The sequence below is a fragment of the Protopterus annectens genome, chromosome 3.part1 (genome assembly GCF_019279795.1).
Source record: "Protopterus annectens isolate FY-2018-M chromosome 3.part1, PAN1.0, whole genome shotgun sequence".
NCBI lineage: Eukaryota > Metazoa > Chordata > Ceratodontiformes > Protopteridae > Protopterus > Protopterus annectens.
In genome coordinates, this window is record NC_056732.1 from 1,768,324,011 (window position 1) to 1,768,396,099 (window position 72,089).

Here is a 72,089-nt window from a genome sequence, read left to right on the forward strand (position 1 = left end):
TATTAGATGTTGCCATTGATAGTAGTCTGAAATTCGACAAATATTTGGCACACATTAAAAAAGCTCACATCCAGTTAGGTTTGCTGTATAGAATCAAGCCTTACCTTAACAACTCCTCCAAACAAGCAATCACCAGGATACACCTTCTACCTTATTATACGGCAACCCAATATTCACAAACCTTAGAAAAGCAGACTTAAATAAGATAGAGGCTTGTTATCACAAAACAGCCAAATCCGTCGCTAATCTTCCTTACAGAACCCATCACTGTGTTGCTCTCCAACAACTAAAATGGCTTGAACTAACCAACCTCTTATCTTTCAACCAACTTACAGTAACCCACTCCATCATGTGCCAACTTAATAAGTGTCCAGCCCTCCAAAACTTAGTACAAACCCACCTCATTCAAAAATCTACTTAAAACATACCTAAATGACAATTGGACATCCCAGGCTAATATGCTGTGTCAAGTCACCATCCCCCAACTCTTTCCATCCCTAGTCTTCCTCTTCACCTCATCCGCAGCCCTAAATGCTTAGGTCACAGGCTCTCATAATACTTATAACTAAACCTTTCAAACTGTACAATTACATTTGCAGAATCCCATAGCTGTTCTGAAATATTGGATGATGTGCTGATTAATTCAGTGTTAATCATACCTCTCAACCTCTTAGTGCAAGAAATCTAGACAAAGCCTAACATTTTGGGGAGACAAAGGCTCAAAAATAGAAGCAGATTTTAAATATTGCTCTTACAAACTTAGAACGTTGCTAGAATGACAGGTTTTGAATTAGCATGCATTTTCCAAATGATATGAAGTCTGCAACTCAAATAACTGTCATTATTTAGTGACTTCAATCATCAGTGATTTTCCAGAAAACCACAAATTTTATGAGGAAACAGACTAAAAATATGAAGCAAAAATCTTGCTGTTCTGTGAAAATCTATACATTTGACAGGTATGGTGTTAATCTAGTAGTTTCTCACTAGTTTAGTCCTACAAGTTTTTTTTTTGTCTTCTGTGAATAAATTGTGATTAATGTAAACACTGCATGTTAGTTGTAGTACTACAAGTCTTTTGTTCTTCTAAAATTGTAAACAATTATAAATGTCACTGACTATATTCAATCAATACTGGCTTATATATATAACATTGTATTGTATTGTATTTTTCTTATATGTGGAGCTTTTCTCCCCGGGCCTCCACTGAAAAGGGGCTACTAAGCCCAGTTGGACCACCCTGGTAAACAAATGTCAAATAAATAAGAAATAAATTAATGACTCCTGAGTTTTGCAATTACATCAATTCACCTTGTTCTACTCATGAGAGTTACTTGTACTTATCTGGAAGCATTTATATGTCAGATTATATCTAGTTTTATTAACACATAATATTACTTCATCTGTTTTCCATTGTGTATACATAAATCACCATACTTCCCATAGATAATGCTATTATGGCTCTGCACAGTATCTGAGATATCCTTCAACTGTGTGATTGAGCTGTATACATGCATTCTTTGTTTTGTCAGCTGTGAGTTTATAATTTCTATCATTTCAAAAGTCAATAATCTGGAATATTATGATAACTAACCTCTTTAGGTGCTACAGTTTGAAACAGGATCTTGTTTGCTAACTCCACACCAAAGCGCTCTCACAACCACCGAAACCTGGATGGCTAACAACCATTTTGCCCTAAACCCCAGCAAAACTAAACTTGTGCTTTTCACCCTTTAAGAAAACTACTTCTCTAAATAAAAACTAATTCTCCACACAGGCTCAAAATAAAACCACCATAGAGGTAATGTCGCATACAAAACTACTAGGAGTGATAACAGATGAAAATCTAACATTTGACCTGCACATACACAACAATATTAAAAAAGTACAGCAAAAACTTAGCATGCTCTACAGGCACAAACAATTCCTCAACCACTCCACCAAACAAACCTTTGCCTCCACCTTTCTACTACCTTCTCTCTTATATGGAGCCCGTCTCCTTATGAATATTCAGTCCTCATTGAAATCCAAACTTGAGATATACTACAATAAAATTGCTAAGTTCATAACCAGTTCAAAATACACTTCCACCACTGTTCCTCGCTACACCTTCTAGACTGGCTCGAATTTCCACTCTATCTTTTATACCTGCAATTAATCACAGCACATAAAATAATTATTAGCACTTCTTTCCAAGCCAGAAAACTGCCTTGTCCTTACCACCCTTCTTACCCACTACCACCCAAACAGACACCTCAGATCTGAAAACCAGCTATTCCTGAAAGTAGAAAAAACAAACTTATCTGCTGACCAGTTGTTTTTCTCCGCTACTATTGCCAAACTGTGGAACACTCTCCCACCATTAATCAGGACCACTAGCAATCCAATTAGCTTAAAAAAAAAAAACCTGAAGCAACACCTTTCCACCTTATGGCAATGTACATGCGCCAACAGTACACCTCTCAAAACCTGAGTGGCTCTTCCTCCACTCTTCTCATATTCTACTACTCCACTGTATATCACAACCTTCTACCTATAGCCTTTTGCTTTCAGTCTTTTGTCCCAACTAAAACTGCCTTAAGCCCTCTATTGTAGAATACCTACTGAACTAAATATTGAAATAACAGGCTTTAAATTTCAGGCCGTATAAGCTTTTAATATTCATACTATGTTGTTAGAACCCAAAATACTGACATGCTAACCTAGTTTGGTAACTAAAACATAGTACCTATGTATAAGTTCATATTTGTTACTTTTAGAATGCTACATTGTACTGCATTCATTTGTTGAAATTAAATGTTCCATGCACTTGTTTTATTCTGATGCTGTTACCATTGTATTGTAAACAACTGTTTATGTGGAGCTTTTCTCTTCATGCCTCCACTGAAAATGGGCTCATCTCTGCCCAATGGACCTTCCCGAAAAACAAATGCAAGTAAATAAATAAATAAATGTGACAGCAGTGTTTGACCAGTTGGCTTCATTTTCTCTCCTGAAAACATTCATAACATATGCACAGTTTTTTTTTTTTCGTTGCACCACAGCCATAATACTTCAACAATATCTTCAGATAAAATATTACACTCAGCACTCATGTATAGTTTAAATTTAATATTTTAAGTAATTATTAGCACTTCTTTCCAACAATCTGATTAGCATTCTTGTATCACTGTTTCTGATACACTTTAGATGTCATTATTTAAAAGCTTTTCACTTTACTGGTACCCACAAACATATTATTTTCATCAATCTGGTGGTCCTCTGCCATAAACAAACTGTACAACAGAAGGAAGAAACTGTTGCAAAAGAGAGTAAAATCCCATGAGTGGAAGAGCTCCCTGGCCAGCCTCAGAAAGAAGCTGAGATCCCTTATAAGATCCCCCAAAGCTAGCTACGAAAACAAAATCACCACTAATTCTAAGGACAACCACAAAGCATTCTATAGTTATGTCAAGAATCTCGATGGCAACACCCAGATCTGCTCTGAGTTACAGCACAAAAGCACGAAAATTACAGAACCAACTGATATTGCCAACATCCTGGCAGATAGATTCGGTGCTAACTTTACCCATCCCTCACCCCCTAAAGGGCCCATATCTATAAAGGAAGAATGCAGAGTCCCTGTAATCACAACTACGCAGGTAAAACCTGCACTCTCTAAAGCCAAAAACACAGCATCCATGGGACTGGACAACATCCCAGGCTGCATTTTACATAAACTTCAGAATGAACTGGCTCCCCACCTAAGCACCATGTTCAATAATAGCCTCGCATCAGGCTTTGTGCCCACTGAATGGCACACAGCAGCAGATATCCCACTCCACAAAGGGGGAGCCACCACTGATCCCGGGAACTATTGCCCTATTAGCCTGATGGGCCTGGTCTGCAAGGCCATGGAACATATCATCATGGAACTCATAAACAAAGACATTGGTAACCTCCAAACTCTGGATCCCACCCAGTTCAGGTTTTTGAAAGGCAGATCATGCCTCCTGAACCTGATTGACTTCTTTGCGGTAGTCACAAAAGCCGTAGATGAGGATAAGGTGGTTCACACAGCCTATCTTGACCTCACCAAGGCTTTTGACACCATCCCCCATTCTGGAATTATAGCTAAACTCACTAAACTAGGTATAAATCCCTATGTCACAAAATGGGTTGCCAACTGGCTCACTGACAGAACCCACATTGTAAATGCTGTAGACACCAAATCTAACCTCAAACCAGTGACAAGTGGAGTACCAGAGGTTCAGTCCTGGGACCTCTCCTGTTTGGTATCTACTTCTCTGAAGTACAGGCTAACACAGAAGGCCTCTGGCTAATGAAGTTTGCAGATGACTGCAAACTAGGAGCCATAGTCAAGTCCCTAAATGATGTGGACATCCTACAGAAGGGCCTCGCTGAGACAGATGCCTGGTGTCAGAGCCATGGCCTCAAGCTCAGTGCTAAAAAGTGCAGTGTCATTCCCTTTGGTAAAAACTCTGTACCCATGAACTACAACATAGGCAGCAATCTACTTAACACCAAATGTGTGATAAGAGATCTTGGGACCCAGGTGGACAGTAGTCTCTCCTTTGATAGTCACATCGCCACAGTAGTCAGGAAGTTCTTCTACGTAGCACACCTCATCATAAAAGGGTTCTCATCCAGGTGAAAAGAGGTCATTGTTTACCTCTACTCGACACTCATTAGACCAATTATAGAGTACAACACCCCTTTTGGAATGTACCTCACAAGACATCTGCAGTAGCTAGAAAGGCCACAGAAGTACCTCACAAAGAGGATTACTGGCCTCAAACAAATGCCCTACAATGACCATCTCAAAAGTCTCCAGCTATACTCAGTAGCATATCGCCTACTCCAAGGTGATCTCTGCCTAACATATAAAGCTATGTCAAACCCAGAGCTGTTGGACATGCTACACCTAAAGAAATCCCAATCCCTACGAGCTACATGGTCTAGGGAACTAAACCTTGTCACCACAATAAACAGGACATGCTGGAGGGATAGATTCCTGTCCCAGAGACTTCCCATACTCTGGAACAGGCTACCCATCTAAGTCAAGCAAGGTTCTTCATTAGCACTCTTCAAGAAAAATCTTGATGAGTGGATGGGAAATAGAAAATATACCCCGGGGATCACTTCTGTGTCTCTGCTCAACAGTGGCATAGGAAAATAACCTTCTCGGGTGGCGTAAGCCAGGGAACCTTGTTAGCTAGGCTTACGTAGGCCCTTGGTCAGATAGTCTAGTATCTACCTATGAACCTATATGTTTAATGCACAAATTGTTTTGAAGACATTTGTCTTCTCTTTTAGGCATATTTGATGACTGGTTCCTTATAGCACAGATTATAAAATTTCATTAAAAGCTAGACTGTACTTCCTTTCTTACTTATAGCCACACGTAGTACACATGAGGCTTGAATTTCAACTACAAGTTTTGGTGCATTTCCTGGCTTTCTTAATTGCCTTCTCACTACTGCAACATATTCTCACTCTATTTCTCATTTTTATCTTCTTATTTGACTCACTATATGTTTCTGTAAATCACTACCTAGGTGCACATGCTTGATTTATAACAAGAGCATGCCGTATGCTTTGCAATTTGAATATGAATATCAGTCTTAATTTAATGTTTAACTACAGCTATGATAATATTACTTCCAATCTGTATCTACATAGCTATAGTCATCCTTTATAATGCTGACAGACACAATGCTTAACTTGCCCTTACAACACAGACGTATTAAAAATGTAGCTGAATAACCAGCATTCAGAGGGGTTTATCAGTTGCCAAACAGACAGGGAAAACACATATAAACAAAGTCAGTAAAGCTAACCAGTTATCACAGTATAAGAATAATTGTTTGGCAACACAGTTTTAGAAGTAAGCATCCCCTGGCACATAAAATAACTACTATGCTCTTCCATTCCTTCATATCATACACAATGGTAATATCAAATTATCAACTATATAGAATCAATAAATGAAACGAAGTAAAAACTACATCTTATCATGCAACTAAAGAAGTGACTGACAAGAGTGGCACAACAGAGACAGAATATGTTACCAGCACATTCAAATACATTTGTATTGGCCTTTTTATTTATTTTTTAATGTTTGTCCTTCAGTGACTTAATGCAAGTTACACTTTTCAGCATGCTTGGCTATATACTCTAACAGATGAGTGTAGTCCCCCCCACACCACTTCTTTTGAAGTACTCATTGACAACATTTAGCACAAATGAAGTGTCAACAGTTGCATACATTTATCACCCACCTAATGTGAAAGCAGAGACCATCAGTGGCATATGTCATCACAGTGCAATTCCAAGTGCCTTGACATTGCCTCTGGAGATCAACCACAAGAAGCCACAGAGGACATCTCTAGGTCACCTGTCCCCATACAATCCATGCCACTTGACAGAGATGCAGGCCTAGAGGTGGATGATGAGCTGGCAGGAAATGGATAGGCATTATGAAGAACTATTGGCATACCACATACACAAATGTGGCTTACTCTGTTGAAAATATAAACAAGGACAGAAATAAAAAATGCATGAAATAAAAATATAAAAAGTTAATTGAAGAAGACAGAGAGAAAAAAGGTACTATCATGAGAGCATCTGATGATCAGCTTTACAGATAACTATAGGTGTACTAATCAGCCCTACAGAAAACCACAGGAGGGCTAAACAATTGAGGGGTATGGCATTTTGACATGGGCTATAATGCTGAATATGTTTAGAATGACCCCATGGGAATATGTGCAGCCTAGGGTGCACACATGTAGTGTACCACTTGGGTGGGGTGGGGGGTAACACTAATGTCAAGATAGTGTTGTTGGTATAACAGGCCATGGAGGTTGCGTGTCTCTGTCTCTGTCTCTGTGGTCTCAAGCATGCTACAGGGGATCCTTCAGCACTAATGTCTTTGTGAATATAATGCCATTGCTTGCTGTGACCACATTTGGTCATTTTTTTGTGCTTGCTTAAAGGGGAAGTTTGTTCAGATTCTGGCAAACTTTTGATGTTCCGATCTCTACTGAAAACTATTGATTGAAAATCCCCTAGCTTGGCCTTCATTTTTCCATTGAAAATTAAATTAACAAAGGACCACACATTAATGTTGAAGGATGTGACAGGACTCTGCCTTGTCCCTGCAGAGGGATCTGTGAACCCTCTATAGCTGTGTACGTTGCACAGTGTGTTTCCTGCCCTACTTATTACATAGGCAAAATAACTTGGAAACAAAGGACAGAATCCGAGAACACTATTACGACATTAAAAAGAAAAAAACACTAATGCTCCACACTGGAAGTATATCCCTCATTGGTGAGATTATGAACACCTCCTATGAACACCTCCAGGACAATCCCAAATAAAACCAAGCCCAGATATGCTCAGAATTAGTCCAAAATGATACAAAATCACTGAACCACAGACATTGCCCACATACTGCAAGGCAAGACAGGTTTGCGGAGGATCATAATGGAGCTCATAAACAAAGATGCTACCATATAGGTGGCAATCCACTAAGCACAGAAGAGGTTATCAGGACCCTGGGGACCCAGGTTGACAGTGGCCTTTCTTTTTCACTCACACATTGCTAAAGTGGTTAGAAAGACCTTCTACATTGCCCACCTGATCATGAAGAATCCAGATCTAGTGAGGTTGGGATGTATCTCACCCGACATCTGCAGCAATTGGAGAGACCCCAAAGTTCCTCAAAAAAAAGGATAAAAGGGACAAAAAAAATCATATGCTGCCCAGATTTGCTCAGAGGTGACATGTGCCTGACATACAAGGCCATGTCCAACCGGGAATTAATGGACATGCTCCCTCAAAAAAAAAATCATCCACCAAAACCACTTGAGGCAGAGCACCTCGCTGACTCTGTTCAAGAAGAAATCTAGACCTGTGGATGGGAGATCGTAGGTTTACCCCCCTGAATCTCTGTGTCGTCACTGCTGGACAGAGGCACAACAACTGGGCACAGTATTTTTTTTTTTTCATATAAGGGGGGGCCACAAGCCACAATAATTTGGGCTAATATTAAAATGGCAGATAGCCTAGTATAAACCTATGAACCTATGAACTAATGCTTTATACAAACAGTTTAGTCTGTAATAATTTTAAGAAGTTTGTGTTTTTTATAGTTCATTTTATACAACACAATCCTAGAAGGGGGACGCCAACAACATTCTTGAGTTTCGTGAAATGTGTTGGCAGCTTAAACTTAACTCCAGTGTTTTTCTGGTTTAAATGACATTGGGGGGAATTCAATAAAGCCTACATGGACATTTATTATGTGTAGGCATAGTGGCACAGTGCTTACATGGAAGTAAGCAGATGTGCGATCCAGGAAACAGAGCTGAGGGGAGTGCATGAGAGTGCCAACACAAATTTGTCCATGGCATGCAAATCACCTCATAAGCAGGTGAAATGCATGAAAATGAGAGTGGTAGAGTGATGCAGCTAGCAGATACGCAGCCATGCAGACCCTGTGTTGGTGTCCTTAATGTACACGGAAAAATTCCATGTACAGGATATTAAACAGAAAACAGGGGATGTAAATGTGCAGTTAGAAGGAAAGAAATAGCATAGCAGACACAGATATGTGCAAAACTATCCACTATGTGTCCAAAACCGTATGGAAAATAATATTTTTTATAATAATCAGGCAATGTTTGCGCAGCAAGCTGCAGTACACAAACATGCCATTATGAAAAAAATTACAAAAGAGTGTGAAAATGTAAATTTAGTAGTATGTGACAGTAATGCAAGATAGTACCCTATGCGAAGTATCTACAATGCTGCAATGGTGCTGTTGTGAAGGAGGCAGGCCCAGGAACCATGCAGTGTCCAGGTTGTGTGCATGGATCCCTATGCAAATGAGGTGGGGTTACTGAATAGCACAAATGGGTATCTGTGTCCGCAGATCCCATCCATGTAGGCACAGAACCATGTTGGTGCCTGAAGAAGAGGTAGCTGACATCAACAGGGGGTGTGTCTGCAGACTTTTAAGTTAATTGGAGCTCATCTGTGCCTGTTTGAGTGGCTCAGCTCTCAGCTGAGCAAGGGGGTGTGTACACTGACTGCTAAGCGTGGTTTACCTTCGGGGCACATGTTTTCTGTGGGTTTGAGCAAGTTTGCGAGGTGTGCCACTGTGCTGAGTGTGCCCATCCATGAGGGTGTGTCTAGTGACTGTTGAGCATTGTTTATCTTTGCAGCGCTGGTTTGCAAGGTACACTGCAGTGCTGAGCAAGGAAGGCTGTCAAAAAAAATGGCTGAGAAAACCAATGATATATTGATTACTGATGACCCCTGTTTCAGTTAAACTAGGACCATTAACAGTCCTTAATGATGCACTTTGCAGGTGGAATGCATCATAGGTAGCCAATCACACAGGCTGCACCTACAGCAGAGCACTATAAAGGTTGCATAAACCCTACAATCTGATTTCATCCCCATACTTAGTATCGGTGGAGTACAAACTTGGGATTTTAACTGAAGGAATGCTAGGGGCTGCTGCAGGTCTGCTACATCTGTATGTGCTAGATGCTGAAGTCAGTGCTGATGCTGCTGCTGTTTATAATAGACCTAGACTGAGGAGGGGAAGAGTGTTCAGGCCCAGGGTAACCTTCCAGGAGCATGAGCTGGGGATTGTAGAGCACTACAGGTGGATAGGGACATACTACAGCAACTCACTGAGCTCTGCCGCCCTCAACTCAGGCCCAGAGCCAATAGAGAGGAACCCATCCCAGTGCAAACAAAGGTATGTGTAGCCCTTAGGATACTAGCTACAGTTACTGGGGACATGATGGGGGTCTCACAGGCATTGGCATCTGGGGTACTATACCAGTTCCTGGATGGCATGCTACCACATGCCAGTGAGGACATTTATTTAACCCACACCTCTAAGGAGAGGGCCAGCAGTATGTGATTCTTCTGCCATGTAGCACACTACAATCAGGTACTGGGTGCCATATATTGCACTCATGTACACATCAAGGCACCACCTGGTGAGCGGGGTATAATCTATGTCAAGCCCAAGGGGTATCACTCCATCAACTGCCAGGTCATGTGCAATGTCCAGGGGATTATCATGAATGTGTGTGCTGGCAGCCCTGGCAGTTATCATGACACCCATATCTGGCACGCATCACAGCTGTACCAGATGTTTGCTAGGAGGGACATCCTGTGCGGCCATTTACTGGGGGATGCTGGCTATGCACTGGAACCATGGATGATGACACCCATCAAAAATGCACACACACCCACAGAAGAATGCCATAATGAGGCACACGCACAAACTAAGGAACATCATACAGATTATGTTTGGGCTGCTGAAGTCACAGTTCCAGTGCCTCTATATCTGGTGGAGCCCTGTAGTACTCTCCAGCCACATGTGCACAGATGTTCACAGCATGTGCCATGGTACACAATATGATCCTGTGGAAACAGTTGCAGCAGGATTAGCAAAGGGAAGGGATACACAGTCCCCCATCAGTGCTTAGGTCCCACAGCCACACCCACAGGGGGACTCAGAGGAGGAACCCCCTGAGGTCATCCCTGTAGGCAGAGGTAGGCGTACCCAGTATGCCCTGGCCTTGGCCAAGGGACAATGCATAACACCTGCACTGACAACATGACTTTCATACATATAGTGAAAATGACACCAGCCAACCCATACAACCTGTACCTAACCATGTATTGGCAGTGTACTGCGTGCATCAGACAGAGTCAGCACTGAACAACAGGTCTGTCAACTACTGCATTTGCAAGGTAAGTCACTCTCCTATACACCACTTGTACGAGGTACTAGAATATGATAGCACATGTATGGACCTGCTGCATGTATGCATTATAATATAGTGGGCTACTGGGATACTTGCAGAGATCTAATAGCCACTTTGGACAGCAGGTACTCTGTCCAATAGTATGTGCCCCATAATATTTACTAGGTCACACGGCTGGAAAATCCACTATAGTATTCAAGGAAGATGGCAAACAGTGCAGTCACAGGACAGTCACACGACTGCCTGTGCCAGCAGAGCATGGGCTGGCTGTCCCCCACCCTCAATACATCAGTATTCCAATACAACTGCTGTAACAGTAAGCCTGCAGTGATATATCAGCAGACCTGACAATTTCAGGGCTGTGACAGAGAACCTGGCCACATGTTGTGTTTCCCATGTAACTCAGGGGTAAGAATGTATGTCTGTATGCTGCTGATAGAGTGAGGAATGAAACCTCTCGATATGGCAGCTGGTGTGGCTCACTGGGCTAGGGACATTAGCATGGTTGATGATGTTGATGGTTTGAATCTTGCAGCATTTACAACTTTTGCAAGTGAGGTACTCATATGGTGGTATTCCCATAGACTGTCATACCCCTCAATCTGTTACTGCAAGAAATCTAGACAAAGAAAGAGAGAATGGAGGGACAAAGGGCCACAACTACAGACAGACATCACATATGCTCTGATAAACCTAGAAGGTGGCTTGTATAACAGCAGGTTGGAACAGGACAGACTAGCTGCAGGATGTAAATGTGTCAATAGTTGAGTGTATTTTACAGTATTCTACCAGAAAACCACAATGTATGAGGAACAGACCAGATATATGGGCTGAAATAATGGGCCTTCTGCAAAAACATGTACAGGGAGAGGTATGCAGGCTGTCATCCTGTGTGTGGTGTTACATCATGTACCCCAGTCACATCATACCTCTCAACCTCTTAGAGCAAGTAATCTGGATAAAACCATGAATAAAAGTGGGACAAACACCTAAAAATAGGGACAATGTATAAATCATTGCTATTACAAACTTAGAAATTTGATAGAATAACAGGTTTGCATTAGCATGAATTTCCTGATGGGTATGGAGTCTAAAACTCAAATATCTGTCATTATTTCTAACTTCTATCTGTAATGATTTGCCACTAATTTTCCGGGAAACCACACTTTTATGTAAAATGGACCACAACTATGAGGCAAAAATCTTGACTCTTCATGTAAATCTGTACATTTGAGAGGTATGAATCACATATTAATGACAGCAAACGGCCGGGGAATGCCTTGGACAAGTGCAGGGAAGTGCTGTACTGCACAAACAGGTGTAGCAGCCAATGTTTTCAGCAAACAAAATCCTGGACCACAGTACAGGTACCTCTGGCCGGGAGTTACCTTGTAAGTACTGACAGTCACACTGGGCATGCTCCTATACTTAGCTAACCTGAGTGCAAGTCTGTTGCCTCTTCCTCACAAAGACCTGCTTTATGGAAATATGTCTGCACATACAGGTAGTAACATATACATATCTGTCTGTCCCTATCCTCCTCACACATGATTTGTGTATCTATCAGTATGTGGCTTATATATCTGTATCTATATATATATATATATATATATATATATATATATATATATATATATATATATATGATACTATATATATATATATATATATATATATATATATATATATATATATATATATATATATATATATATATATATATATATATATATATATAGCTACATAACGTACAATAATACAAACTCTCCACATATATCTACATGACACATTTATATAAGGTACACACACAGCAGCAGGTAAGGAGATATCCCTGTTATACACACGTGTGTGTGTGTGTGTGTGTGTGTGTGTGTGTGTGTGTGTGTGTGTGTGTGTGCGTGTGTGTGTGTGTGTGTGTGTGTGTGTATATATATATATATATATATATATATATATATATATATATATATATATATATATATACATATATATATATATAGGGGGATGCTCAAATGTCCCCACATACCCTCTGAATGCTGGTGTTATCTGCACTGACACATCACAACAGTTGTCTGATGGGACCAGACCAAGGCCGCAACTGTACATACTCCACTCACCCACAGACCCCTGTGCCTGCGGAATGTTACCCTGTAGACAGACACAGGTGAGCAGGCGTAATGTGCAATGGTTGAAATGCATGCCTTGGACAAGCCATATTGTCCCTGGGCACATGTCATTCACCTTAAGAGTGCTAGCTGGCAGTCTAATATCAGATAAATTCCGTGGTGCATGTGATAAGTACTGCAAGCTACAGTGTATACTACTAAATAGATAGGGGTTTTACTCTCACATCAGTGTGTGTCCCTCCAGCACTACAGACGTGCCCATCTGGCCTATCTCTGTGCAATGGTTATGCATTTTAAGGCCCTGTGATGACCTGCTGGCCTCTACAATGGCCTCTTTACAAGGCCTGCTGATGACATTCATCTTATGCCCATATGGGCTTTCTCCATGATGGGCCTGTGACTAGCTGCTAGTCTCTAAATTCCCTCCTCTACAAGGTCTGCTGATGTTGTCCACCTTAAGAGCACTGGTTGACAGTCTAATTTTAAGTAAACTTTGTGGTGCATGTGAGCTCTAGTGTGTAGTAGTAGATAGTTAGGAGTTCTGGTCTCACATCAGCCGTGTGTGTGTGTGTGTGTGTGTGTGTGTGTGTGTGTGTGTGTGTGTGTGTGTGTGTGTGTGTGTGTGTGTGTGTGTGTGTGTGTGTGTGTGTGTGTGTGTTTACATGTGTGTGTGTGTGTGTGCGTGTGTGTAAAACTATCCCCTTGCAGCACTACAGACATGCCCATAAGACCTATCTCTGTGTAATGGTTATGCATTTTATAGCCCTGTAACTAGGTGCTGGCCCTAAATTGTCCTCATCTACATAAGCATAACTGATGTCTGCCACCATCTAGATATGTACATTCAGATAACCCAGGTGACACATATCAAAGGCAGCAGGCGTTGTCACAAAGTATGAAAGCATGATTACGCTGACTGCTCCCATTGTATGTGACACAATGTTCTACACATATGCAGCTAGGAAGCCATGCACATATACTGCTGTACCTTGCTGACATCACATTTCTGCTATGCTGCTGTATTTCCACCATGTGTCCAGAGATTAACCGCTCAGACTCCTGGAACAGAAACATATACATGTCCATGACACACATGTCATTCTGTAACACTACCACCAGTCTAACATCATGCAGCAAAGATACACAAAGTATGATTTGTAGTCATGGCACATGCCAGCATACAGTACCTGTTGTGGCACACAACTGCCATGACATAACCATACTGTACTACACAAGTACATTTAAAGTAATATAGTCACCTTGTGCATCAGACACATATTTGCATGTCCCTGCATCGATGACGTGGATGGCAGAGATGTGGCACAGGTATGATAACATGCACAGGGTGTGGTGTGGTGGTGCCAGAAGCCTAAGCTGTGTCAAGCAAGATACAAAATAGTAATGCAAGGTATGTTGAAATGCAACGTTATAAATACATAACAATAATAAAACACATGCCCTAGAATGCAGTTAATGTAAAAACTTATGTTAATAGTAAACCATAATCAATGAATAACAAAACTAAATGAAGATGGGCGGGAGAGAAAGATAAACAGTCCATTAGTACCATTATGGACTATTTACTTGACAACAGTACTACTATCTACTCTATGGGTCTGTCCTGTCTTTATGTATACAAGTCCCCTATAGCCACTGTAGCATGTACATATCTCTCAAGCTATTCACATGGGACAGTATGGGCCAAGCAGTAACAACTGGGGTACACAACTGCACAGAGCACTTGCACATCAGGTGGACCTATATAACTACCAAGGTGTACTGTGGGGTGATGTAGTGATACTTCGCAATTTAGGTAATCATTTCGATGTTAATCATGTGACAGATGGATTATGCACTACTAATTACATTACGTGGCAGTGTGACACTTGAGAGACATGTATTTGTACAGTACAGAAACTAAACAACTATCATGCCTTGCTTGGCAGGCATGGGGATAGAACCCAACAGCAGTGACTGCAGAGGATCTCTGCATGGAATGTGTGAAAATGACTGCAACAACTTTTAACAGACACTTCAGACATACAGCCATACCAAGATTACACATTTTATTTCTTTTCTTTTATTATTATGCTTACTTCTTTTATTTTATGCTATAGTTTCACATTCTTGCTAATGATTTTAATAGTCTGTGACATCTAAACATACAATTATTTACTCATAATATGGGCTGCCTCACCCATTTACCTGCAGTTCATGTGAAGAGAGAATCTGTAAACATTAAGTGACTGATACTGTAATATTTAATGCTACATAGCACTGGATTCGAACCCTGGTCTGTGTGTGGCAAAATATACTACATACACAGCATTTAACAAACTGAGCTGCTGAGTTACTCCTGATTACTGACTGACTGATATTTCTGCAGAGCTCATCTGGAACCAAAATATGACCTGGTAGTACTACTGTAGTTTTATACTAGGCTGGAGTGACAGTAGGACACACATGCATGAAATACAAGCATAACAGATATAGTAAGTAATCTATACATTACTATATAAAATGCAGGTGTGCACAATATATTGTTAATGGTTTGAAATATCTGTGAAGCCAACAAACGATATCAGATCATGGGTTGGCTACCTCACCCATATACCTTGCTTACCTGCTGTTTGTGGATGACAGAGCATTATGTGAACAATATTGGCCTAGAAACAGCCTTGAACGGTACTATATGTGTTAAACAATACATTTGGCATCCATTATATCTGCAATCTACAGCTATTACAGTGTTACACTTGACTGCAGCACCTTACCTTACAACCTGAATGCATAGAGATCTATTTGCAATGGTTAAAACAAGACAATGCTGATGCACACAATTTACCTTGGTGTTACTGGTATGGGTTTATGTGTTATTGCAGAACAGTCATTATTAATTTCTTGTAAAACAGCTCTAATTCCACACTTCCACACTACATACTTTATTGTATATACTTCAGTGCAGTTACTGGTATTGTTTCAAGTATTTTATTGCACAACAGTTGTCATTATTCAGGTCCTGCAGTACAGCTCTAAGTCCACATTTATAGCAATACAAACTTTACTGTATATACTTTCTTGCTTTACTGCTTTACTCTTTCTTGCTTATTTCAGTACAGTTAGCATAATGCAGCTGTGCTCACCAAAGTCATGATACAACCTGATCAAGCACCCTGCATGCACCTCAATGTTGAGAGCCCTCTCCTCTGCAGCTGTTGGAAGAGAAGCACAACATTATGCATACCAGTTTATCAGACATTCAGATTAGATATTAGTGAAACAGAGGAAAAATTACTTACATACTTGTGGGGCATTCCCTGCTCAAGCTTCTTGGACCTAGGTGTCCAAGAGATCCCCCTTTCAAAATTTCAGGTTGTCATGGTGGTGATGACACTGCTCGCCTGTAGGGGGGATACCAGTAACATTGGTGAGTTCCCTTGCAGCTGGTCCCAGGCCTCCATCTTGCACTCTGAGACCTGGAAACTTCCCTGCAGCAGCTGGTCATCATGTTTTTTACTAGGAGTCCAAAAATTACCCTGGATTCCAGAATTCCCCAATGCTGTACTCGGAAGCACATACGCTCACCAATGCCTGCCATAGTACCCTTCAGAGTCAGAACTCCAAAGGATTATGCTGTATTCCCACCTACTGAGCTTACTATAGCTTGTTTTCCCACCCTTACACGCCACTGGGCAACATTTAAAAAAGTGTCATGTCGCTTAGCACTGCGCAAACCAGCACAGCTCAGCTGAGCATCAAGAAACAGAACCATATGCTTAGCAGTGCTTAGCAGTGCACAATCCAGTCAAGTGGAGTGGAGCAGTGTACAAACATTTTCAGCCTCTACTGTGTTTACACTGTACTTTGCAGGTCTTAGCAGAGCATAGTGAAGTGCAGCAGGCCATAATTTAAAATAATTGGCAGAATTTGTATATCAAAAATTAATGCCCATATTCCCTTCCATGTATTCAAACCCTAGGCCTACTGCACATAAGGCCATAGCTCAACCCATTTAGCTATGTGTATATGTGAAATTCTGCTATACCTTTGCATATACCACTGAGCTACCTATAAGCAGTGCTGAGCGCCATGCTGTGCCTTGCAAACCTTCTCAGCTATGCTTAAAAATGACATTTAAATAAATAATTAAATACATCCAGTTTCTATTTTTAGATGCCTGTCAGGTGTCTTGGCTCTGCTTGACATTGCTGTGCTCTGTGCAGCACCACACAAACATGCTTAAAAAAATACTTAACATTGAAATACTACCATTGGACAGTGCATGGAGTGTCTTACTCATCTGCAGACACAGTTACCACTCTACTCCCTACACTGATTCAATAACTGTGTTCCATGATTCTCCCTCGGCAATGCACCATGATTAATATGCATGGCTCACTGCCGATGAGGAACTTGTACACAGACATGGTAACATTCCGTGCAGGCTCTACAGTGTGTCTGCATGGATTTTATTAAATCCTGGTCTATTTCCATCAAAAGTGTGCTTAAACTTAGGGCTATGAATTTGAGATTGGATTGTGAAGATTTATTTATGTTATTCTATCTTATGATTTCTCTTTATTTTTACTTTTTTACCTTTGCCATTACTATTTACATGCTTCACTATGATTCATTCCAGAATTTTCTGTATTTTAACACTACTGGTTTTTACCTTTAAGAGACAATTGATTTAATTGAATTAATTTACTTGTTCTCCTGTGATTGGGTCATACATTTTTAAATATATGGTGCATTAGGTTTACTCGGACGAAGTTCTGCAACTGTCGGAGCAAAGGCACTCAGGTACTGTTTTAGTAAATTCATTTTTAGACATTGCTGTTTGTCCCTGTGGACATTTTCTTTGTTTTTAGTACTTATTGGTATATGTCTTTTGTTGGTTCTTTGTTTGCTTAGAGAGGTAAGCACGTTTAAGGACAGAGCCCTACATTTTGCAGCATGGGAAAATCCCTGCAATAAAACATTATGTATATTTTGTGTGTGTGTGTGTGTGTGTGTGTGTGTGTGTGTGTGTGTGTGTGTGTGTGTGTGTGTGTGTGTGTGTGTGTGTGTGTGTGTGTGTGTGTGTGGGTGTGTGTGTGTGTGTGTGTGTAGTTGTGTGAATGGCGATCCTAAACAGGTGGTACTAAGATCACTGTATAATGAATAATAGACTTTTATGGTACAACATTGCAAGGAAAAGTACCATGCTTCTCCGAAGGTAATTTATATGTACGCAAAAAATACTTGTGCAGTGCCAATGTGGTGTACAGCAATGGAAAATGATTTAAAGGTGTGATTTTTTTCTCTTGTTTTTATATTGATAAAACAGTTGACCTTCAGGGTGTGTCTAACCTATATTTTCCTGTGAATGTGAGCAGGGAGATGACATGAAAGTGCAGTAAAAATGTAAAATGCAAATGTGTGCCTGTAGAAGCTAGGAAGTCATAATATACAAGTAAACTGTACTCACAGGGTGCAGCTTTCCAGGAAAAAAAAGGATGCAGACATTGATATGCAAACAGATGAGAGATGTATGTAAGATTTTCATTACTGGTCTGACTATAAATAAAGAATTACTCTTGAGAATCTTGTCCATTACATGTTGAAAGAGAAGTTTAGTTATTTTTTCCTCTGAGAAATTAACCCTCTAAAATAAAATGATGCAATATTTACATCTAGAAAGAAGGTGATGTAATCTGATTTTCCCTGGGCTATTAGAACAGAAGTGATAGTTTGAAATGAACATAAATATTTTGCACTGGTTTTAGTCTTTTCCTGCCTTCTCATTCAGTGGGACATCTTGATACATTCATGTTAATGCTGTGAAAATCTGCATCAGCCGAGTTATTTGTATTAATCTGTCTAACTTAAATTAGTTTGCTCCATTATTTCTTAAATTAGAGTAGTGAGGGTATTTGGTTAGCTGTAAAGCAGACTGTCCTTTACAGACACTGTCTGTGCACTGCCTTTTATTTTTGATGTTTCTTGTGCACTGTTACTGCAGGGTCTATATTACGTGATCGAATGATTAGGTGATCGAACACCTAAACATCGATCACGTAATATCGAAAGCAAAAAACAGAGAACGGCCAATTTAATGCAGGGAAAGATTTCCCTTGGCCATTTGCTGAATTTTGCCATTTTCTCCACTGTGGAGTGATCTCTGAGTTGATATATTTAGTTAGGGGACTGTGGGGGGGGGGCAAAGCCCCCCACTTAGTTTGGCTGTAAAGTACATTTTTTTTTTGGTGGCTGATGGTAACGTTTCCTGGCAGTGTTCGGTATTTTGCGGTTTGATATTACATGGTTGCTGTTTAGGTGTTTAATCACCTAATTATTCGATCACATAATATAGACCCATTACCGCACTATTTGTTTTATTGTTTAAGTAAAGTTTATTTATTCACTTTTAAGGTCTTGCAGCAGGTCTTTACATTATTTATATATTTATTATTGCTATTTAGACAATGTACAAACTGTACATCTAGTAACCTGACTGGAGAATGAGCGTTCTCCAGCAGGGTATTAATGTACAAGCAAGTCCCGCTGAGAAGAATGAGTCCATCACTTCACGGCAGCATATCAAGACGCCATGGAGCTCAGACTGAGAAAACAGAATGTCCGCCGTTATTTTCTGCTCGCTAAGCAGAACGCTTGTTGTTTAGCAAGTGTAAAATATAAATAAGAAGACAACTAAAAATAGGTGTGTGTGTGTGTGTGTGTGTGTGTGTGTGTGTGTGTGTGTGTGTGTGTGTGTGTGTGTGTGTGTGTGTGTGCATGACTGTGTTTGAGTGTGTGTGTGTGTGTGTGCATGTCAGTGAAAGTGAGAGTGAGCGAGCCATTATTTTACACTCGCTAAGCAGTGCTTTTGCTGTTTAGTGAGTGTAAAATAAAAAAAAGAAACAAATTAAAATAAAGCATATGTGACAGAGTGTATGCCTGTATGAGAGTAAGAGAGAGAGAGAGAGAGAGAGAGAGAGAGAGAGTGTGGCTGATCAAGTGAAACAGAAAAGTGTGTGCTTATGTTTTTGTCTGCATGTGTGCTTGAATGTGTGCATGACTGCAGAGGTGTGTGTGTGTGTGTGTGTGTGTGTGTGTGTGTGTGTGTGTGTGTGTGTGTGTGTGTGTGTGTGTGTGTTTGTGTGTGAGAGAGAGAGAGAGAGAGGCAGAGATCGAGATAGTGAGAGAGAAAGCAAGAGTGATATGACTGAATACATGTTTGTAGGCAGAGGAGACTGTGAGAGAGAGAGAGATCAAGAGGGAGTGAGAGCAAACTTGTGTGAGTGAATGTATGTATGAAAGCAGAGAGAATATGTGTGTGTGTGTGTGTGTGTGTGTGTGTGTGTGTGTGTGTGTGTGTGTGTGTGTGTGTGTGTGTGTGTGTGTGTGTGTGTGTGTGTGTGTGTGTGTGTGTGTGTGTGTGTGTGTGTATATGTGTGTGTGTGTGTGTGTGTGTGTGTGTGTGTGTGTGTGTGTGTGAGAAAGATAGAGAATGAGAGAGAAAGTGAGAGTGATGTGTGAATGCATGTATGTAAGCAGAGGAGACTGTGTGAGAGAGAGATCGAAAGAGAGTGAGACTGATCTTGTGTGAGTGAATATGTGCATGAAAGAAGAGGAGACTGTGTGTGTATCTGTATGTGTGTGAAACCAGAAGAGACTATGTATGTGTGTATGGGAGAGAGAATGGGTTGTATGTAAAATTGTTGTGTTTCACTTGCTTATTATTTCTTAAGCACTATTGTTTTTTATATAAGTTTGATATCAAATGCTTTCTCCAACACCATTAACATATATTACAGCAAGTTTGAAACATTAGGCAGAGGAAGTATTTTACATTAAAAATATATAAAAAATAATCTAGTACTTAAAAAAATAAATATGCAAGTAAAACACAACAGTTTTACAGTGAAACCATACTCTAAGCACAATAATGCCCTTCAGAGTGCATGTTAATGTGTAATTAATGCCCTTCCAGGGGTGTAGAGGCCCTCCACCTGCATCGTTGGGCCTCATAACACCTCTGGGCAGGTGTTAACTGCAAATTGACACACAGCCTGTCAGGCACTATTGCTTGCTTATTCTCTAAGAAGAGGCTTTTCCTTATTTAACATTGTAGGTTGACAAGCTACGGCTGCCATCTCTAAGTAGCTAGAATTCATGAGCTCACGACTAGTCAAATATTTATTTTTATTTCTTTTTTTTTTGTTCAGTCAAGTGTGGTCTAGTAACTGGTGGTTCCTAGTCTGTGTGTGTGTGTGTGTGTGTGTGTGTGTGTGTGTGTGTGTGTGTGTGTGTGTGTGTGTGTGTGTGTGTGCGTGTGTGCGTGTGTGTGTTATGTGTGCAGATAATACATTTCTTGAAACACAATTGCCATGGATAAGGGGCACTGAAAGACACTGTGGTTCACTGAGAAAGTGGTTTGAAAAAGGCCTGGGGTGCTAGGCAAAAGACTTTACTCTGTAAGTGGTCTATTTGCATTCTGTGAGTTGTTTACTGAATCAAACATTGAATGCATTTTCTTTCTTTAATTTAACTTGCAAGTTACCAGTGGTATGACTCAAAAGGCCATCCCTGTGGTGCCAGCTTGATCCTTCCTGCACAGCCAGGTGGCAGTGGCGCTATTCAACAACCAGTACCAACCAATTCTGGCAAAATTGGTGGCACTGGTTGGATCCGGTTCCTAGACAAGGGGAAATATGTGCATACAGCCTGCCTAAACTTAACCAAGGCATTTGTTATGGGTCTATACTACAAAGTGGAATGATAAAAAGAGTGAACACTCTTATCAAACACTACAAACCAAAAGCAGTAAATATCGAACACATGGAACAGCAATTTTTTTTCCCCAGGGAAAAGAAATCACTGCTCCGCAAAAAAAATAAACAAATAAATAAATAAATAAATAAATAAATAAGTAAATAAAATTCAAACAGAAAATAACCCCCCTACTTAAATATACCAACTCTGAGACTGCACCAGAGTGAAGGAAATGCCAAAGTCCCGCAAACGGCATAGCGAGTTGTTTCCTTGGGAAAAAAAACGCTGTTCTGTGTGTTTGGCATTCCGTGCTTTCAATTTTTAGCATTCGATAAAAGAGCATTTGTCACTGTCCCCCACTTAGAATCATTAACAAACTTACCCAGCTAGGTATCAACCCTTATATCATTAGAGGGGTTGCTAACTGGCTCACTGATAGGGAATCTACCTGCAACAGCAGACCTGTAACCAGTGGTGTTCCACAGGGATCAGTCCTGGGACCTCTACTGTTTGAAATCTATTTCTCCGAAGTACAAACAAGAACTAAAGGTCTGTGGCTGACAAACTTTACTGATAACTGCAAACTGGGAGCAGTCATAGCATCTCCAAATGATGTCAACATCCTGCAAGAGGGTCTTACACAAACAAATGATTGGTGCCAAAGTCATGGCTTTAAACTCTATGCAAAAAAATATATTGTCATCCCTTTTGGTAAGGGTGATGTTCCTGCTAACTACCACATCAATAGTAACACCTTAAGTATGCACTCATTGGTGAGAGACCTGGGCACACAAATTGACAGTAACCTTACCTTTAATCACCATGTCTCCAAAGTGGTAAGAAGGGCATTCTATATAGCTCATCTCATAAGTAAGGGCATTGCCTCCAGAAAAAAAGAAGTTATAACCTCCCTGTATTCTTCCCTCATCAGGCCAATAATTAAGTACAACACCCCTTTTGGTATATACCTTTCCAATCACCTGCAGCACTTGGAGAGACCACAAAGGTTCCTCACAAGGAAAATTCAAGGTCTTCAGCATCTGTCCTATGTGGATCGTCTGAAATCACTGTTACTTTAGTCTGTTTCATACAGACTAGATACAGGTGATCTCTGTCTTGCATACAAGGCAATCTCTGACCCTGCTTTATTGGAAATGCTGCATCTCTGAAAGTCAAATGGTACATGGGTTACATGCGCTAAAGACCTTAACCTGGAATGTGACATTTATAGAATCTGCTGGAGGGACAGATTTGTCTGCCAGAGGTTACCACATCTTTGGAACAGACTTCCACTTCATGTCAAAGAAAGCACCTCACTGTACCACTTCAAACACAATCTGGACGATTGAATGGGTAACAGTAAATTCATCCCAGAGGTTCCACCAGTGTCCCTCCTGGACAGGGACAATAGGTGCTGATTGTAGAAATAAGGGTAGAACATGGTTAGGCTTGTAAGGGCCCTAGGGTCATTAGCCTATTAACTTCCTATGATCTTATGATCCTATGATCTGTGCCACCTAAGCATTACAGCTTTAACTATATATCTTACTTAATAGTCTGATAACCCACAGCACTCATACCCTGTTAAAAAGGAGGCAGAGAATAGATATGCTGACACTTTTCAGGTATTTTAAAACTGTGAAAATATAACTGGAAGGTAAAATGAAGGTAGTAGGCATTATAATTCAAGGGGTCACATCTCTGGTTCTCAAAATTTGAGTTATAAAAAAAGTGTAAAGGTCCATATAGTCACATGAATACTAAGAGGTACATGCTTTACACCATGATGATGTCATATAAGGTGGAGGAGTTTAAGAGTGCATAGAACAGGCATCAGCACACAGCTTCAACTGAAAGAAGATGAGGCTATAGAAAGCAAGAATTATACATGTTGCCACAGGTAGGGATATGTACAGAGTAAGTTTAATGTCTCAATGCAATTTTGTGGCCTGTGTTACTAATTTGTTATTTTCTGCAAATATTTTTGAACAATCATTACAGTGATGTGTCATTATGACAGTAGTACAATGTTTCTCAAATAGTTTCTAGTTATGCATTTGACATCTCTATTTATGATACTATTTCTTAATCTCTAGCTTTTGCATTATGTCAAAAAGATTCATTTTGTCAACAATGCTGGTGGAGAAATGTTTTTTGATGATAATGGGGATCCTCCCGCTGTCTTTGGTCTTGAAAACCAGAAAATATTACCAGATGGTACCATACAGTGTGTGCCTGTTGGCAGCATTTCCCTGCACAGTGTACAGGACAGAGAGGTTAACATTAATGGCAGTGTGATTATGTGGAAAGGAGGAACCACACAGGTATGTGACTTTATTTATTTTATGTCTGCTGTATTCTAAGTGAGGTAGTTACAACTTAAGGTGAAAGTGCAGATAAAGCAGGCACTGCATAATCTGTTTATATATGTCTATGTACTCCCCCAGCAGCAACTAAACTAAAAAACTTCTCAAAAGCAGGTTATAACCGCTTATGTGATGGTATAAATAGCTTCATTGCACCTCCCCCCTCAGACAGAACTGGCAACTATGCCAAATTCTACACAAATGCTTTATACAATTGCCTGTATAACTGCATTGACACTGTCATACCTGATAGGACCAAAAAAAGCTCCTCAATGAAGAGCAAACCTGTTTGGTGGACAACTGCTATTAACAGGCTTTACAATAAGAGGAAGAAATTGCTGCCTAAGAGTAAGAGGGAGCGAGCTCTAAACTGGAAATACTCCATCCTCAGCTTAAACAAGCAAATAAGACTTCTTGTGAAGTCCTCCAAAGCCAACTTGGAATCCAAATTAGCTTTCTCAACTAAGGACAACCATAAAGAGTTCTTTAGTTACATTTGTAACCTAAAAGGAAAGGCCCAGATTTGTGCCAAACTGTTAGTTAATGATACCACATATAGCCTGTGGGCATTGCTAACCTGTTAGCCAACAAGTTCTGTGAAAACTTAGCTCCCCTTTTCCCGCCACATGCACCCCATCGTATCCTTAACATGGTCTATATTACAATATTGAAATCTCACAGTTTCGAATGTTCTAATATCGACCTACTTTCAGCAAATGCTGAAAATAGTGAAACAACAGAAAACCGAATTTCTTCCTAGGGAAAGAATTTGGTTGTCCGTTTCTGTTGTTTCACTATTTACAGCACTGTGGTGGAAAGTTACGGGTCGGGTTGAGGTAAGTGTGCGATTGGGTGCGGGTTAGGTGAGTTGGGGTTAGGGCGCGGGTTAGGTGTGTGCGATTGTGTGGATGTGAGGGTTAGGGCGGGTTAGGTGAGTTAGGGTTAGGGCGCAGGTGAGGTGAGTGTGCGATAGTGACGGACCTTAGGGTTAGAGTTTGGGTTAAGGTAAGTAGATAGTCAGTGGTGTTTGTACATTTTAGTGTAGGGTTAGGTGTATGTGTGTGGATTGTTGTTTGTTTGGTGTGCTTGTGTTGTGCGTATGTGTTTCGAAACAGGAAATTTTTTCACTAGGAAAAAATTTGCTATTTTGAATGTTCGATGTTGTCAGTGTTTGCTGAAAGTGGGTAGATATTAGAACATTCGAAATTGTGAGATTTCGATGTTCTAATATACACCCCCTTAACACATGTCCTCTACCTTGCATCTGAAAATAGTAGGTCGTGGACACCCTCTCTAAAAAACACAGCATCTATGGGACCTGATAACATCCAAGACTGTGTCCTATATTGGGCTCAAACAAGAATTAGCAACACCACTGGGTACTCTTTTTCAATCATAGTCTAAGCAGTGGCTTTATCCCAGCTAATTGGAAAAAGCCACCGTTATTCCCTTTACAAAGGTGGTGGATCCACTGACCCCAGAATCTATAGACCTATTAGCCTGACTACCCTTATCTGCAAGGCCATGGAGCGTATCATCACGGACCCTATTAACTAAGATTTAGGTAATCTCCAAACACTTAACCCTACTCAATTCAGATTTGTCAAAGGGAGATCATGCCTGTTAACCCTTGTGGATTTCTTCGAGATGGCCACCAAGGCCCTTGATGAGGGAAATCTGTGCATGCACCCTACCTAGACTTAGCCAAGGCTTTTGACATTGTTCCTCACTCAGGCATCATTGACAAACTCACCCAGCTAGGTATCAACACTTATATCATTAGCTAGGTCACTAACTGGCTCACTGATAGAAGCCACACTGTCAAAATAGGGGAATCCACCTCCAACAGCAGACCAGTAACCAGTAGTGTTCCACAGGGATCAGTTCTGGGACCTCTATGTTTTGTAATCTATTTCTCCAAAGTACAAGCTAAAACTAAAGGTTTGTGGCTAACAAAGTTTGCTGATGACTGCAAACTGAGAGCAGTCATAGAATCTCCAAATGATGTCAGCAACTTACAAGAGGGTCTTACACAAATAAATGATTGGTGCCAAAGTCATGGCCTCAAACTCAATGCAAAAAAAAAAATGTATTATCCATTTTGGTAAGAGTGATGTTCCTGCTGATAACTACCACATAAATAACAACACCCTAATTATGCACTCAGTGGTGAGAGACCTGGGCACACAGGTTGACAGCAACCTTACCTTTGATTACCATGTCTACAGAACGGTAAGAAGGGCATTCTATATTGCTCATCTCATAAGTAAGGGCACTGCCTCTAGAAAAAAAGATGTTATAATCTCTCTGTACTCTTCCTTCATCAGGCCCAATAATTGAGTACAATACTCCTTTTTGTATGTACCTTTAAAAGCACCTGCAGCAATTGGAATGACCTCAGAGGTTCCTCACAAGGAAAATTCAAGGTCTTCAGGATCTGTCCTATGAGGATCATCTGAAATCACTGTCACTTTATTCTGTTAAAGACAGACTACTCAGAGGCAATCTCTGCATTGCATATAAGGCAATCTTTGACCCTGCTTTATTGGAAATACTGCATATCCATAAGATAAATGGTACACGGGTTACTCACTCTAAAGGCTTTAACCTGGTATGTGACATTAATAGAACCTGCTGGAGGGACAGATTTGTCTCCCAGAGGTTACCACACCTTTGGAACAGATTCCCACTTCATATCAAGAAAAGCACCTCATTGGCCTTCTTCAAACACAATCTGGATAATTGGATGGGTAACTGTAAATTCACCCCAGGGGTTCCAGGTTCCACCTGTGTCCCTCTTGGACAGGGGTGATAGGTGCTGATTGTGGAAATAATGGTAAAACTTGGTTAGGCTTGAAAGGGCTCTAGGGTCATTAGTCTAGCAACCTCCTATGATCCTATGTATCTGTCTGTCTACCTATCAATCCACTACCCTTTAAGCATGTATGTATTTATGCCTTTATGCATATACATATTGATGTATATATGCATGTATTTACTGTAATGTATATATTAGCCCTATTCATGAAAGCACATATACAGAGGGGACCTTTATAATGAATCATGAAAATCAGACTAAATATATCATGAAATCCTATGATTCATGTTACATCACCCACTAGATTACTTATCCTGTTTCCATTTAAAAGACAGTCTACTAACATTAATGTATTCTCACAATGATTATCATCATCATCATCATCAGCCCCTTTTTTCCCATTTTCTACATGGGGTCAGGGCATCGTGTTATCTGTTGACATCTCTCTCGATTCAGTGTCACACTCCTGACTTCAACATTCATGCTAGACTGTCGCAGGTCTTCTTTCACCCAATCCATTCACTTCTTTGATGGATGTCCTTGTTCCTCTTACCTTATTCCTGTCTGTCCCAAATCTTCATCACCAGATTGTCTTCTGCTTTTCTGCACATGTGTCTGAACCACTGTAATCTGTTCTCTTGGGTCTTTTCTGTAATTGGAGCTCCTTTGGCTTCTGCTTGGTTTTCAGCTTGGGAGCAGATTACAGAGAAAAAGCACCAGTATCAGAGGAGGATGGATCATCTTTCCAGGCACAGGGGTGAGTATACATACTGTTATCATATATACACAAGTTCAATATATCACAGTAGTTTGGTATTAGCAAATGGTACAATTCTGTACAGGTAACTGTAATACCTATATGTAACACTGCTATATACAACCTGACACAAGCTGTGCATGTATGCTGGCATGTTAGACTACATGCACACAAGATCCTCACACTCTGTGCCAGGCTCAGCATGCCAGTGCATCGGGCCTAGTATCACACAGTGTTTCACATGACATGCCATTGATCCAGTACCATGCTGTGGACATTGCCCTATAGCAGGAGGTCCTATGGCATGCATGGTATAAACTCCAGCCCACCAGTTGCCCATGCATATGCCATTTGCAGCTGGCATACAAATACCAGTTATAATTAGCATGTTCCATTGTACATGTTGTCTTATGCTACAGTTATTGTCTACTGTATGTTGACAGCTGCTTAGTTATCATCACTGTTGTACTGCCTTTGCTGATCTGCAGTGGCACCACATGCTTGATGGACCATACTTAGTAACATTGCCCATGTCCATATAGCCTGACTTTGTCACTGTCCCACATTTTTTTATTTAATTTTATTTATTTTACATTTGTTGACCAGGAGAATCCGACTGGATGCATGTCTATTTTCAGTGGAGGCCTGGGGAGAAAAGTTCCACAGTTTGTTATATACAACTAAGTCATTTAACAGATGCAAAGAACAAATACAAAAAAACATTTTAGCTTACAGAGAAAAAAAAAAAACATTTTAGCATATAAATGTAGCAGAAGGACATGTTAGTTGTATGCACAGTAATATTTACTTGACCAGTAATATTATAAACAAAAATATGCATAATTTACCAAGAACTGAATTTTGAGAATGGTGGCGTTAGAAATAGGGAGTACAAAGAGCAGAAGAAGGTTGTTTAGAACATAGTAAGACTGCTAGTAGAAGAAGTTAGCATAGTAAGACTGCTAGTAGATGAAGTTAGTTACTATGAGGAGGTTGATAGAACATTTGCTGAGCTGAGCTGAGGAAACAGGTATAGAGGGTCAACCTGGGGGAAGGCACGGGCATTGTCTTTTGATAATAAGGTGTTCTTTTAGTAGTTGTTTAAATTTAATGCTTGATTTTGCTGAGGTAATAGCCGGGGGCAGTGAGTTCCAGATTTTACCTATGTAGTTAGGAAATAGGGAATCACCTGCTGAGTTGTTGGATTTGGTTATTTTGATTAATGTTTTGTCACTAGAGCATAGTTGTCTGGGGGGTTTCTTGTAATTTAAGCAAATTAGATAGTGCTGGTATTTTCTCAGGATATAGTAGGAGTTTCTAAGCGAAGACTACTTGATGGAAGGTAATGAGATTTGGAAGTTCAAGCCAATTTAGTTGAAGTAGTGAGTGGCAATGGTGGGAACGGTAAGGAGCATTTGTGGAAAATCTGGCAATTTGATTGTAACAGGTATCTAGTTTTGTGATTTCAGTTTTGAATAGGTTGGTGAAGATGGGAGCAGCATATAGAAGTGTGGATAGGAGCAGAGTTTGAGCCATGGTAATTTAGTCTGTTGAGTTAGGTATGTTTTACGTTTGTACAAACAGCCAAGTTTTTTGTGTATATTTTTGATATTTTGATTTATGTGAAGGTCATACTTCAGTTTGTTGTCAATGGTCACTCCTAGTAGTTTTGTGTGGGAGTCTGGGGATATAATGGTACCATCACTAGACATAATATTGAAAGTCTCTGTCCCTAAATTGGATTTGGTTGGTTTGAAAATTAATAATTTGCTCCTTTGGGGGTTCAGTAACAGATTTTTACTGAAAAACCAAGCTTCAGTGGTTTTGAAGACTTGCTGGGTGATGGAGAGGAGTGTCAGAGGGTTGGTGGCTGAACAGACTAGTGTCGAGTCGTCAGCATATTGTATGACAGCTGCACCTTGAGTGATGCTGTTGAGATCATTAATGAAGATGGAGAATAGTAGAGGGCCTAAAACTGACCCTTGTGGGACTCCAGTTGTAATAGGAAGCAGGGAAGATAGTTTGTTATCCCATCTGACTGCTTGCTGTCTGCCTAGTAGGTAATTCTGAAACCAGGCTAGTGAGTGATTGGATAGTCCAAGGTCTGAGAGGGACTCAAGAATTTTGGGATGGTTTACCATGTTGAAGGCTTTTGATAGGCCTAAAAATATGGCTGATGTTAGTTTGCCTAAATTCCTGTTTTGGTTGATGAAGTTAGTGAAGGAGAAGAGGGCAGTTGTTGTACTATGGGCTGGTCTAAACCCATGTTGGGTAGGAGTGAGAAGTTGTTTTTTAAGTAGGTATTGCATAAGTTGATGGTGAATACATTTTTCCAATATTTTAGCTAGTGGGGATAATATGGCAATAGGACAATAGCTGCTAAGGTCCGTGCAGGTGCCACCTTTATGTAGTGGGGTGACATATGCTGTCTTCCAGATTGTTGGCATTTTTCTTTCTGTTATTGATCTGTTGAGAAGAATTGATATTGGGTAGGCTATCTCATTAGCAGCCATTTGAAGGTATTCGTCAGGAATGCTGTCTGCAGCTTGGGTAGTTGGTTTGAATTTAGCTAATAGCTTTTTTTACATAATTAGTGGGAATAGGTTGGAATTGGAAGGTGGTTTTGATACTGCTAGCAAGTTTGGAGTTGCTGGTAGTAGATGTGGGTTGTTGATGAACTAGTTTTGAAATGGTTTCTATGAAAAATTCATTAAATGCTTCTGGAATGTCAATGCTGTCACTTACAGTGGTTGGTGTTGGGGTAATAGATTTGCTAGGGTGCAGTAATTTATTTAACCCTGCCCAGAGTTTTTGGGGGTTGTCTTGGTGTCTATTTTGCAAATTTAGGAAATAATTATTTTTGTCCAGTAGAATTGAGCTCCCGCTCCCACCCCTCATAGCCTATTCTCCACTTCCTATAGGCAACTATCTCATATATTCCAGACACCAAATACTAAGCCAACTGTAAATAACCTCTTAGAATTCTCAAATCCTACTATTCCATTTCAAGAAACTGTATATTTACTAAAGCAATGCTTTGTTTTGTTTTCTACAAAATGTAACCCAAAAAGTTTACTGTACCTGCTTAATCTTTGTCTTCTACAAAATGTAACCTAAAATGTTATTGTAACTGCTTAATCTTTGTTTTGTCTTTGAACCTGCAAATGATTTAAATTGTAAACTTCTGTAATCTTTTTGTAACCTTTGTATTGGAGCTTTTCTCCTCAGGTCTCCATTGAAAATGGGTTCTTATTGGCCCAATGGACTATCCTGGTTAACCAACTGCAAATAAATAAAAATAAAAAATATATATTTTTTTGTTTTGTTTCTGAGTTTTTTGGAATTGTTCTGTGGTTGCTATGGTTTTTGTGGCTCTCCAGTGATGCCAGCCTCTATTTCTTTGCGTTATCATGCTCCTGGTGGTACTGGTGATCCAGGGGGCTATATTAATTTTTAGTTTTCTTGTATGTGGAGGTGCATGGGCATTTAAAATTTTTAGGTAGGTAATGTTGAATAGATCAACAGCTTTGTCTAGTGGGAGTGTTTTAGTAGGTTCCACCTTTGGTATTGTAGTTCAAGTTTGAATTTATTTATATCAATGTTTTGTTTGTTTCTAATGGTGCAAATTGGTGGCTCGGAGTTGGTGTGGGATTTGAGTTTTAGTAGGAAGGTGGGTTGGTGGTCACTGAGGTTGTCTGGTAGGACACCTGCTTGGTAGGATGTGTTGGTATTGTTTATCAGTATCCAGTCTAGGAGGCTTTCTTTGATGTTATTATTACCTAGCCTTGTACTACACTTAATAACTTGGGACAAATTATAAAGATTTATAAAGCTGGTGGGGTTGGTACTAGAGCATGTATGCCAGTCTATATTTAAGTCACCAAGGATAATTGTTTCTTGGTGTAGGTTTTGATTGACCCAATGTAAAAGGGCTTCTAGGGTGGGGATATTATTTCCTGGTGGTATATACCCTGTAATAATACTCAAAGATTTTTTTTATCAGTAAGTTCAAGTTTGGCTAGCAGAAGTTCAGAAGACATTAAGGAGAGTATAGGAGGGTTGATAATGGTAATCTTTAGGTTTTTTTTGTAAAGTAATGCTATACCACCCCCTTTTTTGCATAGTCTATCATTACGTATTACATTATAGCCTGGGGAAGAAAATCGCTGTTGGGTGTAGTAGGTTTTAACCATGTTTCGGTTAGGGATAATAGATCTGGGAAATAGGTGTATAACAGAGTATGTAGTAGATGTATTTTATTATTAATGCTACGTATGTTTAAGTTAAGCTAAGTAGGCAATTTTTTGGTCTGGGGAGTAAAGGTGGGTTGGTAGATAGGGGTAGGGAGGAAGGGAAATTCATATCAGGGTTTGGGTCCAGGTTATGGTGTATTTCTCCAGCTAATTTTAATAGGTGCCTGATATGGTGTAAGAGTTTTGCTAGTTTAATAAGAATGGCTATGTACTTGTGCATGGCATGTGACTTACTAGTTGTTTTAGTAAGTGTACCAGGAGGTAGAGGGATTGTGCTATAGTGGTGACTGCTTGAGGGTATGTGTAGGCTATAGTGTTTGGTGTTAGTGGAGTAAGTGGATGTACATTGTGATGGGATAGTAATGGTAGTAGGAAGAGTGATGTGATAGGAGGTGAGGTGATAAGTTATAGCTAGTAGTGAGAGAGTAATGAGGTTGAATATATACATGATGATTGAATGTAATGGAGTGTGTGTGGTAATAAGTGGGAGAAGTGAGTAGGTTGCAGTGTAAGAGGATTGGTAGTTGACATTGGTTGGGCTGTTATGTGATTGGTGCAGGGTATGTGGGAGGAGTGTATAAGTATAAATCTCGAGGTAGTGGGGGTGGGTGGGAATTGAGGGCAGGGCAGGGGAGTAGAGTGAGCCCAAGCACAGCAAGGGCGAATGAAGTGGGGCTGACCCAGGAGGTAGAAGATGCCTACTAAAACCAATATATCGGGTCAGAGAAAGTATGTATTGTCCAGGTCAGTTATCCACACAACTCTTAATTTGAAACTACAACTTTTTAATTCTGCACAAAATTCTATTTATTTTTTAGCTCTGTTATTCTTCTCAAAAACTAGTTTCTACACTTACAGCCTACAGCTAGTTATGTAGAGGAGGGGATTTGCTGTCGAACATCCTTGAATATGGGAGTGAGCCAATGCCTCGGGGTTTAATTATGTTGGAAACTAAACGCTACAGAATGGAAAAATATATGGGAAGGACCTAGCAGGGAAGCTACAAGGACCTAAATTCTAAGTGGGATGCCCTTAGCTGAGTGCCACCAAATTAATGAGAGAGAAAAACAGGATAGCAAGAGCCAGGTATGCTCCTAAAACATTCAAGTTACATACACTACAGAAAGGCTGCTATCTTCCCACATTGTAGCATGGGCAATGCAGAGCCAGATGCTCAGAATGCTTGGGTGGCCAGGGATACAAGTTTTGCTTAAGGGAACTGAAAGAAAATAAAATAAACAGAAGGTAACTGATGTAAGAACATCAGTTCAGTTACAGAGTTACTGGTGTCTGTTGTATACAGTGTAGCAGTAGGAACAGGTTGTGTGTACTCTGATACATGAGTGATTACCACTACTTTATACAGCTAGTATCCTTATTGTTTTTTACATTACAATCACATAACATACCCACAATAGCACGTGCACATACACACACACACACACACACACACACACACACACACACACACACACACACACACACACACACACACACACACACACACACACACACACTCTGGCTTTTATGCCCAACAGCACTATTCTGACATAAATGTTACCCCCTTCACCCAAGTGGTCCACTGCTAGTGCACCCCTGTATACACATCTTCCCACAGAGACATAAGATATTCTAAACCAATTCAGCATTATAGCCCACAGCAACATGGCATACCCATCAGTTGTTTTGCCTTCCTATAGTTCTATATAGGGTTGATTAGTCTGCCTATAGTTATCTGTGAGTCTGATCATTAGATACTCTCATGATAGTAATACTCTCTCTCTTTGTCTCTTTTTGTCACTGAACCTCTTATATTTTTAGTTCATGTATTTTTTTATTTCTCTTCTTGTTTATATTTTCAACAGTGTAAGCCACAGCTGTGGATGTGGTGTTCCAGTAGTCCCCATAATGCCACTGCATTCCTGCCAGCTCACCTTCTGGGCCAAGGCCTGCATTTCTGTCAGGTTATAGGAACTGTATGCAGGTGACCGGAGGTGTCCCTAGTGGCTTCTAGTGGTTAATCACCAGCGGCACTGTCAAGACACACAGAATTGCACTGTATAATAACATATGTCACTATTTGCCTCTGCTTTCACATTAAATAGCTGATGAATGTGTGCAAACATTGAGAACCTCAAGGGAACTGGTTGAAAAATTACACTCATCTGTTAGTGTGTATAGCTAAGCATGAAGAAAAGTGTAACTTGCATTAGGTTTCTGAAGGACAGACATGAAAAAATGACCATTACAAATGTAGGATAATATAGGTTCATAAGTGTGTACTAGGCTAATGGCCCTGCAGCCTTTACAAGTCTAGCCCATAGGATTAACCTGGCATTGTGCCACCAGACCTTAGTTCCCAGTGCCTCTGTCGAGTAGAACCAATGGAGTGATCCCTGAGGTGAATTTTCAATACCCATCCACTCATCAAGATTTCTCTTGAAGAGGGCCAGTGAGGTGCTCTTCTTGACATGTATGGGAAGTCTATTCCATAGCATGGAGTCTCTGGGTTATGAACCTGTCCCTCCAGCATGTTCTGTTGATTATGGTAATGAGTTTGAGGTCTCTGGATCATGTGATGTGGAGGGATTGGGATTTCTTTAGATGTAGCATTTCTAACAGAGCTGGGTCAGACATGGCTTTGCAAGTCAAGCAGAGATCGCCTCTAAGTAGGCAATATGAGGCAAAGAATAGTTGCAGTTTTTTGAGTCTGTCCATCTAGGACAAATGTTTAAGGCCTAGGATCCTCTTTGTGAGGTACATTTGCGGCCTCTCCAGTTGTTGCAGGTGTTTAGTGAGGTACATGACAAATAGGGCATTGTACTCAATGATTGGCCTAATGAGGGAAGAGTAGAGGGAGACAATGACCTGTTTCTTCCTGGATGCAAAACCCTTAGTAATGAGATGTGCCACATAGAAGGACTTTCTGATCACAGTGGCTATGTGGTGGTCAAAAGAGAGGTTGCTGTCAACCTGTGTTCCCAGATCTCTTATAATGCCTTCTGTATTCAGTGGAATACCATTGATGTGGTAATTCATGGGAACCGGGTTTTTCCCAGAGGGGATGATGACACATTTTTTGGCATTGAGCTTAAGGCCATGGTTCTGACACCAGTCATTGGTCTCATTGAGGCCTTTCTGTAGGATGTCAGCATCACTTGGGGAGTTAATAATAGCTCCCAACTTGCAATCGTCTGCAAACATTGTCAGCCAGAATCCTCTTGTATTGGCCTGAACTTCAGAGAGGTATATACCAAACAGGAGAGGACCCAAGACCGAATCCTGTAGGACTCCACTCGTGACTGGTTGGCAGTCTGACTTGGAGTCAGCTACTTTCACACTCTGGGTTCTACCTGTGAGCCAGTTTGCAACCCACCTAGTGATATAGGGGTTGATGCCTAGCTTAGTGAGTTTTTCTATGATTCCTGAGTGGGGAATGGTATCAAAGGCCTTGACCTGTTCAAGGTAGGCTGTATGAACCACCTTGCCTTCATCTACATCTCTGGTGACTGACTCAAAGAAGTTGAACAAGTTGAGCAGGCATGATGTACCCTTCACAAAACCAAACTGTGTGGGATCCAGAGTTTGGAGATTCACTATATCCTTGTTTATTAGGTCCATGATGATGCATTCCATGGCTTTCCATATCAGACTCGTCAGGCTAATGGAGCGATAGTTCCCAGGGTCTGTAGTCACTTTTCCTTTGTGGAGAGGGATGACTATAGCAGTGCGCCCTTTGGTAGGGACAAGGCCTGAGGTGAACCTGTGACTGAACAGGGCACACAGGTGAGGTACCAGTTCACTCTATAGTTCATGTGGAACACAGCCAGGGATATTGTCAGGTCCCATAGAAGCTGTATTCTTGGCCTTGGACAGTGCTGTTTTAACCTGTCCAGTAGTAATACTGGGTGCATGGCAATCTACTGGTATTGTGACTGGTCCTTTAGGGGGAGAGAGGGGTAAAGTTGGCACTGAATCTGTCGGCCAGTATACTGGTGATATCTGTTGGCTCAGTATAGGAGGTACCATTGTGCAGGAGCTCAGAGAAAATCTGGATATTGCCATGGAGATTCTTTACATAACTATAGAAGGCCTTGTGGTTGTCTTTACTATCTGCTGCAATTCTGTTTTCATAGCTAGCTGTAGAGGATTTGGTGATGGATCTCAACCTTTTGCTGAGGCCGATAAGGGAGTTTTTCCAGTCTTGGAACTTCACTTTATTCCGCATCAGTTTCCTCCTTCTGGTGTAGGGTTTGTTTATGGTAGGGGACAACCAGATTTGCTTCCTTTTTTTTGAGGAGAGCGTCTTGGTTCTATTGGGTATGGCAAGATCCATAAATTTGTGAACGTGTTTGTACAGTGCACTGGTGTATGATTCAGCGGTCATGCAACTATTCTCCATTTGCATGGGTGCCTTGAAGTTAGCCACCTCTGTTTTTAGGAGCCCAAAGTTAGCTTTGGAGAAGTTTTTCATGGTGGTTACCTTTGCGGGGGGGGGGGGGGTGGATTTCCAATGTGATTAGTTTGTGGCTAAATCTAACCAGGGAGGACCTGACTACTGGTGTAGAGCAACGGTCGCACATGTTAGTAATGACCAGGTCAAGGATGTTGCTACCTCTGGTGGGGGTAGGAATGAGCTGGTCCAAGGCATTAGAATTAATGAATTCTAGGAAACGTTGGGCAAGTGTATTGGTACATGAGTAGTTTTTCCAGTTAATGGAGGGGTAGTTGAATTTGTCCAGTATAAGAGTGATAGGTTGGATCCAATATTCTCCAGGGTGTTTAGGAACATGGAGTGCGAGTCTTGGGACATGGTTGGGGACCTATAGCAGGCTACAATCTGAATCTCTGTCTTACCCAATGTTAGCTGCACCTGAAGTATCTCAGATGCGTTATGTTGGGCAACCAGTCTGGAGGTGTGCACATCCTTTATATACTGGTAATATAGTTCATCTGTGTTGTCGTTGCAAAGTGCCATTCTTGTCAGTTGCATAATAAGACATAGTTTTACTTCATGCTTCATTTATTGATCGTATGCAGTTGCTAATTTGATAGTACTGTTGTGTATGACATGAAGGAATTAAGAATATAGTATTTATTTTATGCTCCAGAAAGATGCTTACTTCTAAAAATGTGTTGCTGCATAATTACGTTTATACTATGATATCTGGTTAGTTTTTCTGACTTTGTTTATGTGGTGCTTTCCCTATCTGCCTGGCAATTGATACACACCTTTGAATGTAGGATATTCAGCTGGATTTCTTAAATATATCTGTTGCAAGTGCAAGTTAAGCATTGTGTCTATCAGCATTATAAAGGATGACTTTAGCTATGTAGATACAGATTGGAAGTGATATTACCATGGCTGTTGTTAGCCACTAGATTAAGGCTGGTATCCATAGGCAAACTGCAAAGCATATGGCATGCTCTTGTCATAAATCAAGGTAGTGATTCATAGAACCACATAGTCAGTCAAATAAGAAGAAATGCATTGTAGTCATGAGGAGACATACAAGAAAGCCAGGTAATGCACAGAAAATTTGCAGTGAAATTCAAGACTTGTGTACTAATTGTGGATGTAAGTAAGGAAGGAGGTATGGTCTTGCTTTTAATAAAATTTTGTAGTCTGTTCTATAAGGAACCAGTCTTCAAATATGGCTAAAAGTGAAAATAAATGGCTTCAAAACGGTTTGTGCATTGAACAGAAATATGAAGATAATATATGTGTAGGTACTAGTAAAGTAAAAAGCTTTGAAACAGTGACATTTACTTATATTACTTTATTTACTGAGATTTGATTTCAGCAGAGGTCCACGGAGAAAAGCTCCACATCTAAAATTTAGCAAAAACAGTGATATAAGAATGCTAGTCTGATTGTTAGAAAGAAGTGCTAATAATTACTTAAAAATATTGAATTTAAACTATACACAGATGCGGAGTACAATATTTTATCTGAAGATATTGGTGAAGTGTCAGGGCTGTGGTGCAGTGAAAAAAATCTTGCCTATGTTATTAATGTATTCAAGAGAGCAAATTAAGCCTTGGTCAAATACTGCTGGCACATAACTGTAAAAACAAGATCCTGTTTCAAATTGTAGCACCTAAAGAAGTTGGTTTTCATAATATTCTAGGTTAAGTTTTGGAAAGATGGAAATTATAAAATCACAGCTGACAAAGAATGCATGTAAATAGCTGAATCCCACAGTTGAAGGATGTCTCAGATACTGTGCAGAGCCATAATAGCAATAACTATTGAAACTATGGTGATTTATGTACAAGCAAAGGAAGACAGCTGAAGGAATGTCATGTGGTAATAAAACTTGGCATAATGCCAAAGATACATGCTTCCAGAAAAGTACTGGTAACTCTCATGAGTAGCACCAAGTGGACATTGATGTAATTGTTAAATTCAGGTAACATTAAGAAACAAAACTAGCAGAATAATAACCAGTATAGTTACTGCTGTAACAAACTAGAAGATTCATATCTGTACTGATATGCAAACTCTGAGTAAGGAGAGTGAAAGAGGGTATTTACCTGTTCCTTAGACTGAAGAAATGTTTCTTAACAAAAACTAGTAAGCTCATTTCAGCACTAGATGCAAACCAGACATACTGGTAAATAAAGTTTGATGACAAAAGTTCCAAATTGTGCCTTTTAATGTACATATAGGAGTATACAGATCTCTCAGACTCTGATTTGGTACTTTTCAATCAAAGAGCTGTTCCAAAGAACTTCTGCACAATTAAATGAATGCATGAAATGGTTAAAAATAACTGATGAGCTATTAGTGAGAGAGTCTCTAATATAACCTACATCATCTGCTGCTTCTCTTTCACTTGTGTTACACTTTCTTCTTCTTCTGGCTTTTCTTGGTTAGGGATCGCCACAGCAGATCATCTGTCTGCTCATGATTGGCAGTAGAGTTTTATGGTGTCGAGTTGTCAGCCTGGCGCCCAACCTTCCACGGAAGGCACACACACACACTCACTCACACCTAGGGCCTATTTAGAGTGTCCAATCCACCTACAGAATGTCTTTGGGATGTGGGAGGAAACCGGAGCACCTGGAGGAAACCCACACAACTACAGGGAGGACATGCAGACTCCACACAGAAGGCACCCCAGCTGAGGATCAAACCAGAGAACCTCTTGCTGTGAGGCGACAATGCTAACTACTGCACCACTGTGGCTGCCCACTTGTGTTATAGTTCACTTTTCTTTATTCTTGACTTCCCCATTTTACTTCCAAGTTACTCTAATCCTTTTATTTATCATCAAGAGGTTAGTCCAGTCTCCTTCAGTGTTTTTATGACTTCTTCTACAACCCTCCTCAAACTTTACTGATTTTTTTCAAATTCTGTTTATTCTCTGAGTTGCAGCAACCACAAAGTAAATAAAAAAGTAACGGGTGATAGAGTGAAACCTCCAACATGGAATATACAGAGAACTTCTTGTTTGCAAAAAAATATTTGATGTTGAGCACATGATGTGTTTGTACACATCACATGTTCAGTTGCAAGAACAAAGGTAACATGCACAACTATGGGAAGTATAAAGGTATCAAACTCATGTCACACTGTGTGAAAGTCCTAGAGATGGTGATAAACAAGTACACAGAGCAGTAGAAAGTGAGATGGGAGATTAGCAGTTCATATTCAGTTTAGGATCCATCATGACCGACTCTTAGTTGCAGTGAGACAGATAGTTGAGAAAAAGCTAGAGATTAAGAAAGCCTCCAGATGGACATTTCTAAACTTGAAGAAAGAGTAGGATAAGGTCCCAAGAAAGCTGATTTGGCTGTCAATTTTACAATTATGTTTTTCTTTGTGATTTTCTTCCTTTTGACTTATATGAAACACACTGTCAGCCTACACTAACTCCACTTGAAAAAATCTGTAATGCATTGACAGCTATGAACCATTTTCTAACGTATCAAAAATGTGGTTATTTCACCTAATAGAATAGATTTCCAAATCCTCCTCTTTTGTTAATTTCAAGGCACTGCCTGGCATTTAAAACTGCTTTGTCTGTAAAGTCCAGAGAAAGCAATGAAAACAAGCAGGCTCTGTAATAATATCAAAATCCAAACATACATATACAAATAATCACATTGAATAATTTTGTTTAGTGCTTTCATCTTTTACTCAGAGTACACTATGTGGTGTGGCAGTCTGGATCTCTGTAAGATAGTTTTAGAATCTTAAAATGAATTATAAAAAATGCCAGTCATCAATAGAGTTTCAGTCAGGCTCCATATTGAAATGTCTGGCACTCAAAATACCGAATGCCGAAAAGCAGAAAAAAAGACCAAAAACACAGAGATTATACTTTCTTAAATAATATCATTATATAAATAGCATAACTCACTTCTGAATAGTGAATCTTGAAAATCACTCTTCTCCTTAAAACTTCTTTTTGCAGGGATGGGGTGAGGGGGCAAGCCCTCCACACCCACCAAACTTATATATACCAACTCAGAGATTGCATACCTTGGAGAAAGGGGAATATTCAAGATATGGCATCTTAGACTTAGTTTATATAAATCCGATCTTTTGGCCATTCAATCACCATATTTTAGGACTCACTCTAGTGGGTCCCAACATTTCAAATAGTTACCTAACTGGGCTACTTTATTTTGTCTTGTTTGTACAATCTTTTCCCAGTCAAATGAGATGATGAATGACAGTTCAAATGAGAGCATTTAGTGCCCACTTGAAGGTAAGAATCTTTCTTATGTGACTGCTAGCCTGAAAACATTTGAAAAGTTCCTTGAATCCTTGAACTATATCATTGATTTCAGATGAAGCCAGGTAGTCTTGGATTTATTTGTTAGTCAAGATAACTTTGGGCATACAAATCATATTTGCATAATTTATTCATCATTACAGTGTCATAGACACCACCCTGTGCAAATAACAAAATACAGATTGTTGCCTTTAACTTTGTATTACCTTTACCAGTATCATCAATTTGTATCTTGTGTTCTGATAATTATATTAATGCCTTTACGTATTGCACAGGCTCCTCGGTCAGTGTGCAGTGAACCCTGCCTTCTGGATTCAGAAAAGCAGCTCGGTCAGGGCAGCCAGCTTGCTGCTATGATTGTGTTTTGTGCTCTGTGGGGGAATTCACAAATCAGACCGGTAAGTCCTGCAGTATACAGTGTCTAAATCCAAGCTCAACTATTTCACAAATGTATATTTTAATAATTTTTAATATTTTTAATTATTTTCTGGAAAATATGCAGATTAAACATGGTGCTTTGTATTAGTTCATAGATTAGTATTAGGCTAACTGACCTTGTGGGCCATTTTGAGCCTAGTTAATTACATTATGTGAGAATCAAACTCTGCACCTTGTTGTTGTAAGGAAAATATGCAGATTAAACATGGTGCTTTGTATTAGTTCATAGATTAGTATTAGGCTAACTGGCCTTGTGGGACATTTTGAGCCTAGTTAATACCTTATGTGTTGTTGCAAGGTAAACACTTTAACCATTATGCCAACCTCCAACCTCTCACCATATTATACATAAAATAATAATAATAGTAAAATAAGCAAAAGAGGCCCATTGTGATTTTCTTCTCTAATGAAAGGAAAACAACAATAACTTTAATCTGAAACTGCCATTCTTGAGTTCTAATTTTCAATTGTTAATTTTTGATAAATCATTTTAGAGGGAAGAAAGCATATCTATGACAAAATCAAAGTTGTACGATATTGCTTTTCAGTATTTTTTTATTTTAGAATTGCTATAAACACACTAATAGTATATCAGCACAATAAAAGAATATCGCACCGCAAAGGATAAATACGGAACTGCCCATGGTAAAACAAGTACAAGCACAAATAATAAAAAGTCCTAGAACAGTCCACAAACTAGGCAGGAAACGTACGAGTGTAAGCATAAAAAATCAACACAATTTATTCAAAATGGTAAGCGCTTTCACAAACAGCTTCATCAGACCATATAAAATCAGAATGGTCACAAAACATTTAAATCCATTGTTACAGCCAATCAAAACTCAATCAATGATTGCATCATATTAAAGTAGCACTCACTCAAATATACACCAAACATCAAATCTTTCTTAGATCCTGTGTATGTGCAAAATTCATAGAAATCATATAAATAAATAGAAATGCATGCATCTAATTATTATAAATGCAATCTGTATATGCAAGGACATATAAATATGCAAGGATAATTTTAAATAGTTAATATAGTTATGTAAAAACAGAAATTATAAAAAATATTATGAGAAATATATATCAAAGAACTTCATCTATCTAGGCAAGAATAAAAAGGCCTCTCAAAATTCATATAGATGAGAAATCAGAGATTAGGTACATACATCCATGTAGACAATGAAGGATATATATATATATATATATATATATATATATATATATATATATATATATATATATATATAGAGTATCATAAATATAGACATATCAAGGCATAAATTGCAACAATCACTATTATTCTGTGCAGAAAGCTTCCTTTGCTTCAAAGTTGGTTTTATAGATGCTCTAAATGAGATCAGGATCTAAGGAAGATTTGATGTTTGGTGTATATTTGAGTGAGTGCTACTTTAATATGATGCAATCATTGATTGAGTTTTGATTGGCTGGAACAATGGATTTAAATGTTTTGTGATTATTCTGATTTTTTATGGTCTGATGAAGCAGTTTGTGAAAGCGCTTACCATTTTTAATAAATTGTGTTGATTTTTGTATGCTTACACCCTTACGTTTCCTGCCTTTTTTGTGGACTGCTCTAAGACTTTTTATTATTTACACTAATAGTATATACCTCCTTTAATATGGGAAGGTATGTGAGTAAACTGATCCATTTCCAGTGCAAGTAACACCCAAAAGAAAGGAACTGTGTAGAGGAAATCACTGAAGTCAGAAGATCGCCAAGTTGATAACTTGTATGAAGAATTATATGATTAAACCTAGGCTTAGAATTTATGACTTAAACTGGCAATGTTATGTCCTAATTGTTGATTATAAACCAAATGTCATTGCTTTCAACCTAATAATGCATGTCTAAAATGGGAAACAAACATTTCAGACTATTGTAGAGGTATGTAAAAGGTTGCTGAAAGAGGTATAGGTATGTTTCATGATGAGATGATTAGGTAAAGCTAAGGATGACCTCATATTGAGAGTAACTGACTGAACAGATAGAGTAAGGTACTGAGTGGTTGTTAATTATACGCGGAGGCTCTGGAGATGACTTCATTTTCAGAGTAATTGACTAAATTGGGGAGTATGATATTAAGTGACCATAATGAAAAAAAATATGTTTTGCTTCTCTTTGGTTACTGTAGAAGGTAGAGTTAAGGGTGGTATATGATGATTGATGCTAAGATAGGGGAGATAATGCAAAATACATAAACAGATACAAATATACTGTGAATAAACTGTAAGTAAGCAGCACTTTAGTTTTTGGGTACCAAAAGACCTCATTGAACCTATTTAGTATTAGGTAGAATTGCAATGGTAAGCATTCATGTTGTCAGAAGTTGCCTGTCTACTAGAATATATGTCAACTGGATTTATCACAAGTCATCGTTAAAACAATGGCCCAGTTCAAACCTTTGTATGGCAATGACTAGTGATACTAATATCATTTGTAAGGACACACAGTGATGATCAGTGTAGTAGAGTAATGTTCTTTATCCACGTTCCTGTAGTATTCAAGTTCATTATAATAGCTATGAGAATGCACAGGCCATAGATCCTTTCATGACCCTGCCACAAAAATAGTTATAGTATACACAAGGCAGTATATTAATAAATTATATACATGTTAACATTGTTATTTTACATTCCTGAAATTCAAAAATATGCGGTTAATCCTCATTTTAGGCCAATTGAATGGACAATAAATTGCAAAACAGAATGTGATATAAAATCAGGAATATTACATGACAGGCTGCTTACTTAAGGTCAGGTTATAAAACCATATTACTGAAGATCAAATGTCTGAAAAAGTATTATAAAACTTATATTTTTTGATTTTGGAAAATGTATGCAAATTAAAAATATGTCAGACACTTGTGATCCGGTAAGAAGGGCTAGACCAACTGTACAAACAGTCTTATATATCCAAGCACAAGTAATATTGCTGCTGACATTAACAGGACAAGATGGCACACTGTACACCATCTGTGTTGATTGGCTATACTATATATCCTACTGTTATCAAGCAAATTGGTTTTAAAAATTGGAATATATTTTGAGGGAACAACAAATGGTTTCAAATTGTAGCTCATTGGCCTCTGCTTGTCAATAAGAAGTTACACAACTTAAAACCTTTACTTGAACACAATAATAGCAGTCTTCTGCAAGTCACACAAAAGCAAAATGGTACATTTGCTTGTGTTTTTTTTCCCTTGCCATTTTTGTAGATAATCTTATTGTAGTTCTGGTATCACAGTACCAGGGTTTCAAACAATAGGTAGCAACAGTTGCCATACCTACATTTCAAGTGAAACAGGGGTGGCTAGGATGCAGCACCCTCCAACATTTTCATTAAAATTGTTCAAACTGCAAGCTATTATGAAAAGCCAAAGATCCGATGTGACACGGAACTTGGAGTAATACGCATGCATGCTTGAGCTCCAATTAAAAAAATATTTTTTTGTCAACAGACTGTTTTTAAAACAGTCCGGATTGCAAAGACTGCAGGCATCAATGAAGGTACCCAAAAGTCATTGTGGTTTTAACCACAGGAAATAGGAAGCCACTGGGGCTATTTACTTGGCAGCCCATCATGTAATATAAGTACATGATGAGGCTGCTGATTAGTCCTTTTACTCGCGTTACGTTGCAAAGGAGAGAGCAAGAGAGATGGAGGACTTTTGGGGAAAAAAGTGGAAATTGTTTAAACATCAATTGACTCGGAAAAAAAGTGGAAATTGTTTTAACATCAGTTGACTCAAAAACAATAAAGTGAGAGAAGCCAAGGTAGGCTATTTGTAAATTATCTCCCCTTAAAAAGATTAAAAAGTTTTTTTTTTCCTCACAGGCCAACCAGATAGTAGTGGTCTGTGTGTTTTGGGGGCTGATGATAACTTTATTTTTTTAATATAATAACCTGGCAGGGTTAACCAAATACTAGGGAGGAAATGTGTTTTGGGGACTGTTGATGATTTTTTTAAAAATATAATATACTCTGCTTTGGAGGCTGCTTGACTGTGGATGTTTTTTTTAATAAAATATCCTGGCAGGGGTCAAACAGCTACTAGTTACCCAATGTGTTTCAGGGGCTGCTTGACTTTTTTAACCTAATATCTTATTTCAGGGTCAATCAGTACAGATTAGGATGATGTATGAATGTTTTATTGTTGAAACTCTGGCCTTGCATGACTAAAGTGTGTATAATTGAACTGAAGTAAGATCACCTGCAAGCTCTTGACTAAGTGATGCTAAAGAAATATGGTAATGTAACCATTGTCTTCTCTTTTCATTATTTTAAACCATGTAGACTCAAGGCAGTTATTGTGGGTAGACAATTTGGCTGGGGGCTATGCCTAATATGTGTGAATGAAATGAATGGCCTTGTTGTACGTCTGACATGCTTTACAAGAGTAACATGAATTTGAGTGAAGTAAGATCAGCCAGAAGCTCTGAACTCTCACTATTGTTTATGTGAAAAAAATACATCTTTTATCCTTTTTTGCCTTTTAACCTGAAGATCAAAACAGATACTGCAGGTGTGGTGTGCAATAAGGATTGTGGCTATCTGTGAATGAAGCAACTGGCCTTGCTGTTTACTGTTGTAATTCTGACTTTGCAAGACTGTAATACTTGTCTGTACTTTCAGATGAATGAAATCTAATTATCAAATGTATGAGCCATTCGTAATGTATGTTATTTCATATCTGTTCATGTATATACTGAATGTCTGCTTAAAATGTTTATAATATGGTAGAGCTTTTCTCTTCGGATATATTCTGAAAATAATTGTTTTGACTAAAGACAGTTGGACAAACCTGGGTAAACAAAAGTAAAATAAATAAAATGAAATATGTATTTGTGTAAGGTGAGCTGACACATACAAGTTGTGGCTAATATTTCTATCAACTAAATGAAATTAATGCAAGTATATTAATTTAATCCTGGCAGGGTCAATGCAGATACTTTTGTCTGGTAATGGGGAGGGGGGCTGTTTGTGAATGAAATGAGTTGACTGGCCCTGCTTTTATTGTTGTGATTCTGGCTTTGCAAGATTAGTGTGTAATTTGAAATAGTCAACTGTCATACAATCAACGCCAGTGTCTCTCTCAGAACCTGTCACATTAGGCATTGGAGTGAGCTTGAGTTGTGAATAATAAATTAAGATAGTACGGTGGGATTTCCAAATCTCCTTATTTTTCACTTGGCATTGTACAAAATGCAGATTACCTGATACAGTGCAATGTATGTTTACTACATCATGTTTATTCATAATAGTTTCATGCACTCAAGACCAACCACTTTTTTACTGTTTAGAGATGTTAAGGTTTTGTGGTGTTATAACATAACCTAAACACTGCATTAGCACTGAAATATGATTTAGCCTAGTAGTTGGTACACTATTCAGCATGTGCAGTAGTGATTGAGCAGTTATATGTAACATGGTAAGCATGATCAGTGTTGATCCCACTGTATCATAGCTCTGCCCTGTGAAATTAGCCCCACCCCTTTCCAGTTGGCCCCACCCCATTCAGGTGTCTCATGCAGCCCCCCTTTGATTTGAAAACACCAGCTGCCACTGAAGTGAAATTATTTTTCTGGATAGATGTGGCAATTGTGACTGTGAGGATATAAAAACTTAGCATCTCTGAACATTGCAATGTTCTTAGGAAGAAACATACATATAATGGACTCAGGAGACATAGCCTGACATGCACTAGTTTTAGAAAATGGTTTTAGATTTTATGTTTTTCTATTGTGTTGGATAGTGTAGCTTTATCATCAAGAGGTACAGAATGCAAATTAGTGTTGGACAGAAAGGAATGTTGAAATGCAGTTCTTGAAAATGCATCTCGTCATCATAAGTTTGAAAGATCTAATATCAGTCAGAAGTATTTTAAACTTAAAAACACAGGAAGAGGAGATGCACATTTTATTAAGATGTACTTTTATATATCTATGGTTCTATCTTTGCAAGCATTGTGTGTTTGAATGTTACTGGGTTGCAGTGTTAGTTCCATAAAGTGATATGCCTTTTATTACTTCATTGTTTATGGACTATTGTAATGAGTTTTTAGTTTATGTTCTAAAGAATTGTATGTTTTAAGATGAAAATTTCTTAACCTTATACATTTATCATAGGATCATAGGAGATTACTAGGCTATCGACCCAGAGGTCATTTTTAGCATTGCCATTTAAACCCAATGTAATACCATAGAAGTACTAGTCAATACCCCATATTGCATTTAGTGGCAATTGCCCATGTCCAGGAGGGTTGTGGGCACTATCCCTGGTAAGAATTTACTGTGCCCCATCCACTCATCCAAGTTCCTCTTGAACAGTGTCATAGAGGTGCTCTGTTTCACATAAATTGGTAGCCTGTTCCAAACACATGGCAGTCACTAGGAGATAAATCTGTCCCTCCTATATATATATATATATATATATATATATATATATATATATATATATATATATATATATGTACATATATATACACACACATACACACACATGCGTGCATATGCACACAGACCACAGGGAAAAATGGTACTTGTGAGTAACAAAGCTGAAGGCTGAGAAACCTAACAAATCAGGAACCATATACTACAGACAAGCTCAGTTGAGACTTCAGAGTTATCAAGCAATTATAACTAGTTTAGAAATCAAAACTTCTTTACTAGAAAATGGAAATCAAAATCTAAACCAACTGAACTAGAAATAGTGAATATAGTAACAGATAAAACTGGAATTGAGATCTTTAATAAAGGGTAGGAGTAAACTACATAGGAAAAAAATGGGAATTGTGGGGACAATACATACAAGGGAGGAATAAGGTTTAAAAGGCGGCAGGATTTAAATGATCTATCTAATGTTTGACTAAAAAAAGATTGGCTAGATTATAAGTGATGTATAATGTTTGCAACTGGTAATGTCAGTATGGTTTGTTAAGTAAAATGCTTGTAACTTGGATTGTGTCAATGTGGTTTGGTTTCATTTATGTAAATGTAAGATTGCATATGTTGGATAACAGGATCATAGGAAGTTACTAGACTAATGGCTTGAGGACCCTTACAAGCCTAGTCAAATTTTACCCTTGTTACCAGGATCAGCACCTACTGCCCCTGTCCAAGAGGGACACAGGTGGAACCCCTGGGTGAATTTATGGTTACCCGTCCAATTGTCTAAACTGTATTTGAAGACAGCCAATGAGGTGCTCTGTTTGATGTGAAGTAGGAGTTTATTCCAAAGGTGTGGTAATCTCTGGGAGACAAATATTTCCCTCCAGCAGGTTCAATTGATGTCACATACCAAGTTTAGGTCTTTAGAGCGAGTAACCTGTGTGCCATTTGACTTGCGGATGTGCAGCATTTTCAATAAAGCAGGGTCAGAGATCATCTTACATGTAAGGCTAAGATCGGCTCTGAGTAGTCTGTATGAAACAGAATAAAGGGACAGAGATTTCAGCCAATCAACATAGGATCACTGCTGAAGATCTTGAATTTTCTTTGTGAGGAACCTTTGTGTTCTCTCCAATTGCTGCAGGTGCTTTAAAAGGTACATGCCAAAAAGGGGTGCTGTACTCAATTACTGGCCTAATGAGTGAAGAGTACAGGGAGGTGTTAATGTCACTGTTTGTGAGGCAATGCCCTTACCTATGAGGTGAGCCATATAGAATGCCCTTCTTACCACTTTGGAGACATGGCAATCAAAGGCAAGGTTGCTGTCAACCGAGTGCCCGTATCTCTCACCACTGAATGCATACTCAGGGTATTGCCATTGATGTAGTAATTTGTAGGAACATTACTCTTGCTGAAAGGGATGATAATACATTTTTTGCATTGAGTTTGATGTCATGGCTTTGGCACCAATCATTTGTTTGTGTAAGACCTTCTTGAAGAATGTTGCCATCATTTGGAGATTCTATGACGGCACCCAGTTTGCAGTCAGCAAACTTTGCTAGCCACAGTCCCTTGGTTTTAGCTTGTACTTCTGAAAAATAGATTCCAAAAAGAAGAGGTCCCAGGATCTAGCCTTGTGGAGCACCACTGGTAACGGGTCTGCTGTTGGAGGTGGATTCTCCTATTTTGACTGTATGGGTTCTATTAGAGAGCCAGTTTGCAACTCACCTTATGATATATGGGTTGATGTGTAGCTGGGAGAGCTTGTTAATGGTGCCTGAGTGAGGAATAGTGTCAAATGCCTTGGTCAGGTCTAGGTAGGATGTATGCACAGATTTCCCCTTCTCCCCATGTAGTAAGTGATGGTTAAATAAAGATGTTTCTTGTTTTAAAAAAAGGCAGGAATTGAAAACTTTATGTAATGTTGCTTAGGTTACATGATATATAGCAATATAAGTGAAGTAGAATATAATGTTATGTTAATTTTATATGAATGTAAATTTTCCTATGTCACAAGTGATAATTCAATAAAGGTGTTTGGAAAAAAAATTCTTTATTGAATAACAAATATATGAGAGCTTTCGGCCTTAAAAGAGTTTTGTCAGATCTAAATCCAGTTTACATGCAGTATTTATCTATTTTAACACAGAGATCATGGATAATTAACTTATGCTTAGCTCATAAATATCTCTCATAGGTTGTTCATCCAAACTACAATAAGTCTCATCTTTCATATCTGTTCTACAATATCTACTCCTATTGGTAGATCATTGATTATAATAACTTAATGTGCTGTATTCCTATCCTATGTAGATAGTGCCTAATTGATACAAACACTTTATATAAAACTTGTCCCTGGCTATGTATAACTATTAATACATCATTGTATTTGGTATACAGATATATATGATATACGAATAGTTAGAAACATGGGTCTACCTGAAAAGGCCGAAGCCCTACATTACCGAAGACGAAATGAACGAGATGACATTGCCAAAACTTCACTTTTATGAATCACTGGAATGCAGAAGGTTTTCATAATGAAAGTAACAAGGTAGCCAACAAGGGGAAATTGTTGCTATTGCTGTAGTGTGATCCCAGAGTTGGTATATTTAGTTGGGGGGTTTGAGGTAGTGTGGTGTGTTTCGTTTTTAGCTGGTGGCCAATTGGACACTTACCCTGTGAAATCTTTCAGCATTCTACTCTTTTGTGAAAGTGAAGTTTCAGCAATGTCGTCTCATTCATTTCATCTTCAGTAATGTGGTCTTTTGTTCTTTTAAAGTAGACCCATATACATATACATACACATATACACTCATATATATATATATATATATATATATATATATATATATATATATATATATATTTATATAGTAATACATTATCCAGGGATATGTATAACTATTATTATATCATTTTATCTGTGATGTGATAAGTACATGCAATTTGTCATGTTTCGAGGAGTACTAAAACTATGTAAAAACCAGTCAAATTAAAATCCTTAAAGTATTTTACTGTAGCAATTATATCTGCAGCTAGTCACGGTAATCTGACTGAACCTGTACCTTGTATCCTTATTGTCACAGACATAGAAGTTTTGATTTCTAAACAAGTTATAATTTCTTGATAACTCTGTGAAGTGCCAGCTAAGCTTGTCTATAGTGAATGTTTCTTTTTGCTGACTTTTTAGGATTCTCAGCCTGCAGCTTCGTTGCTGACTTTTTAGGATTCTCAGCCTGCAGCTTTGTTGTTCATTAGTACCAGTTTTCTCTGTGGTCTGTTTACCATTATGGAAGGGAGACTTCTTACTCCCTTAAGGCTGGAAAACTATTGTGCCTAAACACAAGGATATGTGCTTTGCTTTACACACACACACACACACATATATATATATATATATATATATATATATATATATATATATATATATATATATATATATATATATATATAAAATTTATATAAATATATATATATATATATATATATATATATATATATATATATATGCACATACACACACACACACGCACACACACACACAAACACACAAACACACACATAGATATAGATACAGATAGCAAACTCATAGCATACATAAGGAATGATCTGCTAGATAAATCTGTTCAGTTTCATTTTGACAGATACAGGTGTCCTGAAAATAGTAAATGAAAATTATGTGTCCAGGCCTTTCATACAACACTTTCTAATTTAAGTAAGTAGCAAGAAAAAAAACGTAAAATGATATAACAACTGCAACAGCAAATAAAATAAGACTATAACATACCTAAAACAATCATGCTTCCAAATGAACAGTTAATGACAATGGCACCCACTTCCACTGTTTGTGTAGCCACCCACATTTCTTATAACAGGACAATTGTATTTTATTAATTTACTATTTGTTAATAGATTAGAACACTGCTCATAAATGATTAAATTCAGACTCGTCCCAGCAAGAAGAAGAAAAAACTACAAAGTAAGCAATATATTTGCATTAAGCAAAACCAGCAAGATCATAAAGAGAAAACACACTAGAAGTATACAATTGTTTATAAAAAAAGATTGTGAAGACTATACGCAACAATACCAAACAACTCCTTAAATAAAGACAAAACAAGGTAAACAATATCACACTGGTCAAGTATAATAGAAATAAATAGATAAATATTAGTTTAAAAAAAAATGAGATATTATATTAGGTAAGCTAAGCAAAAAAAAAAAAAAAAATGAGGTCTGAATGCAGTTCAGTAGGAGATATAATATAATAATGAGAACAGAAAGAAGTGATGAAGTGATGTAGTTAGAGACAATGGCATGAATGAAGGGAGAATAGAAGAGAAGAAGATGAGATAGGATGATAAGATGCAGTGGCCTTGATTGAGTGATTTTCCCTTTTCTATAGCCGAGTCTGGAATTTTTTTTTGATAAGGATAAGTAAGTTTGGGGAGAATGGGGGAGAATTTTTTTGGCTCTAGTGTGGAGAAGAGATGATTTGTACAGTGGTTTTTTTTTTTTTGGGTTTGCAGTGTGTTGTTACAGTGATTCTGGCCTGGCTGGCTGTGGCTGCTTGTCAAATCAATCAATCTTAAAGAGCTGATAGAGATTTTTTTGAGTATGAAGAAGAGAATAGCTAAAGGATAAGAAGAAGAGTTTTTTTTTTTTTTTTTCCAATTTTGTTGTTTTTTTCCACCCTTTCAGTGTTTGTTACAGTGTTCATGTTTCAATAAATATTTTTTTTTATTTATTTTTGGTTTTTTTTGTTTTTTTTTTTTTTTTTTTGATTTTTGCCAGGAAAGAAGAAAAAAGCCAGAAAGAAAAAGAAGAAGCCCTTTGGCTTTTTGGAGGCAATTGTTGGTAGTAAGAATTATATTTTATTGGTTTAAAATAGGAGTGAATTTGTATTTTTCTTGTAATGACAAGAAAGAAAAGGTGAGGAGGGAGGAAGAAAGAGAATCGTCTAAAATAAAAAAATGTAGCTAAAAAATTTTGTGTGTGTTGGTGTTTTGTTTGTGTTGGTGTGTTTTGTTTGTTTCCTTTTCTTGTGTTTTGTGTTAGTTTTTTTTTTGTTTTAAATTTGGAGTTGCTTTTGTTTTATTGATGTGAGAGTTTGTTATTGAGAGTTGACTGAGATGTTAGTGAGTTATAGTTAAGTGGAGGAGTGTTTTGTGTAGAGTAGTTACATCAGCATCATCAGTGAGTTCTATAGGTGAGAGGAAGATCAAGTGGCATTGTCAAATAGAAGAAGAGAAAGGGCGGGTGAGTATGGAAAGATAGAGAATAGGATTCTTGAGAGGAGAATCTGAAAGAAAGAAAATTGAAAAAAAGAAGAAGTGATGAAAAAAAAAAGTTGTTAGAAAACATGGCAAAGGTGTTGGGATGTATGAGACTGAAGGTTTTAGGAAGGTTCATAAAGATGGCACCAGTGAGCAGCCCTTTAAAAATGGCTGATACAGTTTCATCGGTGAGGGTCCACAGGGCTGTTAATGTACTGTCACCAGAAGCTGTGTTTCTAGGAGAGTAGGTTGTAACTGCTAATATATTGGGTCAGTTGTGAATAAATGATGTTCCATAATATGGAGAGTACAGAAGGATCAGCTCTGAGCCCTTTCTTATTTGCAATGGTGATGGACAGGTTGACAGACGAGATCAGACAGGAGTCCCCGTGGGCTATGATGTTTGCAGATGACATTGTGATCTGTAGTGAGAGTAGTAATCAGGTTGAGGAGACTCTGGAGAGGTGGAGATATGCTCTAGAGAGCAGAGGAATGAAGGTCAGCAGGGCTAAGACAGAATATATGTGTGTAAATGAGAGGGAGGGTAGAGGAATGGTGAGGATGCAGGGAGTAGAGTTGGTAAAGGTGGATGAGTTTAAGTACTTGGAATCAACAGTTCAGAGTAATGGTGAGTGTGGAAGAGAGGTGAAGAAGAAAGTACAGGCAGGGTGGAGTGGGTGGAGAAGAGTGTCAGGAGTAATTTGTGACAGACGAGTACCAGTAAGAGTGAAAGGGAAGGTCTACAAGAGGGTAGTGAGACCAGCTATGTTATACGGGTTGGAGACAGTGGCATTGACAAAAAGCCAGGAGTCAGAGCTTGACATGGCAGAGTTGAAGATGTTAAGATTTGCACTGGTTGTGATGAGGATGGACAGGATTAGGAATAAGTATATTAGAGGGTCAGCCCAGATTGGAAGGTTTGGAGACAAAGCCAGAGAGGCAAGATTACATTGGTTTGGACATGTGCTGAGGAGGAATGCAGAGTATATTGGGAAAAAGATGCTAAGGATGAAGCTGCCAGGTAACAGGAAAAGAGGAAGGCCTAGGATAAGGTTTATGGATGTGGTGAGAGAGGATATGCAGGTGGTTGGTGTGACAGAGCAAGATGCAGAGGACAGGAGGAAATGGAAACAGTTGAGCTACTGTGGCGACCCCTAACGGGAGCAGCCGAAAGAAGAAGAAGAAGATTTGGACATTTTGCTTATGGATTGGTTTTATTATAAATAATTTTCTGATACTTATCTTTGTATGTAAGGTTAATGTTTAATATGTGTTGTAGATAACCTGTGAGGGAGTCCCTATAGTAGTATGTGAACCAGAGATGGAGGCCATCTGAGCCTGTGGGACTGTCAATTCTTATTTGTTGATGAACTTCTGCATCTTTTGTTCCATTTAGAGTAAAATGATGGCATATATAGAGAAGGTTCAGTTGGTTTTGTATGAACTGTGGAAGTTGCTAGTGGAGAAAGTCAAATGGTAAATTCTGAGAGATATTCAGATTGTGAAATATACCACTCATGGTCTGTGGACAGCTGTGTTCCTTCATGTTAATCAGTTATCTTCTTCCCTGAACTATTTACAGAAGTTAATTAAGTTCTATAATGCTATCATGTGTTGGCTTTTATGTTATCTTAAAGCTTGTTTTGAGAGGTCTCTGAACTGAGTATATTGTTGTCTATTGGTAAGGGTTGGTCTGGCTTTCCATGTGTGCCAAGATTCATAAGGGAGTTTCAAAAGTGATTTGAGTTCAGTCGTTATCCAGTTGTTTTGTTTCCCTTACAAGATATTTATTATTATTGCAAGGTAGTAGATTTTTTTTTTTTTAGCAAATGATTATGTGATTATATAGCAAAGGTTATTATCTTTTTAGTTTTAGGGTTATATCTGTTTTTTTTTTTTTTTTTTTTTTTTGTTGTCTGCCACTGCATGGAGCATTGCATGGAAGGTAATTAACTTATTTTATGAGTTTGGGTTGGTGATGAAAGAAGAAGAAGGGGGGGATCTTACAGTCAGGTGTGGATCTTAATGTCAGGTACTAGAAAGTAGTTAAGATACTGTCAGTATATGGTAATGGGGGTTAGTTGGTTTAGGTTTTTTTTTGTAGTAGTTTTTTTTTGTAGTTTATTTGTTGGGTTTGTTATGTTGGATTGTAAGAAGAAAATATGAGGAAATCATTGTTTTTGAGGATGGTTTTGTTTTCTTTGTGTTTTGTTGTTTAATTTTGTGTATTTTTTAGATGAGGTGGGTAGGTAAGGTAGGGAGGCTACTAGGCTTGTAAAAATTTTTTTGTTTAGAATTTTTTATGTTTTGTAAGTTTTTGTAGGTGTGTGTGTGTGGTGTTGTGTTGATATGATGGGTTATGTTTAGGATGTTTTATATACTGGGAGAGCACTTTAACCATTTTTTTTGGTCACATGTTCAACAATTATGTAATTTGAGTGAAAAGCATGGGGTTGTCTTTAATCCAGTTGTTTTTTAATCAGCTTCAGTATCTGGTCTTCTCTGTTCTTCTAGTGTTCTGAACATGGTGTAGTTTGTTCTGAAGGTTGTGTGCATTTGAGACCTGTTCAATATTTTCAATATTAAGTTTTAAGTTTTTTTGTGTTTTAGGGTGTTTTTTTTAGGTTTGTTTATTACTTTATTTCTCTTAATTTAATTGTTTGTATTTATAGGTAAAAATAGTAAAGTAGTGTAGGAGAAAAGATCTGAGTATTGATGGAGTGGGCTGGACCTATTGGTAGGATAAGACGTTTGAGAGATTGACTGAAAAATAGGTCCATTGTGTGAGAAGAATAAGGAGGCTGCCGATTTACTACTGGGGGTGTGGTTTAATATAATGTTGTACTGCTGAGGGAAAGGACAATGAGCCCAGAAAAATGAATGGGAAAAAGAAAAAAGAGCTGAAGTACCACAGAGTAGAATAGAGATTGGTGGATGTGGTACCCAAGTGACTAGGAAAAGCAACACTAAACTATAAAATCTCTCCTGCCTTTTCTGTTTCTAGTTTTTCCAGAATATAATCCCAAGTACTAAATGATGAATAATCCCAAGCACTAAATTGTGAGAAAGCCAGGCTGTTTTAAGAATTAATTCCTTGTCCAGATGTGAAGTAAATTTTACAGCTATGTATCTTGGTGGAACTTCTGGCTTTGTAAGGAATTTTAAACTGACATATGTGTTGTCTCTATACCGCAGGGAAGTCCATCCCTGGATTAGTAGAATGAATTTCAGGTTTAGTATTTTTAAAAGTCAGCTAGTTAAGATATGTAGAATCTTGTAACCCCCTATCTGGTATTTCATATAGTTTCAGATTGATCCCTCTACTCTAAATACTCCATTTTATTGAATAGCCATCTGTTCTGCTTCAAGAAAAATTCATTATGTACCTTTTCCCTTTTTATTCTGCAATCTGTCTATTAAGGCAGTTTTCTGTACTTTATTTGAATACCCTGTTGTATCATTGTTTGAAAGTTCAGTTTGTTATACTTCCCTACTTGCAATCTATTTTAATGTGGAACTGCTCCATTTTCAAGGACAATTTCCTGTATATAAGTCATTAAATGTCAGAGGTCTTTTCTTACAGACATTTCTTGCTGAGATACTCATTACTTACAAATCTAGCTTTCTGTAGGAAAGTTAAAAAAAATGAATCCCAGAGACAAAAATTTAAAATTCTGAAAAAAATTCAGAAAAACAGCTTTTTTTACATGATTAATATGAAACTTTTCTGCCAGATTTTATAAACATCTGCAGAGCACTTAAAGGGGAGCCGTTACTTGCTTATCACCTTGGATCTTTCTTGTGAGCATTGTGAAGATAAGTGAAGGGTGCCAGCCTAGCTAGATAGAATTTGTAGATAATTCTGTCATTTGTAAATATTAATGTAAGCCACAGGCTTGTTCTCTTAAATGTGAAAAGACTGTATTGAATGTTGAACTGCAAAAAATATAACAACAGTGCACTCTGCTGTAAGAAAGCTGATAAGTCAAGCATTGTGAAATAAATTCTTTGATCTAAAACTCAGAGCTGAGATGTCTGGATGAAGGAATTCTGGCTATTGTTTTGAGGCCAGAGTTAATGACTAGAATTTACATGTATAATTTCTTTATTGCTCTGGCTTCCTGACCAGCTGCAAGATCAAAAGGGCTATTAACTTCTGAGTTTCTGTTAGCCTGGGATCCAGAAAGAAATGATGTAATCTGAAATGAATCAGTGGCACTATATTATCAATTTATTACTAATCTATGAACCTATGAACCTATGAACCAATTTAAGGAGAGAAAGAAGAGGGCATTCAGCATTTGTCTTGAGAACATCCAGTTCACCAGAACTCTGTCTGTGTTCTATATGTAAGTTTATTTTAGAACTGTGTTTTCTCTTAGATAGAGCTAGGAACTAGGAAGATTAGATTACATTTTTACTGTATTGATGTCAGAACTTTTCTACTGTATTATTTTAAGTATTTTTCTGTGATCTCTGAACTCTTGACTAGCATTGTATTGTATTGTATTGTAATTGTATTGTATTGAAGTATTGTCTTGTGCATTTATTATTTATCATTAAATATTTTTAAACCTTTCAACTGTGACTGTTTTTTGTAGAGTTAATTTAAGCTCTATGGGTACATTGCATGTATTCAGTGATATTGTACAAAGCCATTTCAATAGCCTTGCTTTTCAGTCACACACCATTTGGATAATAATATTCACAGTATAATGGGACCCCTTTCATAAGGACCTTTTAGTAGTTGATCAATATTAGTGGGTGGTGCCAAGTGGTACTACCATATAGTCTGGATAAAAGGGGCACAGCTGGAGAACCTGTGCCAGCCTTCTCCAGGAGTGTATGTGTGGTTGTATATAACTCTTATCTCAAAGTGTGTGTGTGTGTGTGTGTGTGTGTGTGTGTGTGTGTGTGTGTGTGTGTGTGTGTCAGCTACTTGGGCAGGGACATGAAGCACTGTTTGGACACAGAAGTTGCTGGAAGTTTTAGCCTGCCCACTAGGCTGAGATCTGGACCCTATAGCTGTGCCAGTGGGGAGTCTTATTGGAGACCTGGAGAGAAAGGGAGAAACCAGCCCTAGACTGACTGTGATCTCTGTGTGCTCTTAAGGGAACTTGTACTGTACTGTGTGTGTATTTATTATCCCTTCCCTAAATGGACCTTCCTCACTGGTATTAGTGGTGAGGACTGAGGCTCCTTGATTGCTGGGCCAGTGCACAGGCGTCATAGGCATGACCAATTTTTAATAGAAGTCTTGTTAGAAAAGTTGTATACAGACAAAAACAGCACAATGGTAATATGCAAAATATAACAATATATGCAAGGGGATAGTGTAATTCTTCAAATTATTGCTTTTAATTCTTGTTTTATACTGTATTGATATAGCATTCAAATTATTTTAACGACTTTTTTTCAGATGCTACTAACTGTGTGAAATGCCCTGATAATCTCTGGGCAGATGATAAAAGGCAGAAGTGCATTCCTAAAGTCAAAGAATTCCTCACGTTTGCTGATCCATTGGGTGCTTCATTAACTGGAATATCAGTGTCTGCATCTGTCATTACTGTAACTGTACTTTGTATCTTTATCAAGTTCCGGAACACTCCAATAGTGAAAGCCAACAACCGTGAGCTCAGCTACATCCTTCTAAGTGCTCTTGTTTTGTGTTTTATGTGCTCACTGATATTCATTGGTCAGCCCATTAAAATAAGCTGCATCCTGCGTCAGACTACATTTGGCATTGTGTTTTCTATCTGCATTTCCTCCATCTTAGCCAAAACAATCATTGTTGTCATTGCCTTTACTACTACAAAGCCAACCAGCAAGATGCAGAAGTTTGGAGGCCTTAGCTGGATTCCTGGTTCCATTATTGTCTTTAGTTCTCTACTGCAGATTATTATATGTACAGTTTGGCTGTTCATTGCTGCTCCCTTCCCAGAGAACAACATGAAATCCGAAACTGGGAAAATTATAATAGAATGCAATGAAGGTTCTGCTGTTATGTTCTACTGCATGCTGGGATATTTGGGATTACTGGCTGCTATTTGCTTTGTAGTTGCATTCTTGGCAAGAAATCTGCCTGGTGGGTTTAATGAGACTAAATACATTACTTTCAGCATGCTTGCTTTTATAAGTGTCTGGTTGTCCTTTATCCCAGCCTATCTAAGTACCAAAGGGAAATACACAGTTGCTGTGGAGATCTTTGCCATATTGGCTTCTAGTGCTGGATTACTTATTTGCATATTTAGCCATAAGGTTTTTATTATCTTAGTGAGGCCAGACCTGAATAAAAGGGAAAAGCTAGCAAGGAAATGAAAAAGGTTTCATGTAAGCATACATGCATGACCCTGGGCTGTCTTTATTAGAATACTACTTTTAAATTTACTGATGTCAGTGTTTCTGTTTGTCATACTTTGGATAACAGATGTGCCTTATGATGAGACATTTGTATTTTAAGGGAAAAATGGACACTCCATACTGTAGACTTAAACTGAAACAGTGGAAACAACAATGCCATGTGTCAGAATTCGATTTTTTCACCATTGGTATTCTGGTATGTAGTGTAAAAAAAGAAACAATAATCCATTGTTTCATAATCTTATAAAACTATATATTCACTGCTACAAATCCAGCTTATTATTTCATAAGACTACAAAACTAGATAATAAATGTACCACGCATAACATATAGCAAATCTAGTCAATTACGTGGCATACATATTTTCACTTGTTAAAATGCTTTAGTTTGTTACATCCATTTAAGCAGCTTCACATTGCCATAAAAGCCCAAGGAGAAAAATCATTTATTACAGAGGATTAAACTGGTAAAAGTCTTCATCCTGTAATGGGGTCATTTGGTCTCTTTTGCATGCTGTGTGTCTTTGAACAAAGTTATATACCCAGATGTTGCTTCAGAGTCAATCCTGAGAAGAAGCATTTGTGTTTACTGGTGTTGCCTGGTTAAAAATCAAGAGTAAAATGCATTAAAAGATTCATATGCGAACTTTAAGATACCACTTCAGTAACACGTTGTCAGTGTACGTGTTTAAGGAAAATGATACGGACTGAGGATCCATCTACATACATCGTATATATTCTAGATAGTTTGTAGACTGTAGCAAACCCAAATTAAGTAGCTGTCACACTTTTATTAACTGTAAGTTAACTGTTAACTGTCGATATTGTTTACAAATGAATTTGTATTACTAATTGGCACTGTTATGAGGATAGTTCAAATTCTGTCTTTTTATTTGTTCATGAATTGGCACTGTTATGAGGATAGTCCAAATTTGGTCTTTTTTGTTTATTAAGTTATTAATTTATTCATTTGTTAACTGCGTGGATAGCTGGTCTAGGAGGGCCTTTTCAGCTACGACCCAGCTTCCTAGGTAAGTTTAGATATGCAAGTACACACATTCACTCTGTTGTAACCACCAAGCTCTACTGAGCTGTAAAAAAAAAAGCAATACAGATTTGTCAGACTGTGCACACTAAATAGCAATAATAAATGTAGCACTAACATAGATTAGCATAAAAATCCCTGTAAATTATGACAGGAAACAGACAATGCTAAAAAGCCATATTCATATAAAATGAAAAAAAAAGGCTTACAGTGAGCACAGACAGCAGACTATGGGGAGTGCCTACAGGTTAGGACTACACTACATTTTAAAGATGGCTCCCAGAGGAGTGGGTATTGATATAGTCTCCTATGAGAATGGTTTGGGGGGAGGGTGAGGTAACAATTATCAATGTGAGATTGGGCAGTTAGAACTGGATGCAGAGCAAGCTCTAGCAGGAGGGAGTCCTAAACAAAAATAATCAGGAGCCATGAAATGTAAGTAAGACAATACACTATGCCACTATGTCAGAGCTGTTAATCTTACAAAAAAAAAATGTTGCTAGCAAACTCTTTAAGGATGAGTAGAGCTAGGGGACTTGGGACTGAACTAAAGTTTTGTTTTGGAATAGTTTTAACCTTAGACTCTGAAGCTCACTTGTTTGCATACAAAGGGAATAGGGATCTTATACAATTAGCGCAGTATGTCGCCACCTCATGGCTGACTTGATTAAAAATCTCCAAGTTGGAAGCTGAATGGAGCTCAATGCAACTATGCTCACCTCACAATGATAGTCACAAAGTAAGAGAACTTTTAAAACAATTCAATAATATTCACCTATTGATTAATTATAAAGGATGGCTTGTGTAAAAGAGTAAGGTGAGATTTCCCAGGGCTGATTTGAGATGTTGCTGAAACTGTGCTTCACAACCGGAGGGGGCAGGGCTGCGATCCCGAGGCTTGTGGATGGTCTGAGCAAACTAATGATTAATTATAAAGGAAGGCTTGTGTATAAGAGTAAGTTGAGGTTTTCCAGGGTTGATTTGAGCTATTGCTGAAACTGTGCTTCAGAACTGGAGGTGTGTGGGGGGGGTGCGATCCCGAGGCTTGTAGAGGGCCCGAGCAAATTAATGATTAATTATAAATGAAGGCTTGTGTATAAGAGTAAGCTGAGATTTCCCAGGGCTGATTTGAGTTGTTACTGAAACTGTGCTTCAGAACCGAAGGTGGGGGGGCCGTGGTCCTGAGGCTTGTGGATGACCCGAGCAAACTAATGATTAATTAGAAAGGAAGGCTTGTGTGTAAGAGTAAATTGGGATTTCCCAGGGCTGATATGAGCTGTTGCTGAAACTGTGCTTCAGAACTGGAGTTGGGGGCAGCACGATCCCGAGGCTTGTGGATGGCCTGAGCAAAAGTGAGCACAGACAGCAGACTAAGGGAAGCTCCTACAGGTTAGGACTCACTACCCCTGGATCTCTGGAATGTACCAGTAGCTAATATCCTTAATGCTACACATACCTTAGTTTACACACTGGTGTAGGATCTCCTTGATTTCCCCTGGGTCTGAATTCCTGTAGTGTTCTCCTTTCAACCTTGTATCACTCTACTATTTCCCTGTCATGCAGTCCATGATATGTTGCATGGGACCTGAACACCCTTCTTCTCCTTGGACAAGGTCTATCAGCTGTATCAGCAATACAGATTTCAGCCTGTTGCACAAACACAAGGAGGAGAGCAGCAGCATCCCCTAACATTGTTTTTTTTTCCTCTAAGTGTGATGGAGGCTGAATTCCAATAGGCTATGGTGTTCATGACAAAAGGCACACATCTCAACACAATTAATTTATAGCTTCCTGAATGTCTCAACCATCTTGGATTGGTTCATTAGCATATACTTCAGCTGATTATGCTTTCATTAGCATACTCTGCTGTTTACCTTTGCTTGGCGGGTCTACACAATGTGTTGAGCCATTTAATGAATACAAAATGGGGAGCTATCTTGTGTGTGTTTCACTGCAATGCTTACAGGACAGCAGCTGGAAAATTAGCTGTTCATTAATCCGGCACAATATTGTTATTTACTGTAGCATATACAAAATTAATATTACTGTAGTTTCTGTTCTTATAGTGGTAAATAAACAATACAGTCTAACAATGTCAAAAGACTTAACATAAACCTTCTCTGCCCTTGAAACTCACATTCATTGAAATTGTACTGAAACCAACATTCAAAGAAAATGCATCTCGTGAGTGGCAGATTAACTTTTCCTTTGGGCTGTTTCCAAACTGCAGGCCTCTTGCACACATTTTTTAGACCATGCATGCATGCATGCATGTGTTCTTTGATGCACCATCCTGACTGTATTAAATTATATTCTTTGTATAATACTTGCTAGAGTGTTTTAAATTTGTAGGTTTGAGCATTTTTCCAGTAAGCAATGAAAAAAAAATTTATGAACCGATAAGACCAAAACTACCCATTACAGAACATTTCAACCACAAAAGGCCAGTCAAACTTTAGACATTACAATCCAGCAATATCAGTCAATATATACAATCTCTGCAGAAGTAAAAGTCATCTGAATAATTCCACATTAAAGAGATCTGTAAAGAGGTTGCTGCTGGCAAACACTTTTACATTTCAGTGTTTCATATAGAAATTCAGTGCCTGCTGTCCTTGAAGAAAAAAATCCCCATGTTGCATTAAAAATGGTAAGCTAGTAATATTGCAATAGGGAATGGCTGCCAAACCAGCAACATGTTCATGGTTACTAGGCGTCTCATCCAAAGGAGGACACAGGGAATGGCTATAAAACCAGCAACACATTCATAGTTACTGGGTATCTTATCCAAAGGAGGACACACTCTGGAATGCAGCACACACATCACCCCTTAAAGGAGGCACTGCAATATCAGCACTCTGTCTACATTGTATTTACATTGTCTACATTTTTATATAGTTATATGTTTTTATATATAATATTTTATTTATTTATTTATTTGCTTTGGATGTTTTTATTATATATAATAATGTATATTCTTATACTTTGAAGTATTATAAGGTGTTCTTTATATATATATATATATATATATATATATATATATATATATATATATATATGTATATATATATATATATATATATATATATATATATATATATATTGCTTTTAAGGCTATGTAAATGTGACATACTATTCTTGATTTACACATGTTTGACAAGAAGTTTTTTTAGGGGGTGTGTTGCTTTAATTTTAGGTTCATAGGTTCAAGCTAGGCTATCTGCCCTAGGGCATTTATAAGCCTAGCCAGAATGTGTTTGGCTTTCGCCACCCATTTTAAATTTATTTTGCTATGCCCTTTTTCGAGGTTAGTATACTGTGCCTCTGTCTAACAGTGACACAGAAGTGATACCCGGGGTAAACCTACGATCTCCCATCCACTCATCAAGATTCCTCTTGAAGAGAGTCAATGAGGGACTCTGCCTAAATTGGACTGGGACTTTATTCCAGAGTGAAGGGAGCCTCTGGGTTATGAATCTGTCCCTCCAGCATGTCCTATTTATTTCAGTGCTGAGGTTCAAGTCTCTCGAGCGCGTAGCTCGATGGGATTTGGATTTTCTGAGGTGCAGCATGTCCATTAATTCCGGGTTGGACATGGCTTTATACGTCAGGCACAGATCGCCTCTGAACAGGCGGTATGCCACTGAGTAGAGCTGGAGTTTCTTTAACCGGGCAGCATATGGCATCTGTTTGAGCCCTTTGATCCTCTTGGTGAGGTACTTTTGGGGTCTTTCCAGTTGCTGCAGGTGTCTGGTAAGGTACATCCCAAAAGGGGCAATTATGGGCCTGATGAGGGATGAGTAAAGAGGCACGATGACCTCCCCTGATCTGATGTGAATCCCTTCATGATTAGGTGGGCTATATAAAATGTTTTTCTAACCACTTTGGCCACGTGGTTGTCAAATGAGAGATTGCTATCAACTTGGGTCCCCAGGTCCCTAATTACTTCTTCTGTACTTAATGGATTACCACCTATGTGGTAATTTGTGGGCACTTTGTTTTTGCCAAAGGGATGACTATACACTTTTGGCATTTAGCTTGAGGCCATGGCTCTGGCACCAGTTGTCTGTTTCTATGAGGCCCTTTTGGAGGATGCTTGTGTTGGCTGGAGAGTCGATTATGGTGCCCAGTTTGCAGTCATCTGTGAACTTGGTCAGCCACAGTCCTTCCGTGTTGGCCTGTACCTCCGAGAAATATATACCGAACAAGAGAGGTCCCAGGACTGAGCTTTGTGGGACACCACTTGTAACTGGTTTGGAGTCTGACATGGCTCCAGCAATTCTAACCACGTGGGTTCTGTCCTTGAGCCAGTTTGCAATCCATTTAGTGACATAGGGGTTTATATTTAAGCTGGTGAGCTTATCTATAATGCCTGAGTGGGGTATTGTATTGAAGGCTTTTGCAAGGTCCAGGTAGGCTGTGTGGACCACCTTCCCCTCATCAATGGCCTTGGTGACTGTTTCAAAGAAATCAACCAGGTTTAAGAGGCAGGATCTGCCCTTAACAAAGCCAAACTGGGTAGGATCCAGTGTCTGTAGGTCCCCAATATCTTTATTTATGAGGTCCATGATGATCCTTTCCATAGCTTTGCAGACCAAGCTAGTCAGGCTTATGGGGCGATAGTTTCCAGGATCCGTTGAGGCACCACCTTTATGGAGAGGGACCACTGTTGCTGTACGCCACTCTTTGGGCACATATCCTGTAGTAAGGCTGAGATTGAACAGTAGTTTTATGTTTGGGTTTAGCTCTTCTTGGAGTTCATGTAGGATGCAGCCCGGGACACCATCTGGTCCCATTGATGCTGTGTTTTTTGCTTTGGAGAGGGTGGCTCTTACCTGAGCATCTGAGATGTCAGGGGCAGCACTCTGCTGGGATAGATATTTGACCTTTTGGTAGGGGGTGGGGAGGAGTTTGGACTGAATCTGTCAGCTAGGATGTTGGCAATGTCTGTGGGTTCGGTGTATTTTTGTCATTTTGGACTAATTCTGAGCATATCTGGGAATTACCACCCAGGTTCCTAACATAACTAAAGAAAGCCTTGTGATTATTCTTAGTGTCCTGTGCAATTTTTCTCTTGAAGCTGGCCTAAGACACTTTTATGAGCGCCAGAAGTTTTTTGCTAATACTGATCAGTGATGCCTTCCTTTTTGGGATTTTGCTCGATCATTTAGTAGCTTCCTCCTTCTATTGTATAGTTTGTTTATGGCTGGGGTCCACCAGACAGGACGTCTGCCTTTGGAGGATTGGGTCTTGGTTTTATTTGGGATCGCATGATCCATGCATTCCTGAAGGTGTTCATAGAATGCATTTATAAAGGATTCTGCGGTCTGGGCCGTATTTTCCACAGGCCCAGGGGCTTTGAAGGATTCCACCTCGGTTTTGAGGAGTGTGAAATTTGCTTTAGAGAAGTTTTTCACTGTGGTTTTCTGGGCAGGGGTGGGGTCGGGATGTGAATATCCAGTGAGATTAGTTTATGGTCTGATCTTACCAGTGAGGGATACACTTCTGGTCTGGAGCATAGAGTCCCCATGTTGGTGATGATCAGGTCCAGTATGTTTTCCCCTCTTGTGGGAGTGGTAACAAGTTGTTCCATAGCATTTGAGTTTATAAATTCTAGGAACCTTTGGGCTAGGGTGTTGGAGCTAGAGTAATGCTCCCAGTCTATGTTTGGGTAGTTGAAGTCACCCAATATAATGGTGTTTGGAGAGACCTTCATATTTTCCAGTGTTCTCAGGAAGGCCGAGTGGGGTTCCTGGGTTTGGGAGGGTGGTCTGTAGCAGGCTATAAACTGGAAGGCAGTTTTACCCACTGTTAGTTGCACATGGATAGTCTCTGATGCTTCGTGCTTTGCCACCAACCTGGAGGTGTGGGTATCTTTGATGAATATCGATACTCCCCCTCCTTTTGTGGTTCGGTCCAAGTTTTGGGGCCGAAAAGCATGGTATGAGATATAACCTGGTTGTGTTGGGGTGCTCTCGGGAGCCCTGAACCAGGTTTCTGTTACTGCACAGATATCAATGTTCTCCATGCTAAGGAGAGTTTCGAGTGCGTGCATCTTGAGGTTTAGACTTCTGGCGTTGAGTAGCATTACTCTTAGTTTCTTATCCTTTGTGATACCTATGGAGGTGGGTTTGTCTTTTGAGCCTTGTCTAAAAAAGGCACTATGGAGGGTAGCAAGAGCCTTTGCCAATATCCGAAAGCCCAGGGGTGACAGGTGCAAGCCGTCCCTAGCGAAGCATCGTGGCTTGTCGAGCATATCATCCCAAGCTGACAGGCATTGGATCCCCTTTGAATGACACCAGTACTTAAGCCAGTTGTTGAAATTGATCATCTTGTCTTCATATTGTGGCATCATTCTTGGTGAGGGTAAGATGCTACTCAAGGTCAGGGTCATACCAGCCTGGGCTACATGCTCAGAGAGCTCCTCTATGTCTCTTTTCATGTAGTCCAGGGAGTTACGTCTCAGGTCATTCACACCAGCATGGACAATGACTGAGTCATATTTGTACTTGCCTTGGAGTGACCTGAGTGCTTGTGTTATGTGGCAGATCCTAGCGCCCGACAGGCTGCTCACCGTGACCCTCTCCTTGTTCAGCCTGGTGAGTGGGACGTCAGTGTGCCTGACAATAGAGTCACCTATTACAAGTGTATCAGGTGTGTTGTTTAGTCTTAAGGGCTGTGACTGTTCGGCACACTGGCTTTGTGAGATATGTGTTGCAGGTGTTTTGTTTTGGGGTAGCGGTTGCTTGGGTGTCTGCTTTGGAGGTCTCTGCTGCTTAGGCAGATCTTTATTTAGAGCCTCCGAGTATGTTTTTGTGTGATTATGTGTTTGGTTTGCTGTCGTGGTAGGTCTATGTGAGACTGGAATTGTAGTGAGTGTGGTTTCCTTCTCCTCCTGACTGGTTATGCCAGTACTGAGTTGAGAGAGCTTAGCCTCCAGTTTGGCTATATGGTTGCATCTCTCACATGTGTTGGAATTTGTTGGGAGGAGGAGAGGGTTGTCTGTGTACATGAGGCAGTTGTAACATTGCCTCAAGATTCCCAGATTCACCAGCTGGACTGGAGAGGAGATTGACAACTGACCTTTGGACATGCTAGAATAATATTGGGAATTCCTTTATAATTGAAAACAAGGGCCAGTGGGGAGTGAGGGTGTAGTGCTTTTAATTTTTAGTGCTGACTTATATAATTGCTTGTGTGAGCAAGTGCCAGGTAACTTAAGTGCAATGTGTTACAGGTAACTTAAATGCAAAAATGACAAACAGTAACTTTCTTTCAAGTGAAACAAGGAAATAAGTACAGTAAGCAATGCAGATATCACTAGTGATCCACAGAAGCTGAGAAGCTGCGTATTAGGTGGAATTAGCGTTCCAGGAAATAACAAGCAAACAAACAACAAGCATATAAACAAAGCTAGATTCAGCAGGCCTGGATCTAGTCTATGCTACAGCAAACAAGGTGTACCAATTTCAGTAAGATACAGTTCAAATATTCAGGCACTATAAACCTTTAACCAGAAATTCCCAGCTCAGAAGGGCAGAGTCCAGCCTCTTCTCCCACAAGAGTGCAGACCACGAACCTTCTTAATGTAAAATAACTGGCCTGAAGCCCAAGTGCTTAAACCAGAACTAATACACTTTAAGAATAACAGACACTGGGCTCTCAATCAGCAGTTCCCAACTTAGAAGGATGAAAGCTACCTGTCCTGCCACCACAGTGCATGCCACAAACCTTCCTAATGTAAAACAACTGGTCTGAAGCCCAAGTGCTTAATCCAAAAGACTTAGAATGATAGCTACACTTTAATCAAGTTACTACCAAGCAGTAATAAATGCAATTGAATACTTTAGAGAATGCCTGGATTAGTGCTCAAGTTACACAAACAAAGCTAGATCCAGCAGGCCCAAATCCAGTCTATGCCACAGCAAACAAGGTGCACCAACTTCAGTAAGAAGCAGTTCAGATATGCATGCACTATAAGCCTTTAACCAGAAATTCCCAGCTCAGAAGGGCAGAGTCCAGCCTCTCCTCCCACAAGAGTGCAGACCACGAACCCTCTTAATGTAAAATAACTGGCCTGAAAGCCCAAGTGCTTAAACCAGAATTAATACACTTTTAGAATAACAGACACTGAGCCCTCAATCAGCAGTTCCCAACCTAGAAGGATGTAAGCTACCTGTTCTGCCACTACAGTGCAGACCACAAACACTCTCAGTGCAAAACAACTGGTGCAAAGCCCAAGTGTTTAAACTAAAAGGCTTAGAATGAGTTACACCAAGCAGTAATAAATACAATTGAGTACTTTTAAGATGATGCAAAAGTAAAATAAAGTAGGTAGAAACACAAGTACAGTAAAAGCAGATTTTTTTTTTTCTGAACAAGTGCTGAGATCAAAGAAACAGATTTGAGTGCTGAAACTAGAAAATTGGCTAGTTATAAGAAAAAAACTAAGCTAGAAGGCTTCCTCCAGCACAGAAGGGCTTGGGGGCTCAGAAGCCTACAAATAGTCTATACCACTTAACAGGAAAGGCAGGAAACAAGCTTAATTTTTTTTCTGTTTCCCAGATGCTCTCTTTGTACACAGTAGGAGTGCCTGAAATCAGAATATGATCTCACTGCACTCAGTTGAGTGAGCAAATGAGATGGGCCCAGAAGGAGTATGCAAACATAAATTTACAAGAGGGCGGGCAGTTTCAAGGCCACTAAGATTAACACCAAAACAAAAACAGGGAGGGTGGGTGGGACTAACTGAAGAGCAGAGTCAAAACTTCCAGTTCAGTTAATATTCCTGCAACACAGTTAAAATCAATTTAAATACTGTATTGAAAAAAAGTGCAGATAAAGGTACTTAAATTCTGTTATACGTCCAGTTGAATACAGCTAGTTCTTAGCCGGCCAAAGCTGAGGTTTTAAGCAGAAAATATTTCACACTGTACCACTTAAATAGGCAAGGACAGGAAATCAAAGAATGTGGCTACCCCCACACCTGTAATTACTAGCAAATAACAAAATTCAGCAAACACTGACTAACTTCCAGTTCAGTTAATATTCCTGCAACACAGTTAAAATCAATTTAAATACTGTATTTTTGGAAAAAAAAGTGCAGATAAAGGTACTTAAATTCTCTTATACGTCCAGTTGAATACAGCTAGTTCTTAGCCGGCCAAAGCTGAGGTTTTTAAGCAGAAAATATTTCACACTGTACCACTTAAATAGGCAAGGACAGGAAATCAAAGAATGTGGCTACCCCCACACCTGTAATTACTAGCAAATAACAAAATTCAGCAAACACTGACTAACTTCCAGTTCAGTTAATATTCCTGCAACACAGTTAAAATCAATTTAAATACTGTATTTTTGAAAAAAAGTGCAGATAAAGGTACTTAAATTCTCTTATACGTCCAGTTGAATACAGCTAGTTCTTAGCCGGCCAAAGCTGAGGTTTTAGCAGAAAATATTTCACACTGTACCACTTAAATAGGCAAGGACAGGAAATCAAAGAATGTGGCTACCCCCACACCTGTAATTACTAGCAAATAACAAAATTCAGCAAACACTGACTAACTTCCAGTTCAGTTAATATTCCTGCAACACAGTTAAAATCAATTTAAATACTGTATTTTTGAAAAAAAGTGCAGATAAAGGTACTTAAATTCTCTTATACGTCCAGTTGAATACAGCTAGTTCTTAGCCGGCCAAAGCTGAGGTTTTAAGCAGAAAATATTTCACACTGTACCACTTAAATAGGCAAGGACAGGAAATCAAAGAATGTGGCTACCCCCACACCTGTAATTACTAGCAAATAACAAAATTCAGCAAACACTGACTAACTTCCAGTTCAGTTAATATTCCTGCAACACAGTTAAAATCAATTTAAATACTGTATTTTTGAAAAAAAGTGCAGATAAAGGTACTTAAATTCTCTTATACGTCCAGTTGAATACAGCTAGTTCTTAGCCGGCCAAAGCTGAGGTTTTAAGCAGAAAATATTTCACACTGTACCACTTAAATAGGCAAGGACAGGAAATCAAAGAATGTGGCTACCCCCACACCTGTAATTACTAGCAAATAACAAAATTCAGCAAACACTGACTAACTTCCAGTTCAGTTAATATTCCTGCAACACAGTTAAAATCAATTTAAATACTGTATTTTTGAAAAAAAGTGCAGATAAAGGTACTTAAATTCTCTTATACGTCCAGTTGAATACAGCTAGTACTTAGCCGGCCAAAGCTGAGGTTTTTAAGCAGAAAATATTTCACACTGTACCACTTAAATAGGCAAGGACAGGAAATCAAAGAATGTGGCTACCCCCACACCTGTAATTACTAGCAAATAACAAAATTCAGCAAACACTGACTAACTTCCAGTTCAGTTAATATTCCTGCAACACAGTTAAAATCAATTTAAGTACTGTATTTTTGGGTAAAAAAAGTGCAGATAAAGGTACTTAAATTCTCTTATACGTCCAGTTGAATACAGCTAGTTCTTAGCCGGCCAAAGCTGAGGTTTTTAAGCAGAAAATATTTCACACTGTACCACTTAAATAGGCAAGGACAGGAAATCAAAGAATGTGGCTACCCCCCACCTCTAATTACTAGCAAATAACAAAATTCAGCAAACACTGACTAACTTCCAGTTCAGTTAATATTCCTGCAACACAGTTAAAATCAATTTAAATACTGTATTTCTAGAAAAAAAGTGCAAATAAAGCTACTTAAATTCTCTTATACGTCCAGTTGAATACAGCTAGTTCTTAGCCGGCCAAAGCTGAGGTTTTAAGCAGAAAATATTTCACACTGTACCACTTAAATAGGCAAGGACAGGAAATCAAAGAATGTGGCTACCCCACACCTGTAATTACTAGCAAATAACAAAATTCAGCAAACACTGACTAACTTCCAGTTCAGTTAATATTCCTGCAACACAGTTAAAATCAATTTAAATACTGTATTTTTTGAAAAAAAAGTGCAGATAAAGGTACTTAAATTCTCTTATACGTCCAGTTGAATACAGCTAGTTCTTAGCCGGCCAAAGCTGAGGTTTTTAAGCAGAAAATATTTCACACTGTACCACTTAAATAGGCAAGGACAGGAAATCAAAGAATGTGGCTACCCCCACACCTGTAATTACTAGCAAATAACAAAATTCAGCAAACACTGACTAACTTCCAGTTCAGTTAATATTCCTGCAACACAGTTAAAATCAATTTAAATACTGTATTTTTGGAAAAAAAGTGCAGATAAAGGTACTTAAATTCTCTTATACGTCCAGTTGAATACAGCTAGTTCTTAGCCGGCCAAAGCTGAGGTTTTTAAGCAGAAAATATTTCACACTGTACCACTTAAATAGGCAAGGACAGGAAATCAAAGAATGTGGCTACCCCCACACCTGTAATTACTAGCAAATAACAAAATTCAGCAAACACTGACTAACTTCCAGTTCAGTTAATATTCCTGCAACACAGTTAAAATCAATTTAAATACTGTATTTTATGAAAAAAAGTGCAGATAAAGGTACTTAAATTCTCTTATACGTGCAGTTGAATACAGCTAGTTCTTAGCCGCCAAAGCTGAGGTTTTTAAGCAGAAAATATTTCACACTGTACCACTTAAATAGGCAAGGACAGGAAATCAAAGAATGTGGCTACCCCCACACCTGTAATTACTAGCAAATAACAAAATTCAGCAAACACTGACTAACTTCCAGTTCAGTTAATATTCCTGCAACACAGTTAAAATCAATTTAAATACTGTATTTTTGGAAAAAAAAGTGCAGATAAAGGTACTTAAATTCTCTTATACGTCCAGTTGAATACAGCTAGTTCTTAGCCGGCCAAAGCTGAGGTTTTAAGCAGAAAATATTTCACACTGTACCACTTAAATAGGCAAGGACAGGAAATCAAAGAATGTGGCTACCCCCACACCT

The 72,089-nt window shown here is 38.8% G+C and overlaps 1 protein-coding gene across 1 annotated transcript; it reads left to right on the forward strand.

Moving 5' to 3' along the window:
* Positions 1–11,264: 11,264 nt before the first annotated feature.
* Positions 11,265–59,075, forward strand: LOC122797854 (vomeronasal type-2 receptor 26-like). The gene is made up of 4 exons (XM_044066376.1): positions 11,265–11,360; positions 23,782–24,009; positions 40,902–41,024; positions 58,146–59,075. The coding sequence occupies exons 1-4, from the start codon at positions 11,265–11,267 to the stop codon at positions 59,073–59,075; spliced, it is 1,377 nt and encodes a 458-aa protein (XP_043922311.1).
* Positions 59,076–72,089: the final 13,014 nt, after the last annotated feature.

What these genes read in the sequence shown, in the direction of transcription:
- LOC122797854 (XM_044066376.1), top strand. Translation starts at nt 11,265, where the DNA reads ATGGCAGCTGGTGTGGCTCACTGGGCTAGGGACATTAGCATGGTTGAT. An exon ending in TTACAACTTTTGCAAGTGAG is followed by an intron (nt 11,361 to 23,781) that starts GTACTCATATGG and finishes CTTAATCTCTAG; the next exon opens with CTTTTGCATTATGTCAAAAA. An exon ending in GGAAAGGAGGAACCACACAG is followed by an intron (nt 24,010 to 40,901) that starts GTATGTGACTTT and finishes CGTATTGCACAG; the next exon opens with GCTCCTCGGTCAGTGTGCAG.